This window comes from Amblyomma mixtum, chromosome 10 (assembly GCF_055824585.1).
Source record: "Amblyomma mixtum isolate Tamu chromosome 10, ASM5582458v1, whole genome shotgun sequence".
NCBI lineage: Eukaryota > Metazoa > Arthropoda > Arachnida > Ixodida > Ixodidae > Amblyomma > Amblyomma mixtum.
In genome coordinates this window covers 156,791,033-156,863,121 of record NC_143021.1, presented here as the reverse complement: position 1 = coordinate 156,863,121, position 72,089 = coordinate 156,791,033, and the positions used below count along the sequence as shown (strand labels likewise).

General features: G+C 48.7%; 1 protein-coding gene and 1 pseudogene across 1 annotated transcript; one reads left to right on the top strand and one right to left on the bottom strand.

The window, feature by feature from the left end:
* Window positions 1-22,741: 22,741 nt before the first annotated feature.
* Window positions 22,742-24,676, bottom strand: LOC149327452 (uncharacterized). Its single transcript, XM_089564885.1, has 2 exons — window positions 24,654-24,676; window positions 22,742-23,093 (listed from the first exon to the last, which is right to left on the bottom strand). The coding sequence occupies exons 1-2, from the start codon at window positions 24,674-24,676 to the stop codon at window positions 22,742-22,744; spliced, it is 375 nt and encodes a 124-aa protein (XP_089421011.1).
* A 45,384-nt stretch (window positions 24,677-70,060) lies between these two features.
* On the top strand, window positions 70,061-71,471 carry LOC149327451 (uncharacterized; annotated as a pseudogene).
* The last annotated feature ends 618 nt before the right edge of the window (window positions 71,472-72,089 follow it).

Genomic DNA, 72,089 nt, shown 5'->3' with positions numbered 1-72,089 from the left:
GGGACTGCAGTGTAGTGAACCACAGGTGAGGGGGGAGGGGGGGAGGCGTTGACGTAAAAAGGCGCTAAGCCGTGCAGATCAGGGAAATAAGTCTGACTGTAAGGCATTAGAACGGACTCGCCTTGGCAGGATGGGGCCCACTATGACGTGGCCATGGCGCCGCAGGTAGCAAAGAAATCGTTGTGGTGGTGAAGTCGACATGGTTGCTTGCGTCGAAGGTCCAGAATTCCGCGGTCACCAGTTGTGGGAGAGGGGTGCGCATTTATTCAGAGAACCCCATGACGCTTGTTGAGGAAAGCGCCGGACAGCTGACCGACGCGTCAGCCCTGCGAGGCAGCCATGGAAGTTGTTCTTGTTGCCCTGGTGGCATGGCCCATACCCACGACGGAGAATAGGCCAGGGTTCAGTGAGGAGAGCCAAAAGAAGGTAAATTGGGGCCAGGCTAGTGGTTTATCTTTGACTGTCAAGCTAATAATTTAACTTTGGGTAAAAATTCAGAGGAATTAAAGTTCCTAGAAGCGCTCTCACTTCATCGTCTTCTACACGCTGGCACGTGAGGTGACGCTACAAAACACATACCAAACTGTCTCTAACTCTGCTGAAAAAGCTGTACGATGGAATAGTTCTATACTGGTTTGTCATAGAAATATAATGCGATAATCCTTCATATGTTATATATTCTTGTAATTCATACATTTGTCATACAAATTCGTTCAATATGATACGAACTGCTTTAAATTTGCGTGCGAAAGCCTGCGTGATGTTATTGCATCATACAGCTTTCTTCAGTAGGGTTGTTGTTTCAAATAACTTCCATTTAGTTTACGTTCCTTGCTAATGTCCACCTAAGAGAAACCATGCTCCGCTGATAATTTCATTAAATATGTTGTATGTTTTGCAGAAAATGGATCTCTTTGACTGCAGGCATTACTGCAAAGTGAAAGGCGGCTGGTTCTACGGCTTGTTCACGAGCAACATGTCGTGTCATGTAAGCATCCTCCATACAAATTTTGAAAGCAATTGTTCTAGTTTTTAAATGAAGAAGCATCGGTAAAAGTGTTGTATTATTTACGGACGGTTCATGTGCTTCTATACTTTAAGTTTCCCTGAAAAGCGATTTACAAAGAAGCCGTGAAATGCGTCATTTGTGCAGCGTAAATGCCACTGAGTATGCGAGCTACGTTAGAGTCCTGAGAAGTGAGCTAATACTTTCGAAAGAACGTTTTTAAATTTCAACTTTCGCTCCTTGCGGTGGCCTGCCGTGCCAGGCTTTGGCACAGCCTCGAAAAATATGTGACGAAGTGCTTGTAATGTCAACTTTAAGGTTGTCATTGGCTTTCCAGCGAAGAAGGCGAGGTGCATGGAGGGCAGGAGACCGCAGCGTGTATCCGTTTGCACTCACTCCTGTATTGTCTAGCCGTGGTGGAGAGTAGCAAAAAAAGTAAAGAATGGAGCTGAATCGCCTGGGTGACACCTTCGTGGGCATACTGGGGTGGCAGTCCCTGATGTTCATCTTAAGAAAGGTAAAAACAGCGCGAAAAAACGGGGACACAAGAGAGACACAACCAACAGGACTGGTTGTGTCACTCTTGTGCCCTCGTTTTTTTGCGCTGCTTTTACCTTCCTTAAGATGAACCACCGACTAGGCCATACAAAAATTTTGACCTGTTGTCCATTTTTTTTCCAGCTTGTTCCGTTCTGTGAATTGAGAGAAAAACACCATCATCATCATCATCAGTCTAGCTACACCCCATGAGAGCAAAGGGCTCTCCCATGTCTCTACAGTTAATTCTAGGGCTACATATCAAAACGTTAAAGTTCTTGATCGAAACATTTGCTCAACAGACATTGTTGAGGAAATAACTGAGTATCTCGGCTTTTTTTTACGCTCGCTGAAAATCGTTTCAGTGCCCCTTTGAATGCAATATATAGACGAATGTTGTTTCGACCACATTTTTACATGGCACGTGATCGTGCACGTAGCAGAAACGTAAGAAGGGAATAAAACAATGTGTAAAAGCATCATGTGCGAATATGCTACTGTTAAACAGACTCTCTTGTCGTGGCGTCTCTCCCAGAGCTACATTATCATATTGCCACCGATAAACATAGCACAATTGGAGGAAGACAGCAAAGTGTTTACTGGGGCGAAAATCGACGAACAGCCGTGCTCATTCGAGACAAAGAGCTCGGCCACGCGCTAAGATATAAGGTTCGGCCACAAGGCGGCGCCGCCGGCGTGTCAGCAGTGTGGCATTACCCCCCCCCCCTCCTCCCCCCTTCCAGGAGGCATCTCGTGCACTCGATGCCGCACTTGCGGGGAAAGTTAACGGCTCGAGTGCCTTCGGGTCCGGAGGCGGAGCCGGGAAAGGGGCCAACGGGTGTAATACGGCTTCACCCTCTCCACATGAACTACTTCGAATGCAGGCTGTCTAGAGGAGCGGACAGTTCCTTGAAGGAGCACCTCGTAGTTCAACTCGCTGAGGCGGCGTAACATCTCGTATGGGCTAGAGTAACGGCGAATAAAAGGACTAACTCCACACCCAGACGTGGTAGCCGAGCGTGTAACTCATTTCCGTGTGGCTGAGATTGTTGCGCTCAGCGTCGCGTTCTTGTTTGCGCCGGATTCAGTGTCGAGCAAGGTGACCAGGGGCTTCTGCACTACAAACAAATTGGTCAGCATCCACGACAGAAGAGGGAGCAGGATCCGGAAGAAGGATGGCGTCCAGCATGGCCAAGGCTTCGCGACCATGCGTCAAATGAAATGGAGTGAAGCTGTCGTTTCGTAGACCGCATTGTTCTAAGCGAAAGTGATGTAAGGCACCGTGCGATCCCAGTTTCCATGATCATCATCACCATACATTGAAGTCATATCGGCAACGTCCTTGTTAAGCCTCTCAGTCAGTCCGTTCGTTTGCGGATGGAAAGCTGTTCGTGCGATGACTGCTGCCACTGCGTCGGAGCACCTCGCTCGTAACAGCTAACGAAACGCAGTGCCCCTGTCAGTTAATACGACTTGTGGTGCACCGTGCCGAAACACATAGCTGTGAATGAAGAAATGTGCAACTTCGGCTGTTGTACCACGGGAAAAGGCCTTGGTCGCACAGTAGCGGCTGCGATAGTGGCAACCGTAATATACCGGTTACCCATGGAGGACGTCGGAAATGGGCCGAGTAAGTTCATGACGACCTGCTGAAATGGGAGATGCGGGGGATCGATAGTCTGCAGGATCCCGGCTGATTTAGTCGGCAGCGTCTTCCGGCGCTAACACTCGAGGCAGGTTTGGACGTAGCTTTGGACGACCGCAGCAGGCCTGCACGAGTAGTACTTGTTGTGTATCCCCGCCAACGTGCGGGAAAACCCGAGGTTGCCCGAAGAAAGGTCGCCGCGGCACGCACAGAGTACTTCGTCGCAAACCAGTGTAAGAACTGCAAGCAGGCAGCAGATAGACAGTGTCCATTCGGCCATAGTTCTTATTGTAGAGGACACCATCGCGCAAGCAAAATGATGACTATCCGCTTCAAGAGTCGAGACGCAGCGGTTTGTTGGTGTATTCGATGAGGGGCAGCAGTTCGGAGTCGCTCCTCTGTTTGGGGGAGAAGGTGGACGTGGTGGAAAACAGCACCGAGGAAAGAAGCATCAAGGAAAGCTCAATTGTCGTCGGACCCATGCGCGTGGCAGAGATAGGAGCGCAGGATAGACAACCAGCATTGCTGTACGTGTTACTGGCCGGATTTGTGCATGATGGTTACATCAATTCTTGTAACCGAGTGCTTCATCGAGCTAGCCGCCCCGATTTATCTTTTAGGTTCTCCGGCCGACACAATAAGTGATGACCGCTCACGACCCGAAACGGGCAGCCAAATAAGTACGAACGCAATTTCGTGACTGCCCACAGCACATCGAGGAATTCCTTTTGCGTGATGGATTGAGTGATTTCGAAACGAGACAAAGTGCGACTGGTGTAAGCAATCGCATAAAGGCAGAAGACACGCCGGTAACGAAGACATGCCGGTAATATTTCTAACAAATATGCAGCCAGGATCCCAGAACGCTCGATGGAGATTTTGGTGGCCAAACAATATTGAGGTCCACAAGTCAGTGCAATTGTCCCCAACTGACATCCGCCAATTGCAGATTAGGGTCGCGTAAATATTTTATCTCTGCGCATGCACGCCGATCTTTCTTTGTGATAGGCAACACAGCTCAGCATCGTCTGTGTCGGCGTAAAAGATAAGCTTCGTGGGAGTAGCGCCAGGAGAATTTCCACTAGTGTTTCGCGTCGCGTAGCTCAACGTGCACTGCACTAGCCATTAAAACGTCTTGAATGCACACTGGGTTTCATTTCGGTCCCTGCGCTCATTCGTGTAACGGTGGAGGCGTTATGCAACCCGCCACAAGAGCACGGGATCTATTCCTGGCTGCGGAGTCAATCTGTCGGGCGGAATGCGGAAACGCCCTTGGGATTTATCTGCACATTACAAAACCCAGTTGGGCGAAGTGAAGCATTTTCTCTACACGGCGGATATCAAGTCGCAGCGTCGGCGCATTAGACTGCGCAAGAAATGTCTGAATGTACGTGCAGGCTATTTGGTCCAAATGTGGGAGCCTGCGCGTTACGGTAGACCGTTTATATTCAAGACTCAGTATAGTTAACTATGCTCTCAGCATTCTTTGGGATGAATGAAAAAAAATTTTCAATGAACGCCTTTCGGTAACGAGCTTGGAATAACTGCAGGGCCGCGTCCTGGCTTCTGTTCTACTCATTCATGCAGTCCCGTCAAGTAAAACACTAAGTAGCCTACAATTATTCAGTGTCGACAGCAGTTTCAATCCTTCGGCGCCTTGCCGAACTTAACAAAGCTCCGATACACGCCGCGGCGCCAAACGATCGCGCAATACCTGCATTACGGCCTCCGCAACTCGGCGACCAGACAAGACCCCATCGCCTGGCGCCATCTGTCAGCATTTGAAAGAAGCGCAAGGATGGTTTAGGTTGGTTTATGGGGTTTAACGTCCCAAAGCGACTAAGGCTATGAGAGACGCCGTAGTGGGGGGCTCCGGAAATTTAGACCACCTGGGGTTCTTTACAATGCACTGACATCGCAAAGGAGGAGCGAACACAATCTCGTCGCGCCGTGCGCAGTGTCAGCACCTAATTATATTCTTAAACCGTGACCCCCATAAACAAACTTTTTTAATAAAAGAACAGAATAATGGCAATACCAGTTATCACCGCGATGATCTCGTTTTTGGCAGTGTAAGCGTCATATAAAAAGATAGAGGACGCTCTCAAAACTGCTGTCCTTCTTTGTACACCACGTTCTACTTGGGGCTGGCTATGATCCAGTGGTGGCTTTAGTGAGCGCTTTCCAACTTACGTTACGCCACTCTAAATCAATTTAAAAAAAATGAAGGCAGTGTAGCCGCCACAGCCGGTTAGTTTATAGAACACCTTACACGGTATGTAAAGCCTATTGGTCTTTACCCGCCGCGGTGGCTCAGTGGCTACGGCGCTCGGCTGCTGACCCGAAAGACGCGGCTTCGATTCCGGCCGCGGCGGCTGAATTTCGATGAAGGCGAAATTCTAGAGGCCCGTGTACTGTGCGATGTAAGTGCACGTTAAAGAACCCCAGGTGGTCGAAATTTCCGGAGCCCTTCACTACGGCGTCTCTCATAGCCTCAGTCGCTTTGGGAGGTTAAACCCCAATAAACCAAACCAAACTATTGGTCTTTATCCGAACTGCGAGATTTCACACCTTCTTTATTAAATATTATTCTCTTGTAGATCGTCTGCCCAAATAAACGAAATGAACATTTTTTACTTGGTAAACAAAAATACTTAACAAATAAGGAATTAAACTCTAAGTTTTCAACGTGTTCAGAACGATTTGGCGCTTTTCATGAGGATTTTTTTTTGTTACGTTACGTGCAGAAACTTTAAATTTGTTCTCTCGCTGATCATTCATGGACAGTAATACGAGTGCAAAGCTGAAACTTGCCGGCTTCCCAAGGAAGGGAAATGCGTTCATGACATGCAGAGTATACCAAAGGATTACATCTTGTTTTGTTACAATAATTCGAGGTCTTCACTCTGATGGAAATGTTTGAAAGTGGTTAAAAACGTTCTAACTAGAACAACGCTTATTTCTGAGCTTTATTTTACTGCCTGAAGGAAAATATTCTTTTCATGAAGATAATAGCCTGATGACTCAGTTTTCAATAAAGATAAGCACTAGAAAGAGGCACTAAAATAGCCTTCCTGCTTTAAGCTAAGATTTACGTTTTGACAACCCACTTTTTTTATCGGTAACTCAAAATACTTACTGGCTTTTTGAGATAGAAAACTTATTCTGTTTTAACGTTCTCTCTTTCTAGAGAGTGGACGACCAACGCCAGCCTCTTGGCTGGTGTTGCCGTGGAGACTGCATTAAAAGCATTTACTGCCAAGACCATGGAAGCACCTGCTGAGTATAAATGTTCTTCCTATCAAACGATAGCGGTGAAAATGCTTTGAATTCTGCTTCAATAAAGTGGTCTCTTCAGATCTGTAAGAGTTGTAAAGACGAAGACGAACATTCTGTGCAGCGGCGGCAGTGCCATCGCTGCGCGTGCTTTGGGCTCGCTTTGGCTGACCGCAGACTGTTGCCGCCCTGCTCCTTTAATAAGGTCCCAGTGCCTTTAAGAAACCCCCGTCTTACATTTGCTGGAGTCACCGGGTAACGATATCGGCTCTGGAGCTCCGTAACCGCACTCTTCCAACACCTGCTATGCCTGTGGACACCCAAAATCAAGCCGTGCAAGCAGGCCCACCGACTGTCATCTGTGCCGGCTCCCTTCGCCAGCGGGACCCGGCTGTCTTCAGCGGAACAGATGAGCAGGACGTGGAAGATTGGATCGCGTCTTACGAACGTGTCAGTCTCTATAACAAATGGGACGACGAGACTAAGCTAAACAATGTCATTTTTTATCTTACCGGTGTCGCCAATTTATGGTACCGCAACCATGAAGGGGACGTTGGAACTTGGTCAGCCTTCAAGACGAAGTTCCCCGAAGTGTTTGGTCGCCCAGCCGTCAGACAACTCCACGCCGAACAGCGCTTGCGTGAACGGTCGCAGCAGGTCGGCGAAAGCTTCACTAGCTACATAGAAGGTGTAATCGCCCTCTGCAACCGAGTGAACGTCAGCATGCCGGAAGCTGACAAGATAAAGCAGATCCTGAAAGGTATTGATGATGACGCCTTTCAAATGCTGCTAGCGCAGGATTTGCGCACCGTTTCAGAAGTCATCACGCTGTGCCAGAGCTTCGAGGAGCTGCGGAAGCAGCGGGTCCTGACTCGTCAGCATTCAGCTCATGTAGAGTCACTTGCTGGACTGACACCCGCAGCTGATAACTCCTCTCTGCTGCAGCAAGTCAAAGACTTTGTGCGTGAGGAGGTGGCCCGTCAGCTTTCTCTTTTGCCTAGCCCTCAGGGGTCGCCACCAAATTTGGCCCCGGCTCTCCAACATGCTATTCGCGAGCAGGTTGCTGAGGCGCTTCCGTCCGCCCATTCACCATCACATGTCGCTGCTCCACTGACGTACGCTGACGCCGCTCCCAGACCTGTCGCCACGCCTCTGAGTTATGCCAACGTCGTCCCAAGACCTGCCGCCCGTCCACTGACTTACGCCGAGGTCGTTGCTCAAACTCAGCCGCCTACGTACCCTACAGTGTCAGTGCCCGTACCAGCGTCGGCACCTTATATGCGACCCTCTCCACGAGGCCGTGATCCCTGGCGCACGGCGGATAACCGGCCTATTTGTTGCACCTGCGGATTGCCTGGGCGCGTAGCCCGCTATTGTCGTCGCCGTCTCCCAGTCTCGACACCGTCGGCCGGGTACTGGCCTCCAGCGCGTCAGTACTCTGCGTCTGCTGAGCCCCGTCCGTCGACTCGTCCGTTCTCCCCCGAACGCTCACAACTTGCCGATCGCCGTTCCGCTTCGCCGCGACGCCGCTCCATCTCTCCGATGCGTCGTCGACCTAATAGTTCTCAGGAGGAAAACTAGATGCCGCAGTTCCTGAGGCAAGAACTGCGTTCCCGTCGAACTACCAAAGACCTCAGCTGTCACCTGCGAACCTGATTGACGTTTCGGTCGAGGGAATTTCTGTCATGGCCCTTGTCGACACTGGCGCCGCAATTTCAGTAATAGACGCACAACTTTGTCGCCGCTTGAAGAAAGTTAAGACGCCAATTGCCGGTCTCTCGCTGCGCACGGCCAGCGCTCAGTACATCAAGCCGTCAGCAGCTTGCACAGCACGAGTTTTGATTCACGACGTCCTACATACGATCGAGTTCGTCGTCCTGCCGTTTTGTGCCCACGATGTTATTTTGGGCTGGGATTTCCTGTCTCCTCATGCTGCGGTCATAGATTGCGCTCGCGCTGAAGTCGGAAGTCTTTCCCCAATCGCTGCCGGACGCTGCTCTCTCGTCGCCATGTATTAAAGCCCTCGTCGCCGAAGACATCGACCTGCCTCCGTGCTCTTCCGTCCTTGTGCGCCTCTGTTGTGACCCTCTCCGTGATGAGACTGTACTTTTCACGCCCGCTCATACTTTTATCCGCCGAAAGTGTCTTCCCCTGCCCTACGCCGTTCTGACTATTTCTCCTGGCCTATCCGTACTGTGGGTCTGTAACCCGTTCTCCTGCCCTAGTGCTTTGCGCCGTGGCGAATGTGTCGGCAGTGTCCAACCCATCGCGTCTATTATAACCCGTGAGGAGACTGACGAAACATCGCACATCAATCTCACTGCGCTCAGCCCACCGTCTTCTACGCCCACTCCTTCCTCTACAAAACTTTTTCTCCGCTCCATCGACGCAGATCTTCCTCCGCCGCAGCGCAATCAGCTTCTCCACTTGCTCCACCAGTTCAGCGCCTCCTTCGACTGCCATCACAGCTCCCTTGGCCAAACCTCGACTGTCACACATCGCATCGACACAGGTGCCCACGCTCCTCTACGGCAGCGCCCCTATCGTGTGTCGACAACCGAGCGCCAAGTCATTGAAGATCAAGTCGACCAAATGCTCAAGAGCGGCGTCATTCAGCCCTCAAGCAGTCCTTGGGCTTCGCCAGTTGTGCTTGTCAAAAAGAAAGACGGCTCCATCCGTTTCTGTGTAGACTACCGCCGCCTTAACAAGATCACGCGCAAGGACGTATATCCCCTGCCACGAATCGATGATGCGCTAGACTGCTTGCAAGGTGCCGAAATATTTTCTTCTTTGGATTTACGCTCCGGGTACTGGCAGGTACCCATGGAAGAGGCCGATCGCCCCAAAACAGCCTTTGTAACCCCTGACGGCCTATATGAATTTACTGTGATGCCTTTCGGCCTTTGTAATGCTCCTGCCACCTTTGAGCGGATGATGGATACCATTCTGCGTGGGCTGAAGTGGAAGACCTGCCTCTGTTGCCTCGACGATATCGTCGTGTTTTCGCCTGACTTTGACACTCACCTCTCCCGACTGAAGCACGTTTTGACCTGCCTCTCTGACATTCTGTGCAGCGGCGGCAGTGCCATCGCTGCACAGAATGCTCGTCTTCGTCTTTACAGAGTGTTCATAACTCCTCGATTATCGTTGTATGTTCCAGTTCTGATTTAAGATTTTCAGCCAACCCCGCCTTTACGGTCAACAGAGGCGCGGGATCCCCTTTCTGTTACCCGTCGTCCCTGTATGAAGTTTGAGCACACAGTTAAAAGTTAGGCCGGTCAACCCGTGAAGCACGTGTGTCTGTGTGGGATTGAGGAATACGTTCACAAGAAGGTCACTATTCTTTCAAACAATTGGATATTTATAGCTGGTAGTCCAAATCACTGCATAATAATCGAACAAACAAACAAAAAACCCAATAATGAACAAACACCGCGATAAAAGCAGAAGACAACGATAGCGAAGTAAATATAACAGATATAGTAAGTAGGGGCAAGAGTTGCACAGAACAAAACGTAAAATACTAAGCCAGATCAAGGTGTAAACAAATGGCGTAAACAATGTTCAATTAACCGGCAGTCTTTTGCAAAAAAAAAATAGTTCTCACGACTTTCTTGTTGGATGTAGCGTCGTAGTTGCAGAGTTCAATGGCGGCGGTCGTGCCAGATGAGAAAGAACGAGGAGTTGATCGCCGGCTCGGTGAAGAAAAAAAAAATAACACTTTCCCCGAGCGAACGGCCGCGCGAGTGGGCCGAGAGACTGCATCTCCCCAGAGCGCACTGGTGAGGGCGGGCTGCGGTCTGCCTTTTAAAGCGAAAGCTTTACTACTTGCACTTTAAGCCTTTGCCGTGGCGCGGCGGTGCCACCACTGACATTTAGTTGACCTCTGTGTGACGTCATGTGTGACATCACGCCGAAGAGAAGGACGACCTACTCGCGCCGTCGCAAGCCGCGGCGGTGTCACCACCGGCGCCTAACTCCTGCGCTCTCCGCTAGGAGCGCAACAGGTGTTGTGACGTCACGCCGAAGTGAAGGGCGACCGACTTGAGCCGTCGCAAGCCGCGGCGGTGCCACCACCGGCGCCTAACTCCTGCGCTCTCCGCTAGGAGCGCGATTGTGGCGTTACGCTGAAGATATTAGGCTCGACTCACGTCGCTAGAAAGCAGTAGCTGTGCCAACCACCACCGGCTTAACATTGCTTCGCCATCTCGCGCCGTCCGTGTGCGACGGCGGTGCACATGAACGGCGGCCTGACTGGACTGGATTGTACTGGACTGGATTGGATTGGATTAGAATAGATTAGATTACATTGTATTGCATTGTATTGTATTGGATTGGATTGAATAACCGATGCATCGCCACAAGTCTAATCACAAGCACCAACACCAGCTACACTACCAGCTGAACTATGGCGTAGGTACGGATATTGGTTTCGCAATTACCGGGCTTAACCAAGCTAAGCCACAGTCAATTTTTTATCTCCTCGCCGGGTTGAGCGGCGCCCCATCGTCAAGGACGCCCGCTGGCCGGTCGCTGCCCCGGAGAGTCATGTTAAAGCATGCTCGGAGGAGCGGGGAGATCCCGTAACTTTCGCTCTACAAGTGACGCAGCTTGTGACAACATCCTTCCACTCGACAGCTAGCCTATCGGAAAGCATACATTTTTTGACCGATATTACCACACGCCTCCTATGTCCTGTAGCCTAGTCTTAGTGCATTTCGATCTGCCAAAATGTCTTTTGTAATCACTGACTCCAGGTATTATATGAAATGAGGACTACAAACCTATAAACGCTGGCAGGAATCTGTTACGAAGCACTAGTCTTTAGTGAAAGCATTGAGCGCCGGAGGCCGCTCTTTCTTCCGCATATTCCAGGTTACTACATTCATTGTGTTATTCAGCTAAGACGTAAATTTTTTTTTTTGGTGCCACTGCTCCCACAATGTTTGGCTTCAGGTTTTGCATTACTCTGTGCAACGACCAATAAACTGGTGCAGGCTTTCAAACAGCTGAACGAGGAACTGAAATTAGAACGTGAGGCCATCAAGGCCGGAACGGACCGCGGAATTGTAACAAAAGAGCGCAGCTTTCGTTGAGAATTGGAATACGCAGCAGAGAGTACAAATCACATACGCAAAATTATGAGAACAAAAAATAACTGCGCAAAAGGACGGGGCAAGAGAAAGAGAACCACAAGGAACAAACGTAGACTGACAACTGATTTATTCCACCAACTCCTCTTTCCTTCAGCAGCTAAGCGCATGCGCACCAACCACAAAAACAAAAGCCACACTCATCTCGTGGAATCAAGGAACTCGACCTCCTTGCGGTACAGGTGTACTGAAGCATCGCTAACACACTTGTCAGGCCCTAATCTCGCGATTTCCAAGGCCTCGATAATTTCCCGTTTTTTCTTATCCCTCGAACGTCCGATAATCTTAGTCCTATCGAAAAGCGGATTGCAATCTTTGTCATCATGCTTGCAAGTGTGACAATGCTTAGGCAGATGCTGCCCCCTTGAATCATCTAAGTAATTTGCATGCTCTAATAATCTAATGTTGACGCAGCGGCCAGTTTGCCCTATGTAGACCCTACCACAACTCAGGGGAATCTTATAAGTTACATTGCATGTGCACTGTACGAACTTATTCCTGTGGTTAATGCCACATACAACCTTCTTTTGCTTATCTTTTCTCGCCAAACTGCACAAACGCGACAACTTGGAAAGTGCAGAAAAAATGACCTCAACGCCGAATTTTCCGGTGACCCTCTCTTGTTCGCATACCTTTTGTTACCTTCTCATACCTTCTCATACCTTTTGTTCTCATAATGTCGTACCAACTAGCCCCTCACCGCACTCTTCTAGATTACATAACCAAAAGCCAAAAAATAAGTCAATTCAACGTTTGGTCGTCACATTCAATAAAATTTACTGTAAAACGAAACCAAACTCGCGGAGGAATTCTGTACGCTTGAAGACCTCTCAAAATGTCAAAGCAACCTCGTCAAGACTGAGCACCTAGCAAGCAAAAACGTATTCAATTCAAAGAATCAGATAAGTTCTAAGTTAGAGTCTGCCGGACTAACTGGGGCAAACATTTGGAGACAATTAAGCTCCGCCATGAAGAGTACGTAATGACAGTGTTTATGGGTCCGGTCACCAACTCTAATTTATTATCATACTAGCATCCTACCGAATCATTTCTTCTACTAATGATACCCGATCACAGGACAAAAGAACGTCACGTTACATACGCATACAGTCATACGCGTGCACTCTTTGGTCACTGATATGAGCTTTGCTACTCACTTAACCCCTACTTCCCTAAATACCCAGTGGAAAAAATGTGAGAGCCGCGGGAAGAATAGGACAAAATGTTATGTAGTCTTCTGATAAAGACCGGTTTTTCGGTTGCCTTGTAGTATTTTTCTGTACTAGTAAAGTTTTGCTGCTGCCTTTTTGTATAGTCTGCAGCTGTGCAGCACTTTTCTGGAGCGAAAACACGAAAGTTTTTCATTAATGAAAAAGATTTTCTTTATAGTTCTTGGTAAAGAACATTCCAGATAATTTTTTGAAACCACAGAAAGTATTTGTAGCATTTTTCGATTGAGTAGTGAAGGTATATTGACATACGTATTGTCACATTGCAGTTCGTGCTGGTAGCTCGCGTCTAGACGGCAGAGGAACTCCAAAACCGAGAAGATGCGACAATGCACCGAGACGGCCAGGGCCGAATGTCATTTTCTACTTGAGAAGCGAGCAGCGTGGCGCACGAGCTGCGTGCCGAACAGCCGCAGAGCGGCTATTGTTGTTGACGCAGCATTACCCTCCCTCTCGGAAAGAGCATCAGCCCTATGCTCAAAGCAGAAAATAGGGAGAAAGAAAAAAATAAAAAGAAGACTTAGGAACGCACGGCACATAGCCACTAAATGTATCGTGAAAATTAGGGCTTAATCAGCGCGAGATAAAAAATCTCTGCTCTCTGCTGACCGCGAGTAGTCCGGGAAGCGCCATCCGGAAGAACTTCATAGGTTAAGTCGCCTAGCTGCCGGATAACTGTGTAGGGGACGAAATACTGCTTTAGCAGTTTTTCGGAAAGACCGCGGCGTCGAATTGGGGTCCAAACCCACACTTTGTCGTCCGGGGCGAACGTCACCAGTCTGTGGCGGCAGTTGTAAAGTCGGTCGTCACGGTCTTGTTGGTTCAGGTTGCGCACTCTCACAAGTTGTCAAGCGTCTGCGCGTAGCGTATAAACCTCGGCGCCATCGTCGGGGTCATGGCCTTCGAAGGGCAGCATTGCTTCCAACATAGTCGACACTTGGTGGTCGTACAACAGACAAAAGGGCGTCCTCCGCGTGGTTTCCTGTTGAGCCGTGTTATACGCGAATGTAATATATGGAAAGATATCGTCCCAAGATCGCTGCTCAACGTCTACGTACATGGCCAGCATTTCATTTCATTTCTTTTATTTTCTCCTTAAGGGCCTGAGGGCATTTCATAAGCGGAGGAGAATTAACATGATGTATATTTCTTGAACCTGAAAAAAAAGTCAAGAGAAAGGTAGGAAATGCAACGGAAGCAAGCAAGAGCAAGGAAAACAAAAAATAGAGTACATAGTGCAGAAAAACATCTCAATGGAGTAACAGAAAACAAGCAAAACAAACTAGAGAAAAATTACACTAAGGCGCCGAAATGCAAATAATCAAAGTAATAAAATATACAAAGAGTGCAGTATATTCAGGATGGCTGAAGGTTTAGATTATTACGGAATTAAATTGTATCTGTGCACTTGACTATGTTTCCGGGAAAGCGAGCTCCATGAGACTATCGCATGAGGGAAAAATGAGCTACTCATTGCAAGGGTGCGGGTAGAAATTCGGTCTAGAGCCTGGCTGTGGCTTAATTGGGAAAATCTTAGTGGTGTTGTTAGTAGCTCATGTCATGACCGTGGGTAACAATAAAATGTGTGAAGAGGGCACAAACGAGATATAATGAGGCGTGATGCGAGGGACGGCAAGTTGAGGTCTTTTTTCATTGAGGTGAGGCTGGAATGTCTTGAATAGTTCGCGGTGATGAATCGTGCTGCGCGATTTTGAATGTCTTCGAGGTGTGGGGCGAGTACGACTGTGACGGGTTCCAGATGGCTTACGCGTATTCAAGCTTTGGTCTGACGAACGTGAGATATGCTCTTTTTTAACATCTGGGGTTATTCGATGAGACTACGCCGTATGTAGCCAAGAACGCGTGAGGCTTCGGAGCAAATGGTTTCAGTATGTGTAATCCATGACAGCGAAGGTGTCATGTGCAGGAAAATATATTTGTGTGATGATGCATAGGCAATGGAAGTAGAATTGAGGTAGTAGGTGGTCTTAAACTAGTTGCGAAGGCGGGGAAATGCCATGAAATTACATTCGGTTGTGTTTAAAGGCGCGAACTATGTTTCACACCAAAGTGAAACAGAGTTTAGGTCTTATTGGAGGGTGCACGTGTCGTCTTGGTTAGTTATCGCGGTATACGACGCAATCGTCGGCGAACAATCTCAGTTTAGGCTTGATGTTGGAAGCCAAATCACTGATGTAACTAGGAACAGTATGGGTACAACACGGCACCCTGTGGGACACCGGATGTCACACTCGAGAGAGATGTATAATTGCTAGCTCATGTGATCTGAACACGTCCTTTCAAGTAGTGCTCTAACCATGACAACAGTTTTTTGTTAAACCAAGGCCGGACAATTTTAGCAGCAAGTGATTATAAGGCACATGATCAAACGCCTTCCAAAAATCTCGAGAAGCAATCTAGCAATGGTCGTCCATGTGCTCCAATAGATCATGAGTAAAGTTAGCTGGTTGTGTTTCACATGAATATAGTTTCCTAAAACCGTGCTATTGAGGATACAAGTTAATTGATTGACGGTGTGCCATAAGGTTACATGCGATAATATGTTCAAAGAATTTTCAAGGAAAACTAGTAACGGATATTGGTTGATAGTGTGGGGACGCGCTCGTCCCCTCTGGTTCGCATTCCCGCAATGCACCCTCAACTCGTTTCCTGTTGTTAGCTTCCCCGCAATGCACCAGCTTAGTTCTGTTACTTTAACTAACAGGGGTGGGCGCTGGCATCGCAGCGCCACGAGCGCCACGGATGGCATGTTTGCTGCGCGCGCGCGGGGAAGAGCCGGTCCCATTCTGCTCGGCACCTGGGTAACGCTCGGACGTTTAGCGCAAGGCTCCGCTCTCGCCGGCAGGCGAACTTCTGTGCAAGCATGTTCCCGCCAGCCCGTCCCGTCGGGCCTCGGATTTTTCCCTTGCCCTTGCGTGGGCGAACATTCGCTCGTAACCGTGCTGGTGAGTCTGACGTCCTCGATTCCGCAGCGTATTTTGTTGCTAGCTGGCGTTATTGTTGTAGCAATAAATGCCTTGCTTGAGTCAGCCAGTGTGTCGTTCCTTTGTTCCCTCAGAGCAAGGCCTGCCGTGGTCGGCGTGCGCTTGGTAGCGTACGCGACCACGGGGTGTGGTCCGCCGGTTTTGAAATTTGTCAGGCGCGGTTAAACGGGGAGAACATATTTATCTCACTCAGAAGAACCCCACATCTGGCAGCCCAACTTGGTCCCATCGTAGTGCCGCCTTCGGAATACCGCGGAAGACTGCTTGCACGCTGTCGCCGTGACCTCCGCTGCAAGACCTGCCTCAAGTGCATGAAGACCAGGAGACTCCTCTATAGTATGTACTTGCAGGCACGTAGGTCTATTTAAGCTTTGAGGGATGTGGGGACACACGCGTCCCCTTACACTCGCTTCCCGCAATTCACCTTCAACTCGTTCTCTGTGTTTAGCTTCCCCGCACTGCACCCTCCTCAGTTGTGTTACTTTATCTAACAGGGGAGGGCGCTCGCGTCGCGGCGGCACAGGTGTGATGATTTTTAACGATACAACTGATCAGGTGCTTACAATACAAGGCCACGAAATACCCAAAGTGGCCGAATACAAATACCACGGGATATGGCTAAACGAAGGGCAGATATACACGGAAAAGCATGAACAGGCTCTTAGGGCAAAAGGACGAAGAGACGCCGGGGTAATGAAACATAGGGCATTATGGGGGTTCAACAAATATGAAGTACTACGAGGTATTTGGAAAGGAATAATGGTGCCGGGACTTACTTTCGGCAATGCGGTTCTGTGCTTAAGGGCAGAAGTTCAGTCGAGATTAGACGTAAATCAGAGAGCTGTTGGAAGATTAGCACTAGGTGCCCACGGCAAAACCACAAACGAGGCAGTACACGGGGATATGGGCTGGGCATCGTTCGAGGCGCGGGAAGCTAAGAGTAAAATACTATATGAAGAACGCCTGAGGAAATTGGACGATAACAGATGGGCAGCTAAGGTATTTAAATATTTATGCAGAAAGAACGTTGACCCACAGTGGCGGAAAAGAACTAGAAAACTAACCAGTAAGTATGCCGGTCATGAGGACGGAGAAAGAAAGAGCATTAAACGACAGGTCAAAAACGCGGAAGTTAAAAATTGGATGAATTCAATGGAAAAGAAACATAGTGTAGAACTATATCGATTCTGGAAAAGGCAGATCAGGAAAGAATTTTTCTATGATAACTCAAGAGGCAGTGCCCTACTTTTTGAAGCTAGATCAGGGTGTCTTAGAACGCGCAGCTACAAAAAGAAATTTAACGAAGAAGATGACACATGTGCAGTGTGTGGTAGATCTGTGGAAACAATTGAACACCTCATAATCAAATGTAATGGTATCCATCCGGATGTCGATGCAGGCACAGTCACTCTTTCTGAGGCCCTAGGGTTTAAAGATAACAATGGTCATGTAAATAAATCTGCAGTGGAAGTCAGCAAAAAGCGATTGGAGGATTGGTGGCTGAAAAGCAGAGATGTGGCATAAGGTTAGAATAGTAGGAAACCGTAGGCAAAGGTGATGGAGAATCTTAATGAGAATTGGCAACACAGTAAACAAAAAAATAATAAATAAAGAAAAGCTGAGCATGGTGGCAATTGCCACCACCCCGTTTCAAAGGGGGCGCTCCTATCCATCCATCCATCCATCCACTAGCGCCACGGATGGCGTGTCTGCTGCGCGCGCGCGGGGGAGACCCGGTCCGCTTCTGCTCGGCACCAGGAAAGCCCGCGGACATGTCGCGCGCGGCTCCGCTCTTCGTCGGCGTGTGCGTCCTTACGGAACATGCTTCGTCAGCCCGCCCCGTCCGGCCTCTGAGTTTTCCTTTGCTCTACCGTGGGTGAAAATTCAGGGGGTACTTTGACTGTCTAAAGTGGGTAGAGGCGGAAGCGTTTTCCGCACCACCTTCGCTGTTTCTGTGGCACTGGTGGCGTCACATGTAATTGAGTACTAATTACCAAGTGATGACAAATCACTAATTAATGGTTAATTACTGATTAATGCCTGAATACTAATTAACTGCTAATTAATGACGCTTAAGCTTCGCCTTTGGAGTGGAACGCGACAGCGCGTTGTAGCGCTGCCAGGGAGTCCACGGAACGCCACCACCCGTTCGGCGCGATGCCTTGCCCTTTGAACGCAACGCTTTTTGAGGAAAGGAAATGGCGCAGTAATTCTCTGTCATCTCGGTGGACACCTGAACCGCACCGTAGAGGAAGGGAGGAAGTGGGAGTGAAAGAAGATAGATAGAGAGGAGCCGTAATGAAGAAAATGAAAATTGTATTTGAGGAAAGGAAATTACGCAGTAACTGTGTCACAAAATTCAGGGGCGGGGGGGGGGGGCACTTTTTTGACCTAAAGTGTGGTCACTGATGTGTGGTTAAGATGTTAAGCTTCGCCCCTAAGAGTGGAACGCGACAGCGTCTTGCAACGCTGCCAAGGAGTCCATAGAACGCCATCGCCCATTCGGTTCTACGCCTCGCTCGTCCGTAAATTGGTTTTTGAGGAAAGGAAATTAAACCTCGCCGGAAGGGAATGGAGGAGGATGAGAGTGAGTGAAGACACCGTATTCACTAGACGCGCCTTTGTTCATTCCAAACCATCGAGCTGGCATGGCGGAGTGGATAGATGCTCGTCTCTCACGCCGAAGACCGGGGTTCGATTCCTGAGCTCGACCAATTTCTTAATCGGTTTTATTTATTTATATGGCCTGACTAGTAAAGCTAATTAGGCTAATTGGGTAATTAAGCAATTAACTAAGCTCAGTCCCACTTACTTGGAGCATCACTATACGATCCCTTCAATTGGTTGCATGGTTACTAGCCAAAGTACAATTGGCCGCGTTTGAAATTCGCGCACTGTGACGTCACGACCGTTTCCACCAATTGAAAAGCGTGACATTTTCTGTCGACAACTGCTGCTTACAACGATGCGACATTAAAGGCTTCCGCCTTAATATTTGCTCGTAACCGTGCTGGTGAGTCGGATGTCCTAAATTCCTTAGTGTATTTTGTTGCTAGCCGGCGTTATTGTTGTTCTAGCAATAAATGCCTTGTTTGTGTCAGCCAGTGTGTCGTTCCTTTGTTGCCGCAGAGAAAGGCCCGCCGTACGCTGTTGTGACTCTACCCCCCCCCCCCCCTAACTCTCTTTGTGTGTTCCCGTCACATCTGTATCCACACACACCTTTCCCAGAAGCAGTGTGGGGTTCTGCTAAAGTGGTGGTTCTCCGTGCATGCGCTCCCATGCGACCTCCTGAAAAGAAAGGTGGACCCGAACACGAGGGACGCATACGACTCCTGGATTCCACGTACCTCCACTTCTGCCTAACTGCCTCGACGTGTTTTTCCCGACTTCCCCTTAAACAGCACCCAACGCAGCAGTATTGACCCTGCGACTTTGTGTGTGCATCCGCCAGGGTGACATGACTCAACGCCTGCTACCACGTGCTGAGACGAGCGTCTGCCATTTTACCGCGCCTCGCTCTTTTGTCAACTGCGCGGGTGACGCCGCTGCAGGTGTTGGCCTTTGGGGCGTTTCCTTGAAACAAGATATGGGAACCACCTGGCCGGAAAGGACACTTCCCGGTATCCAAGTGCCTCAGCCAAGGAAGACGATGAAGCGGGGTGACGCCGCTGCAGGTGTTCGCCTGTGGGGCGATTCCTTGAAACAAGATATGGGATCCCCCTGGCCGGAAGAGAGACTTCCAGGAAACTTTACTCAAGTGGCTCAGCCGAGGAAGACCATTTAGCGGGGAACGCCCTTAAGGAGTACCCGGACGAAGTCCCTGCGATTGGTCGAAAAAGGCGGGAAGACCACAGGAGGTACTACTTAAAGGGCTCGACGCGTTCATCGAGGAGTGATTCCCTCAGCGTTTCCCTGAGACTTCTCACCTTTTACCCTGTTTGTCTTTGCTTGTAAATAACTTTGTAAATATGTGAATACAGTTTTTCTTTTACTTCTTCTACTCCCCGTGTCCGGCTCACGTTCCTTCCTCCGTCGGCACAGCGGAGGTGCTTCTGGACCCGATGCCTGGTGGAACACGCTACTAGCCCGGCAAAACATATCGACTCGTACGGGAGCGTACGCGACTACGGGGTGGGGTCCGCGCGGTTTTGACCTGTTTCAGCCGCGGTTAAACTGGGAGAACATATTTATCTCCCCAAGTAAACTCCATTTTGACACCTATGGGTATGAATTTTTTTAAGCGAATAAAGGAAGCGCTTTCATCTATACGCACTTCAAACTAATTTCTTTTACTTGACATTAATATGAAAAACCACAAACGTAAAACAAATCTTGGTAAGTTGAATATGTAAATACTTTTTGTCCTTACAGTAGAAATCGCAACCGGTTTCTCATGTCCTGCACAAGGTAGAGAAGATGACAAAATGTTTCTCAACGCAAGGATTGTAAACCATGTAAGAAAAAAAAATTATCTTGGGAAAGAGGCTTTTTGCGCATATTCATCCGCAAATTGAATGTGAGGGGGTCCAAGCAAATGTATGAAAGAAGGGTGTCGCACAAGGACAGTCATTTCAGGCAGGTCATTCAAACACACTGTTTTCATTAACAATTTTTTTTTGTTATTTGGGAACCAGCTCCTTATTTCGTCGATGTTCCGAGTTCGCCCTTCACTGCAGAGAATTCAGTAGATGGTTCTCTTGATGGCATTTTACGGCGAAAGCAGTGCTTTCTGATCTGCTGGAGACAGGCGAGATGGTAGGCACTAATCAGGCGTGCCACTAAGGTTTCCGGCTATAAAAATTCCACTCCCTCCCTCCCACAAGGTTCAGTACACCATGCAGTGATTTTTATAAGGACTGCTCGTCTTCCTTTTCTAAATATTTTTTTTCACAAATTCTGTGCGTCTGCATGTAATGTTAGCCTCCGGTTCTTCTGCACGAAGATAACTTCGCGTCAGACGCATAGCTTCACGCATATAACAATGGCTTTGCTTTCTTTACAAGGGGCCACAGAAGTGGCTTGCGCCAGTTGTACAGTCGCGAGCAAAATATATTAGCACAGAACACTGGCAAGCAGAATTGGAATATCTCACCTAGCGGCGCTGCGGTTCGCGGACCTGACTAACGGGCCATTTCCATGTCTGCAGCCTAGGGGGGAAGGCAGGAAGTAAGCTTTATCAAGCGTGCACCGCCCGAGCGTTGAAGTGCCGTCCCTACGTGACTGTGCAGGCGGCATTTATTTTGGCTTGGTTATCATGAGCAAAGATGGCTTCTTTTTCTTACTGTTTTTTTTTTATGTCCGCGATGGTCTGTCAAAAGGAACTCGCGGGAGCAATAGTTGATAGCGCTGCTTTTAGCCAGTAATTTTGCTGGTCCGTGGCAGCCCGCTGAACCCCGCTAATACTGTAGAATGGGAACGGCCCGGCACTCTCGTTACAAGCCTCTTCGCCACCCGCAGCGCCACACGTTGTCATTCCGGCGCTCTGGAGTTCCGTCATGTGTGCTAATCTTTTTTACCCGCGACTGTACATATACTGACGAAAGTCTGATGGCGCAAAACTATAAAGACGTGAACTATTCGCCAGGCGAGACTTCGCTAACCTATCGCGATCGCGCATTCGATTCAGTGCGGCGGGCACCACTTAAAGAATAGTGTGCAGCAGCAGTTTATTAGTAGGCCGCGACTTTCCATTCGCGCAGCGTGACCAATAAATAAATTGGTTTTTGCATACCTACGTGAAAAGTATTAGATTATGGCCACTGATTATTTTGCAAGTATATTGCTGTGCGTTCTCATATTCCCGAAACCATAATTACAATTGGCCATCATATGCGACTGTTTTAATGTCTCTTTTTCGCTTCTTTTACTCATCTACTGGCTACTTCTAGTGAAGATGAAAATCATTTAGTCGCGTTCCTTTCCGCTAATCACTATTATTTTTCGTGTATTGAAAACAGTGATTTCCCGGACCCAAAGCAATGCGGTATTCGTGAAATCTCTCTTCAAAATTGGGCAGCGCCAGCTGCGCCCCCGCACCGCTCGGAACAACCATTGAGGCAGCAGACGAAATCGACGACCCGTAAAACTCGCGTCCCATCGTTGTCTTTTCTTTTTAGAATAGCTTTTCCGCATAACGCATAACACGGACTCTCCTGATATGATGCAAAATTTTTTCAATTCAAGTTTATTTGAATCTATACATGTACAGATCACGAGTGTTCAGACAGAAAGCCAAATGAATTCGGCTGGATGGTATCTGTGCCCCCTACAGAAATGGCTCTATGAACAATAAAGTAAACACTAAGATACAGGAATGGAAAAAAAAGAATTGGTGAACATTCTTTTACAGAAACACATAGGAGTAAAAAAATCAACGATAGAATGCTGCAAGGAATTAAATTACAGAAAGCGTATAGTATAAAATGATACAAAATAAAACAGCTTTGAAATTCACTTGTATAAAAAATTGCTTACAAGCAATTCCGGAGCCCTCGACTACGGCGTCTCTCATAGCCTTAGTCGCTTTGGGACGTTAAACCCCATAAACCAACCAACCAACCTACAAGCAAAGAAAATTGGTTAGGCATTCATGGCGTCAATGTATACTACAGCAAAGCAAACAAAACAAAAAAAGGAATCCACAATGAGACCATTAAAAGGAGAGGTAGGTGGTTATTGAGTTTCTAATGAGTTTAACAAAGATGGCAGTCTATGGCGTAACATTTGTTGACCGTATTTAGTGCGCTCTTTAGGAAGGTGCCGTGTTTCTCTGTGACCTGCGTTATAAATTTACTATTGTTGTAAATGTACTATCGTCGTACTTATGTAGGCACACTGTGCGGCACCGCTTGCACGATGAGCTAGGGCGACCGCCGCCTGGGGGCGGGCCCCTAGATCCTGACGCAGGCCCTGCGGCAAGCCGACATCGAGGAGAACTGGTTGGAGCCGATGACGCAACGCTGCGACTGGAGCGTTCGCTGGGACCCGTTGACGCAGCGGGCACCGCCGTGGGACTGCATGTCTGCGAAGTACGGGTGCCTCAGCTGTCGCGGCGAGCACGTCTCGGCGGGCGGGGGTGCCTCGTCGCACTCCGGGCCCGGATACAGCCCGCATTGCCTGTGGCACTCGTCCCAGCTGTGGAACACGCCCCGGTGGCCAGCCGAGAGGCAGGTGCCTTGCGGAAAGCCCCACGCGACACACTTCTTGCCGTCGAAGTACCACGGCTCATACAGGACGTCTTGCCTGCACGAGGGACGGAGGAATGGCGGCAACGTGTATTGCCATCAAGAGTATGCGGTGTTCACCAGAGCAACGCATACCTCTGCACCTATGATCGCTCTATGCGCTCTCCCCATCTCAAGACTTTGTTAGGAGGTATATCCAACGCAAATAGAGTAAATAACGAAGAGGAACCATTCCACTAAGACTCTGAGTACATTGTGACGAAGACGAAGCTGGCCGCCACGTTACATTTGGTGTGAGGTGCTGGGGTCTCTTCATCGCCATCCTGGTCACGGAGCTTCGGCGTCCTGCGCCTGCCGTGGACGCCGGCCGTGAGTACCTGGTTCGCCCCTACCGACCTGAACCGCCCTCGACGCTCACTCCTGCCCCGTCCCCCGCCCGGACCACAAGACACGACGACCCAAGACCCAACCGACCCAAGACCCGACCGACCCAAGACCCTGCCCACACACGAGGACACCGCCCTCCTGCCCCTGCCGTTCGGTGCGTCCAAGGGCCTCGGCCTTCAGCTACTGGCACCCTACGGCCCGGATGCTTCGTGGACCAGGACTCATTCTCTCATCTTTCTCATCGTGGCGCCAGCACTGCACCATCTTCTACATATTGTTCGATCCTTCACTGAAGGCCATCGCCATTTCGCCGTCTGTTCGTCACCGATCGGGACGATCGCTCGGAGGCCCCGGGTAGTGTGACGAAGACGAAGCTGGCAGTGGCGCGGGACGGAGCGCTCGCGCTAGGCCAGCGGCCATTAAACCATCTCATAGCCATCGTTCACCACGCCTCATTCTTCGGCTGGCCGCCGCGTAACAATATGTATACCCGCCGCGATGGCGCAAGGGAGTACAGAGTTCAGGTTCCGAGTCTCAGAACGCGAGGTCAAAACGCAGCCATGCGGGATGCATTTCGGTGCAGGCGAAGTACAAGGATGAGATGTCAGTGCGCCTTAAAAACCCTTGGTGGTCTAAACGAATACAGAGCCTACCACTATGGCGTCTCATTGTCCATGTGCAGCTTCAAGATGTTAAACACCACATACCATGCAAACATCTGTATAAATGAATACAGCAGTCACCGACAAATCGTATGTGGCTTAACCTGAGCAGTAACCATAATTACGCAGTCTCAAATCGCCGCTGGTAACCTGCATGCACATCACCGATCATTGACGCATACAGAGAGCTGAGCTGGTGATCATGAGCATGTTGGCCTCCATCTTTCTCTCGTTTGCCTGCATCAGCAATCTGTGGTGCCGCAGCAGTCAGGCTAATCTTGGAGAGGCGTTCTATAGCATTTTTAATTCTTGCCTGTGGCTCGCCTTTAAAGATATACTGCATTAAACTGCGACTTTATGAAAAATCGACGAAGCTGGATTATGAAGGTGTGATCGCCAAAAATTTCAGTATTTATTTTAATGTACTTCTGTGCCAATGAAGTTATTTTGTAGGTTTTGTGAGCGCGCACCAGTTGCTGCTCGCCCAGGCGGGAGGCGTGCGTGACGTCATATGACTCGCGCTAGCCTGGTCCCGTCGCACCGTGCTCGCCTCGGTTCAGCTATCGCACCGGATGTTCAGAGTTGGCGGCATGGAAACATGAAATAGATCGGCAGTTGCACCTAGAAAGTCGCTGTGGGACTAATAATTATATTATTCAGACAGGGAAACAACGTTTGATACTTCTACAACCTCGTTGCCTCATATTGCAACGAAGATTAAAATGAGCCTTGAGTGTTAGCTGTGCATACTGTAAACCAACTTGACAAGATGCAGAAAAGTACTCCTGAATTAGGTATTAATACCCTTCCTTCGCCGAAAATAAATCAAAGCATCAGCTTCATTCGTTGCTCCAGCCATACAAAAAGAGCGGCCGAGGGGCCGGGATGAAACGGGGTTGGGGAGTGGGGAATGGGAAGTTATACATCACGTAGGCAGGGCGAACAGTAGAGTGAGAGTCCGGCATATAAAAGCCGCCAATTTAATTGCATGAGCACAGCGTAAAAGTATGCAGCACGAGGTTTTTATCATTCGAACACTCTTACCACGCTGCCAGACTTGCATGGGTAACTCCCATGAACGGGACCTCGCGCGATTTTCGTGGTATTAACCTCGTTAGCAAACTGTGAATGTTTTTACTTTCTGATGGTCTCGGGTATGAGCGGAGAAGCTCTCCACTCAGATTTCTTTATATTTACGAATGCTCGCATGAAAACACTAGTACACGATACATTAATTTTTAAACCCCTTCACGCATACATATTGTTACGAGGAAGCTACGGCGGAAGTCTATATTGGCGGCTGCTCTGAGATGGCCAGCACTCAGCTCAGACTCCGAGGGCCCAGCTACCCACTGTCACCGTCGTCGTCGTCCAGCGCACCGCCACTTCTTCGTTCACGAGTCGTTCACTGATTTCGTAACCAGTTCACCGGTAACACTATCCCCCTCGGCTGAAGGCAACGACCCGGTGCGTGTTAGGTGTGCGATATCGAGGGTGGGTGATAGGGCTTGAGGCGAGCCACATGAACGACTTCGGATGTCAGAGGAGCGGACGTCGACTTGGGGTGCAGCGGCGTGATTTCATACGTTACGTCGGTCACTGCCCGTAATACACGATAAGGACCTGTGTAGCGCGGCAGAAGTTTTTCACATAACCCTACACGATGGGATGGGAGCCACAGCAAGATGAGAGATCCGGCAGGGTGGCGCACATCGCGGTTAAGGCCATCGTAGCGGTGTTTTTGAGCCTCTTGGGAGGCGGAGAGCTTGTGACGAGCAACCTGGCGGGCGGCGTCTGCGCGGGCGATAGCGTCACGCGCATATGTAGTGGCAGGGCCGGCTGTGGGTAGCAGAGTGTCGAAGGGCATTAAAGGGTCTCGTCCAAAGAGAAGATAGAAGGGCGAGTAACCAGCGGTATCATGGCGCGAAGAGTTGTAGGTGAAGGTGACAAAAGGCAAGCTGATGTCCCAGTCCCGGTGGTCGTCGGATACGTACATGGCGAGCATGTCTGTCAGCGTGCGGTTGAGACGCTCCGTAAGGCCGTTCGTCTGAGGATGCTAAGCCGTGGTGAACTTGTGACGAACGGAGCACGAACGAGAGATTTCGTCAACAACTCGAGAGAGGAAGCAGCGGCTGCGGTCGGTAAGAAGTTGACGGGGAGCGCCATGGTGTAATATGACGTCGTGCAGAAGGAAGTCAGCGACGTCAGTGGCGCAGCTGGTTGGAATGGCGCGAGTGATCACGTACCGCGTGGCATAATCGGTGGCGACGGCAATCCACTTGTTCCCCGAAGAGGCCGCCGGGAAGGGCCCAAGTAAATCTAGCCCAACACAAGAAAACGGGTCGGTCGGGATGGGAATCGGCTGCAGGTGTCCGGACGGCAGGACAACGGGCTTCTTTCGGCGCTGACAGAGGTCGCAAGCAACCACGTAGCATTGGACGGAGTGGTACAGACCAGGCCAGAAGAAACGCCGGCTCACGCGGTCGTACGTACGGGAGACACCAAGATGACCAGCCGTAGGTGCGTCATGCAGTTGTTCGAGGATAGTGGAGCGTGGGTGTTGGGGAACAACTAGCAAGTGCTCAGCGTCATCAGGTCGCATGTTGCGGCGGTACAGCGTGTTCCCGTCCAGCAAAAACCGGGCCAGAGAAGTGTCGCGCCGGTCGGTGCTGAGGCGGTCGATGAGAGAGGTGAGGGTGGGATCCAAGCGCTGTTCGTCGGCAATGTGGGAGAGGTCGGACATGGAGAGGACACAGGCATCCGACTTAGTCTGTAGAAGAAGGGCGATCCACGGGATAGCGTGAAAGGCAGTCTGCATCTTGATGGAGGCGACCGGACTTGTGAACCACGGAAAAGGTGTATTCTTGCAGTCGCAATGCCCACCGGCCAAGACGGCCAGTAGGGTCCTTGAGAGAGGAGAGCCAACACAGGGCGTGGTGGTCGGTTTTAACAGTGAATGGGCGGCCGAACAAGTATGTGCGGAATTTTTCAATGGCCCAAACAAGAGCCAGGCACTCGCGTTCTGTGATGGAGTAATTCTTCTCTGCGGAAGAAAGAAGACGGCTGGCGTACGCAATCAGGCAGTGCTGGTAGCGTTGTCGCTGAGCAAGGATGGCGCCAATTCCGTGACCACTTGCATCGGTGCGAAGTTCAGTCGGGGCAGACGGGTTGAAATGGGCCAATACAGGAGGGTAGGTGAGGACGGCGATAACGTTGGAGATTGCAGTAGCCTACTCTGGTCCCCACGAAAAAGGAACGCCTTTGTGAAACAGATTCGTGAGAGGGCGAGCGACGGCTGCGAAGTTCGGGACGAACCGGCGAAAGTAGGAACAGAGACCGATGAAGCTGCGGACAGAGCTGGGCGAGCGCGGACAGGGAAAAGCACTGACGGCACGAACTTTATCAGGGTCAGGTTGTATGCCACTCGCATTCACCAAATGACCGAGGACTTTAATTTCGCGGCGGCCGAAAGTACATTTTTTTTAGTTGAGTTGACCTGCGCGGCGGAAAAGTGCGAAGATGGACGAAAGGCGAAGCAGGGGTTTCAAAAGAGGGCGAGAAAACAATTACATCATCTAAGTAACAAAGACAGGTCGTCCAGTTGAAGCCCCGGAGTAACGAGTCCATCATCCGTTCAAATGTGGCAGGGGCGTTACAAAGGCCGAAGGGCATGACCTTAAATTGGTAAAGGCCGTCAGGGATGACGAAAGCTGTTTTCTCGCGGTCTCTTGCGTCAACAGAGATTTGCCAATACCCGCTACGAAGGTCGATGGAAGACAAGTAGCGGGCGCCATGTAAACAGTCCAGGGCATCATCTATGCGCGGAAGGGGATAGAAGTCTTTCTTCGTGACCTTGTTGAGATGACGATAGTCGACGCAAAACGGCCAACTTTGGTCTTTCTTTTTCACGAGCACGACAGGAGATGCCCAAGGGCTGTTGGAAGGCTCGATGATATCGTTGGCCAACATCTTGTCGACCTCCCGCTGGATGACCTGGCGCTCTGGTAGCGACACACGATAAGGCCTCCGGTGTATAGGTCTTGCATCGCCGATGTCAATACGGTGAGTCACTACCTATGTTTGGCCCAGAGGAGCAGAAGCGAAGTCAAAAATGTCTGTGTAGGACACCAAAAGGTTGTGAAGATCCTGTGCATGCTCGGGGCTCAGGTCAGAAGCAATCATCGCAGAAATGGATTGCGGGACGTTGGCCGGGATGTCGGGTGCTTCAGAGACAGTAGAAGGCGGTCCAGGTGAGAGAGCAGTGACGGTACAGTCGGTGAGAGAAGACAAAGTAGCAAGCGATATGCCTGCAGGTAGAACTTGTGGTGACAAGATGAAGTTGAGGACAGGAGGGTAGGTGCTATTCTTGGTAACGCTCACGATGAGGTGCGGAAGAACAACATTGCGGGAGAGAACGACATCGGCGAGTGGGCAGGCAAGATAGCCCCATCAGGAACCGCAGGAAGTGGTGACATAAGCCGATAAACGGCAGAGTCGGGGGGCAGGCGAGCGTACTCGGTGGAGCGAAGGCGGCGCGTGGAGCTTGAGGGTGGGTCGGCTGAGCTGAGAGGCAGGTCCAATCTTAGAAGGCCCCTGGAGCAGTCGATAAGGGTACAGTGAGCGGTTAGAAAGTCTAGACCAAGGATCACATTGTGAGGGCAGTGTTCGAGGATGGTGAACAAAACTGGGATATGATGATCGGCAAGAGTGATGCGGGCAGTGCACAGGCCAGTGACGGCAGCAGTGCTGCCATCGGCAACGCGAACGGTGGGCGAAGCGGCAGGGGTCTGGACTTTTTTGAGGTGACGGCAAAAGGATGAGCTGAGAACCGAGACTTGGGCACCGGTATCAATGAGGGCAGAAACAGGAACACCGTCCACAAAAACATCGAGCAGATTACAGGGCGAAGGCTGGGTCAGTAGAGAATTTTCAGGTCGGGGCACGAATGCAGCATCACCTCCGGAGCTGCACTGGCTAGTTTCCCGCGAAGCGGCCGGCAGAGGACGGTGAGTAACTGCAGTGCGGAAGAGGTGAGCGGAAACGGTGGGCTGTCGGGGAGGGAGAGCGGCTGGTTCCACGAGGAGGCGGTGGGGACTCGGCGCTGGGTGGGTCATTCCGAGGCGTGAAGCGACGGGGTCCATAGTCATAACGGCTGTCGACGTAGGGCAAAGGTCGGGGAGGTGCGGACCAACGGCTGCGGCAGTGGCGAGAGATGTGGCCTACGCGCGAGCACATGAAGCAGATCGGCCTGTCATCAGGGGTACGCCACTCATCTGGATTGCGATATCTTGGGTAACTTGGGGCGAAGGTGTTGCGGACCGTAGCGGTAGCAACCACGGGAGACATGGGGCTCGCACTCTGAGGTTCCACGGGACGATGGCTGGAGGGCATGTCCCAGTTGGCGACCTCCTGACGGACGACAGCTTGAATAAGGGATATTGTGGCCAGGGTGTTGCCCGACAAGGGCGCGTTTGTCGTAACAGGAGCCAGGGCCTCCAGTTCATGGCGCACGATGCGAGTCACGTTGTCTGTGTTTGAAGGGTGCCTCAGTGTCGGCAGATCCTTGCACGTGGAACTTGCAGCTGTGTTAGGCAGGCGGTCAAAGTGGTGTGCAATGCGCCGGTGCTTGGCCTGCTAGAAGCGTCGACACACCTGCAGAACGGAGTCACCCGTAGAGCAGTCCCGGCATAGAAGGTGGAAGGCATCGTCGGCAATGCCTTTAAGAATGTGACCTACCTTATCGTCTTCGGTCATGTCGGGATCGACCTTTCGGCACAGTGCCAAGACGTCTTGGATGTATGTAATATATGATTCAGTGGCCGTTTGGGCGCGAGCTGCAAGTTCTTTTTTGGCAGCAAGCTGACGGCCAACTGGTTTCCCAAACAGGTCGCGGAGCTTCTGTTTGCAGACATCCCACATGGCAATCTCTTCTTCGTGGGTTTTGAACCAGACGCTTGCACCAGACGCTTGAACCAGACGCTTGAACCAGACGCAGATAAAATATCACATTGGCCAGCATCAGCGTGGCGTCCCACCTGTTGTGCTGGCTAACACACTCATAAAGGGAGAGCCAGTCCTCAACGTCCACGACATCTGTACCGCAGAATGTACCCGGGTCGCGAGGGTGGGCTACAACGACAGTTGGCGTGGCAGGCGCAGACGGAGGGGCCGGGTCGGTAGTCAGCTCGATGGTTCGGAACGTCGTCTCGTCGGCTGGTCGGGTCAACGGCATGTCGGCTCGAACTCCCGGCACCTCCACCAAAAGATTATACCGGGATGTTACGGCGGTAAGTCTATATTGGCGGCTGCTCTGAGATGACCAGCACTCAGTTCAGACTCCCGCGGCCCAGCTACTGTCACAGAAGTGGCGGCAGCCTGTAAATTACTTTTGTTTGTATACAACTGATGCGTCCGCGTTTCTTTGTATGTGTTTCGGGAAGAGCAAGAATGCATGCACGCTTTTTTCAGTTATTCAGACAACTCCTGGCATTGCGAAAGCGGAGGCGGCTCAAAGTCGGCCCCGATCTGCCTAAGTCTTGTGCTGACAATTAGCAGGAAAGAAGTTGCGGCCTACGTGACTAGCTACGTGACTAGATGAAGTTGCAGCGGTTGTAACAAGAGCGAAAGCAAAGGAGCAAAACAAGAAGTTCCAAACGCTTAAAACCCCCGGCGTCGCAGTGGAGCCACCCAGGAAGAGTTATGCAGAGGAGCAAGCAGAGGACCAGTCGCTCAAGCACTGCTTCTCCCAAATTGGCAAGAAACTGACGTGTAGGGATTCGGAAGGCAAAATAGTATTCCAGAAAGAGGATGAAGTACTGTACCGAATCTACACCGAGAAAACTGGGCGGATCGTGCGGCAGCTCGTCGTTCCAAAGTGTCATCGAGAGGCGGTGCTGAAAACTGCGCACGAAGGAATAATGGCCGGACATTTAGGCGCCCAAAAGACGAAGGACCGGATTTTGGAAGATTTTTTCTGGCTGGGTATCACCGCGGACGTGAAGCGATTTGTCGCCTCCTGTGACATCTGCCAGAGGACAATTCCGAAGGGCCGGGTCGCCCGGGTACCGCAGGGGAGGACGCCGCTCATCGAAACGCCATTCAAAAGAGTGGCCATAGACATTGTGGGCCCCATCCAGCCCCCTGCCAAACATCGCAACCGGTACATCCTGACCTTAATGGATTATGCAACCCGGTACCCAGAGGCCGTAGCGCTGCCGAGCGTGGAAACTGAGAGGGTCGCTGAGGCACTGGTCGAAATGTTTTCTCGATTTGGAGTCCCTAACAAAGTCCTAAGCGACCGGGGCACCAATTTCACTTCCGAATTGATGAAGGAGGTGGCCCGACCTCTCTCCATACGCTCATGAAGTCAATAGAAGGAACGCCGACCAAAAGGTTGTTGTTTAATATGAACGCGAAGACGTCTCCATACGCCAGCTTCACACCACGCCGTACCACCCCATGGCGAACGGGATGGTCGAAAAATTCAACGGCGGCCTGAAATTGATGTTGAAGAGAATGTGCGCCGAAAAGCCGCGAGACTGGGACCGCTATCTGGCGCCATTGCTCTTCGCATACAGGGAAGTCCCACAGGCAAGTTTGGTCTTTTCACCCTTCGAGCTTTTGTATGGGCGGTACGTGAGGGGACCACTGGCCATTTTGAAGGAGCTCTGGACAAACCATCACCTCGACGAGGAGGCGAAGACCACATACCAGCACGTCTTTGACCTCCTTAATCGACTGAAAGACACGTGCAAGCTAGCGCACGAGGAGCTCGAAAAGGCCGGGGCGCGCTACGCAAAACTGTACAACCGGAAAACCAGAGCGAGGATGTTTGATCCGGGAGACAAGGTCCTGATTTTGCTGCCTACGGACAACAACAAGCTGCTGCTTCAGTGGAAGGGGCCCTTCGAGATCAAAGAGAACAAAGGAGAGGCTGACTACGTTATCGAGACAGCCGGAGGGAGGAAGATTTTTCACGCCAACCTGTTTAAAAAGTACGAAGAGCGGGAAAGCCAGCCAATAGAACGCGTGTGCGACGCGATCTGCGGCGTCACCGAATCGGACAGCGAGGGAGCCATTCCTGTTCCGGCGCTTGAACAGTCAGAGGGCGAGCGAGATGTGAAGCTTTCCAATGATTTGACGGCGGATCAACGGAGACAGCTCCGAGAAGTGATTTCAGAACAGTCTGGCATCTTCTCCGACGTCCCGGGCAAGACGGATTGGGCCGAGTGCCGGTTAGAGCTCACTACCCGAACTCCGGTCCTCATAAAACAATACCCACTTCCGTTTGCGACGAGAGAAGCCGTAGAAAGAGAGATGCAGCAGATGGAGCGACTGGGAATAATCGAGAAGTCCCAGTCACCCTACAATTCACCGGTCCTCTTGGTGAAGAAACCTGACGGCACGAACCGGCTTTGCATTGATTTCCGACGCCTTAATGACGACCTGGTTGCCGATTCGGAGCCAATGCCCAGAGCGGACGCGGTCTTCGCTGCAGCTGAAGAGAAGAAATACTTCTCAAAGGTAGACTTTGCCAAAGGATATTGGCAAATCCCATTGACTGAGGAGTCCAAGCCCAAGACGGCGTTTTTAACGACATCGGGTCTCTTTCTATTCCGTTTTATGCCCTTCGGCATAAAGACTTCCCCGGCAGTATTTTCAAGATTGATGCAAAGATTGGTGGAGGCAATTCCCGGAGTGCAGCACTATTATGAGAATGTCCTCGTTGCCAGTGCTACGTGGAAGGAACATCTTTCTTCGCTGAGGCAGCTGTTTGCGAGAATCGAGATGTCCGGCCTGACATTACGACCAAGCAAATGCGAATTCGGGATGGAAAGCTTGGGATGGAAAGCATCGAGTTCTTCGTGCACCGCATTGGCAGAGTTGAGCTCACACCACTCGGGAAAATGCTCGACAAGATACAGGCGGCGCCAACTCCTCGAACAAAGCGTCAAGTACGCGCTTTCCTTGGCTTGTCGGGGTATTACCGCGACTTCATACCCGACTACGCAAGAATAAGCGAGCACCTCACCTAGCTGACGAGAAAGGGAGAGAGGAACGTCGTAAGGTGGACGCCGGCCCATCAGGAAGCCTTCGAAGAGCTCAAGCGTCGGGTCTCAAGCCCTCCGATACTACGGCTGCCAGACTTCTCCAAACAGTTTGTGCTGCGCACGGATGCCTCTGATACCAGCCTTGGCGCGGTACTAATGCAGCGGCATGACGGAACGCTTCACCCGGTGGCATACGCGAGCAGAAAATTGCTCCCCAGGGAAGCAGCATACAGCACAATCGAGAGGGAGAGCTTAGCGTTAGTTTGGGGAATACAGAAGTTTTCCACCTACCTGTATGGGGTGCCGTTCTTAGTTCAGACGGACCACCAACCACTGAGCTACATCCAAAGAGCGAAACAGCTAAACAGCAGAGTCCTGCGCTGGAGCTTGCTGCTCAAAGAATATCAGGTCACCGTCGAGCATATAAAGGGCAAGGACAATGTCGGTGCTGATTTTCTTAGCAGGCTGTAGATTTGTCGCGCGCTATTAATTTTCGCTATTAATTCATTCATGTATTATGGTGCATGTGTACACGCTGACTTGAATTGTGTGCTAGTTTTATATAACTGGTTATGTCACGCGCTGTATATCTGTGCACAGGCCTGCTCGCCGACTTCTGTGGGTCTGGAATATTATCGGATAATATTCCGAAAGTGGGGGGCCGTGTCACGGAAGTGGCGGCAGCCTGTAAATTACTTTTGTTTGTATAAAACTGATGTGTCCACGTTTCTTTGTATGTGTCTCGGGAAGGGCAAGAATGCATGCACGCTTTTTTCAGTTATTTAGACAACCCCCTTGCATTGCGAACGCGGAGGCTTTGGTGTTTTGTTTTTATGCCAAGCATATTACTAGAGCTACACTACAGCCCGTCGAGCGCGGCGGTGGAGCTACCATTGACCACGTGACCACGTGACGTCTAGCGTGACCACGTGACACTACGTGACAACATGACGTCACAGCAGTGGAGCTACCATTGACCACGTGACCACGTGACGTCTAGCGTGACCACGTGACACTACGTGACAACATGACGTCACAGCAGAGGAGAGATGGGCTGCCGGCTCGCGCGGTAGGCCGCGGCGGTGGAGGCTCCACATCAAAGGCGCTGCAGCTGACCACGTGACGCTACAGCAGCGGTATAAAGCTGAGCTTGCCTCGCTCTCCGGGCACTTACGAGGCGACCAGGTGTTGGGATGCCGCCTAGAAGCAGGGCTGATTTGAACGAAAAGCGAAAGCTTCAGCGTGCCACAGAGACCATGAAGAGCGGGATGAACGTCTGGCTAAGCAGCGTGCTCAATATGCAGCTCGGCGACAACGTTCTACAACAACTGAAGAACGAAGCGAGGAACTTTACCAAGCCTAGCCATCAATATGCTTCGCATCTGACTAGGCTTAACCTTAGCTAAGCCTCAGCCATTTTTTTTGGCGCCGACGCTGTGGCGCCGCGAGTTCTCGCTCGCTAGCACCCGAGGGCTTTAAAAGGGGGCCGTATGGAAACGAACTTCAGTCCGCTCGTCGGTGGATACGCTGCCGGCGCGAACTCCCGGGTCTCCGAGCCGCCACACCGCATCCTCGAAACCGCAAGCTGCCCTGGACAGACGTCGCCTTCGGGGGCCGCACTGACTGCGTGTTTGGGGATGGACTGCAGCCGCGCTTCCCGGTTGACTATGTTTGTTCACCTTCCAACTTTTGATCGACTGTATCTAATTGGCCTCTCAATTGTATTCTGACCTGTGTAGAAATATTCAATGTATAACTTAATTCAGTGTGTTTACTGCTATTTGCTTTCCACAATTGTTTTGTAGAATGTAAATTACATGTCTGTGAAAGCTGCCACATTTTTCAATCCAAGCTATAAACGTTGTTTTGTTGTTGTTGCCTCTTAACACGCCTCGGTCTCAGTCACTACGTTTGCTTACCGGCTACGCCGGGCATCAAACGGCCACCCCCTCATTGTCCGGACTCGGTGATGATGTCGCGTAGTCACTGAACCCGTGACAGTGCTCCTTGAAAATTTTGCCAGCGAGTTGCAGCATCTCTCGCCAAGGGCGTGGCTGCACCAGATGCTCCCCTACGTTACCTTTGCTTATAACAAAGTGACTCAGAGAACAGCCCGCTTTTTCCCGTTCCATATTTTTACAGAAGTGCAGATGACGTCGATCCGATGCTTCTGTGCGCTGGTGACGACAGCACACTACACGCGGGCAGCTACGCCGAAAGAGCCATTAAGCCCGTCAGCTCGTTTGCTTGCGCATCAAGACACGAAAACACGGGCTCCCGAAATTACAACCTCCGCCCTTGGGTAGTGCCCTATAAAGAGGTGAGGGCGTGTGGGTGAGGGCCCCTGTAAGCCAAAAATGGTTGTCCGAAATACAGTTTCTCCGCTATTAAGGAACGTATAAAGTCTTCCGGCGCGTCGGAAACGTGAATTATAAAGTCGTTCGTGATGGAAGTGCGCCCGTCGGCGACTACGAACTGATATTGTTCATAGTGATGGTTCAACAGCGCAAACACACAGAGACAAAGAAGGAGAGCAGACACACACAGCGCTGAACTTACAACTGATTTTTTATTAGGAAGAAGCATGTCATTATATACACACACGAAAACAACACACATGAAAAAACAGCGCATATGCGCAATGTCAACAATCTCATAGTACTAAAAAAGGTAAAAACCGCTTTAAAAGCACGTGTGTATCCACAAAACCACTATCCACTGTGTAGCATTTTCATTTCCCTTACAGATAATGTTACAGATGGTGCACTCACGCACCCTTTATATTTCCTTTTAATGTGAAAGGCTTCAGCAATTTCCCTAGTGCGCTGGCCAGAATGACGAAACAACACATCAGTATCACCAAAAAACGGCGTGCATTTGCATGTGAAACAATGCTTTGCTAGGTTTGTTTCCTTGTTCTTTAAAGACTTAGCGTGCTCCATGAGCCGCACATTAATACAGCGGCCAGTCTGGCCGATGTAGGTTAGGCCGCAGGACAAGGGGATCTGATAAACTACGGCAGTCTTACAGGGAACATATCTTGTCGTATGATTGATGTCGCAAGCATCTCTTCTGCGCCCCTCATGCCTTCTTTGAACCGCCGCTCCCACTCTTTCTAGCTTGTTAGGAGCAGAAAACAGAACTTCTACCCCATGCTTGCTCCCCACTTTCTTAATCCGGTGCGACAGCGCGTGGACATACGGCATAACCACTATCTTTCTTCTTCCTTCTTCCGATCCCTTCTGCTGCCCAGACGTGTTTGCAGGCGATTTCAGTGCACGGAGGACTTTGCCTGCACTCGAGACAAGCACTGAATCCGGGAAACCAGCTTCCCTACATCTGTTTGCCTGGGCTAAGAGACTAGACATCATTTTATGACCACAAGATTTCTTCACTGCCATGCCTAAGCATCCCGTAACAATACCACTTTTTACGATCTTAGAATGAAAGGACTTGTAATTTAAAAGGGGCTTTTCACTCCTAGGCGAATACTGCCAACAGACATGATTGGGTTCGAAAGACAACTTTAAATCAAGGAATTGCAAGTCTGTGTCTTTGTCTGTGTGTGTTTGCGCTGTTGAACCATCACTATGAATCTACACCAACTAGCCCAATCTGCAGTTCTGCTACAGTTGATATTGTTCCTTCGGGTGGTTTAAAATCGCAGCTCTCGCGTGACTGCAGTGCTCTTCATTCCGTATTTTCAACTGCGCTCTCGCTCTCTGCATGCTAGTCTTAACTTTTGTGGGGTTTCCCGCCCTTATCGACGGTATTTTTCAACTTTCCTCTGTGGTCTTCCTGTCGACATTTGTTTTTTTTTGCTTTTCTCTTTTTTGTAAATACTTTGTTCCTCATCAACACGCTGCTTTTCTTTTACGGTGGAGCGACTACTGCCATTCGCCTCACCAGCTCTACCTTCGCGCTGATTCAAGACGACGACTAAGAGGAGAAAGTCGCCTTAGAAGCGGTTGGGCTGGGCTAGGTTTTTGGGAAGGAACTCGGCCGCTTAAAGGTTTCCGTCTACGTCTGCGGCCGCCATTCTTCTGCTTCGCCACAATATTGATGACCACGCTTTTGCACACGTGCCACAGATTTCTCTGTCTTCCACCCCCAAGCTTGCATGTTTTGAGCATATGGGGTTCTATAAAATGCACGCTACCAGTATATACCTGGGGAACCCGCGCTGAAGTTCGACGCGTCGATTGCAGCGCCGTAAAAAACACCCATCGAGAGCAGCAAGCAGATTTCGTTGCACTCGGTGAGGTACCTGAGCTGCGCCGAGAGAAGCTAGGCAATAAATGCTATCTGCCGAACGCGGGCATCAAATCGTTTAGAGTGTGCTCGAGAGTTTGTAGCCGAGCAAGCGGCCGAGATCGCCAATTTTTAGTCGCCAAATAAAACAACTGCAGTGCCGCATGTGCCACGCGGATTCTCTATACCTTTATCTCACCTTCCCCCCAAAACAGCTACCAGAATGACTTGCTTAAGAGACTGAGACGTGTGCGTCGATCGATACGGCCAGTAAGGCACCCGTTTTGAAGAATGGCATTGTCCTCCAGCTGCCGTCGTGAACACGTGCCGTTTGTTCCTCTCAGCTAGACCACCCGATAAGATTATTTTTGCGCTCCCCCGACAAAAGAATAATCCCGTGAAAGGGCGGGTACTGAGCCAGCGAGAATTAAGGAACGAAGAGTTATGAGGACAACCAGCCAGTAACTTGTTATAGAGGCGCTGGTAAGACCTTAACGCATATGCTTCTGAAAATGCGGCACCTGATTTCATATTATCTGATATATTTTTGTACGCATTTTTTTTTCCATTCTGGGCGCGCTTGACCGTGCTTCTTCTGAGATAAATACTTCCGCATCTTTCATAAAATGTATGCCGGATGACAAAGCATAGAATGATAGAGTACCTCTGAGTGACGCCTTGAGTACATTGCGCCCGGCAGAGGGCTTGACGCCAGTCATTAGATCAAACCACCCATAAATACGGCCTGAATGGGATGAGATGTATCAGCAGCAGCACTCGGAAGTGCAATTTTAAGCCGCACATCTACTTGTGGGCAACGGAAACAGCTGTGCCAGGAAAGTGATTGCGTTTGTTAACTTATCGAGATGGGTGTGCACTTCCTTACGCCGACGAACGCCGGCTAACCATCGCCGCTCAGTACCACAATTCGGCTCCTCAATGGCGGATATCCAGATGTCAAACCTGCAATATCTGCTGCGTGGATTCCCTGTAGAGCAACTGCTGCCCTTGGACGAAGAGAACTTGCCGTGGTTGCCGCGACTTCGGGAACTGCCGCCCTCCGATGTTCACGGTGCGTTATGCGAAGCTGTCCAAGCTGCTGAGAGCGACGAATTCCGTCTCCGGCGGATAGCATGTCTGCGCGGCTGGATGGCGCAGCGCAAGCGCATAGTTGTGTGGCGGGTCTTCCGTCTTAGGACTTCGCCTACTTTTGGTGAGTGTGCCGCGCTGCTGAGGCGCATTGCGGCTGCCTTGGCAGTTGGCGAACGCGAAGCAACTATTGAGTGGACAGTGCACAGGGGTGTGTTCACTGCCTGCTTGCTGATCAAAGAGCCAGACTGCCCGACAGAGACGTACTGCGTCGTGTATGTAGCTCTGTGGCCGGGGGATCCTTTGCTGGCCGTCGACTACCTGCGGTTCTCCATTCGGCAGCGATTGATGACAGCTCTACACGCAGCGCTGGGATACGATCCATGGTTGCTGGTATGCGTGAATCAAGACAACATTGACAACGTCTACAGCGACGGCTATCTTGCCCTGTGTGAGGTGGCACACCTCCACCTGTGATTCCATGCAACATGTAATTCTACGGCCGATGCGTGCGCTGGAAGTTCTGTCTCCTCGTCAATTGAAGAAGGCAAGTGTACGACATAATTTAGGTTTCTTCTCAAGAACCTTTCAGCTGTGAAATAATGTTAATAAAGTTTAGAAAATATACATTACGGTTTAATATAGTAGTTCCATTATTTTCATATTAATTATTACAGAACTCTTTAGGGACACTTTTGAACATGTTGATGTGGAATTTAAAAAAAAAATTCAGAAATATACACAGTCGTCCACATCCAGCCTGAACATTACTTCATGCCGCCGCCATAACGCGGAACGCCTCTCGCTGATTCTTGTGGAACTATAGTGCAGATGCGATGAGAGCCGGTGGCAGGTCCTCTGGATTCGTCGTCGGCTTCAGCCTGCTACTACAGCTGCTGGGGGCCGAGGCAAGCGCAGCGACCGACTGTAGCGGCCGACAACGCTGGTGCATCCGCCTTCTGATTTCCCATGACCACCTGGATTTGATGGCATTTTGGAATTTTTTTTAGCCACAGAGACAGGTTGTTGTTGTTGCCTGTAATTGTTTTCTTCTCGTTGAGCGTTTTTCTTTGACTCTACAATCGCTTAGCCGTGTTTTGCTGTGAAATAAAGACGCATTTTGTACTTATAAACTTCGTTCCTCCCTTCCGCGTTTGGCTGCGTGACAGTGAGATTTTACTGGTATCTGGCCTTCAGTGATAAAGTTCAGTGTTTGCGTCAGCGCTGCTTGCACTGTCATGGTTGCTCATGCCACTGGGCTCTTGGCGTATTGGATTGTATGCAATATGACCCATTTGAAAAGGAAAATTTTTTCCGTAGTTGAGCCCTGGTCCTGCGTTCTTGTGTCTCTCTTTCGTTCTTCTTGGTTCGCCCTACTGCTTTCCCCGATTGTGCTGAGCTGGGCGAGTTCGGCTCGTCTGTGTCTTCTTCCGTTGTACTCATCCCTTTGTATCCAAGGTATCCAATTTTCCAAGGTATCCAAACGCTATGGGAAGAAATTCGGAACGCCCCGAGGTGCCATTAGCAGAGGCGAGCGCTTGGGAAGAGTCAGCCGAATGTAGTAAAAGCGCCTGGTATCAGCCGGTCGAATGTGCAGCGTGTCTCTTAGCGCACAGAGCGCTCTGAAACGAACAGCATCAGATACTATCAGCCTCTCTAATAAACGAACAAGCAAAATGTTTACTGTGAGATTCGCTGCAAACGCTGAGCATACTGCATGCAGTTAACGTCACGTGGATCGCTCCGAACATTCCAAACAAAGCGATAACTGCAGAAAACAACCGGCGGCCGTGCGCAGCTTAAGGAACATACTTAGAGATGACGGTGACCCAGTCGTGTGCTTCGTGCGCATTCTGCCACTCTCGTGGAGTTTGCCGACTCGTTCCGTGAGAGCGCACTGATCTACTGAGGGAACAGTTGTAGCTCGAGTGATATAATTAAAATAACACACAGTACAGTTTCTTGCTCTCTGCAAACTGTTGAGACCGCCGATAATATTTTGTCTCACTGTCTAATGTCAGGTGCGTGATCACAGCCTGAAAAAAAAAATCTCCGAGACACCCCACTACAATGCAATGAGTGGGCTCGGCTGCACACTAGCTGGTCGCTAATGAGGAACTTGTGTAGCAGCGCACACCCCCGACCTGCCTTGTTGCACGATAACTTGAATAGGCCTGCGCGCTAGAGTAGAGCTCTCTACCACTGCCACAGCTTCTGCTGCTCTGATTTCGTTTCGTCAGCAGCGTACTTCGCGCCGCAGCCGAATCGCACGAGCAATCATATTTCAAAATTCGAATTGTTCAGATGGAATGGTCTATGTAAGAGAGAAACTTGACAATATTGCCGATGAATGTTGCCAGCGAACAGCGCTCCAGGGGATCAAGGGCCAAGGTGGATAACACCGTCATATTTGACGTGTATCATGTGTCATGCATAAAGGAAACACGGCAACGCGCAGCCACCGCTTCTGTGAGCGGAACATGGCCAGATGGCGAAAGTTTGCGCATGTGCGGAAAGCTCGAGAGGCGGCACCTACAACGCCTTTTCTAGTCCGTCGTCGCGCTCCTACTTGGCAGTTCACGCTAAATTTATATGGCAATATCAGACATAGAAGCAGGCGACGGCGCACAACAAAACAGTGGACGACATTCCAAAACCAGGACCATAGGTAATGCAAAGTAAAACGTTCTTACCAAAAGCAGTGTCCAGGGTAAAAGGATAAATACGAAAACAATAGAACCATTAGAAAACGGCAGCAAGAACAAAAACATTCCTGTAATTCACAAAATCTTCGAGAAACGTTATTTCCTCCTATGAGAACGAAACAGGCAGCTTGCCAACCTATCTGTCACTGGCCTTCGAAATATTGCAGGCTTGAATGATTTCCCTGCTACATTTTTTTTTGTTGTTGTTGAATAGCTTCCAGCCTTACATTTGCAACCTCTTCTGTAGTAGAACGGAGAGCTGGGATACTCGACGGTTGCGCGTCTTGAAAATCACGTCACTGCGCCATAAAGCGCGCACAACCCAAATAGAAGTGACGAGAACGCGCGCACTCACAACTGAATTTTATTCGATGATATGTATGCGCGAAAAAAAAAACACGTGGTCATTGCTGCCAAATACTTGCGGACACATCCTCGCGCCAAGAAATTGCGCTTCACAATATGAAAGTTCAACGGAATGATAGCTAGGACACACGTGTTGTTTTTTTCTATATAATATAGGCTTCGAACACCTCTCAGGTACGGCGTCACTGTGCCTGTAAAAAAATTTATTCTTGTCTAGAAGCGGAAGGCGCAACTTCTCCAATTTTTTTTTTCACGGACAACACTGCTTTTCAACGTGGGAATACTCACCAGAAGGCTGTAAAATTCTTCCTTTACCATCTTTCGTACAAAATATTCAGTTGTCAGTCTGTCGGCCTCCCTTTAACCTCTGTTTTTGTTGTTCGTGTTTTTCTCCAGTTGCCTTGTTTTCAAGAGGAACGTCAGCTCTTTCGCTCTCTCTTTGAAAGACCAATCCACATTGAGCAATATAGGCACTGCTGTGTGACAAATAAACTTCGTGCACAGTACCATTTGCGCCTTTCTTGAGTGGCCCAGTTCGTCATTATCTGCATTTGTGGTTATTTTTCTTGGGAAGAATGGTTATTTTTCTTGGGAAGATAGGGAAGAATCTTGATAACTTGCATGGTGCAGGAGACAGCATTTTCGTGTTGTCTCCTGGTCGCCTTTCTTAAATTATTCAAAAGCTTGTGACGCAGAGGATCTGATATAGACGCTGAAGATTTAGTATACAGCAGCTGATTATTTTTGTTCCCCATCAAACAATCGCTTGTGCCTCAAAGCTATCTTTTGCTTAATGATGACAGCCTTTTTTTTTTTTTTCAAGCAACTTCAAGGCTCTTTAATTGTATGCGCAGTTGCAAAAGCTTGTACGAGAAAAACACTTACAATTCCAGGTGCATAGGGATACAAAAGCAACAAAAACTCGCATAAAGAATATAGAATCATATAAGAATATAAAAAGCAGTAGCCTTACTCTGCAACTAGAGCGATTGTCTCTCATATTCTTTTTCCTGGCTGCAGCTTATTTATCGAAACCCTAGGCGGAGACATCCACCAAAAGTGAGGAAATTTCTGCGCCACTCATTTTTTTTTTTTGCATACGAACTACTGCCAGCTGTCACTGAAAAATATTTGAAGCGTCGCAGACTGCAGCGTCGCAGGCTGTTGGTTGCAGATTGAGAGCACTGAAGTCTTCAGTTTTAAGCTCTTAGTTGCGTGCCAAAGTTTGCAAGGTATTTTTCTTTATCCTGCATCATAGATGCCTCCTTTGTATGCTTTACCTTTTAAAAGGAACGATTATTAGTTTAAAAATCCGTTTGCACCTGTAAAAAAAAAAAAAAAACATGCGCTTACACAGCGAAAAGCTGATTGTCCCCGTAAAAACCTGCATTAAGTAAAGCAAACTAAACATTTTAAAGACGATTACGATAATAAATAAAGCAAAGGTTGAGCGCGGCTTTGTAAAGTTTTGACCTTGCAATATACTCAGGTCCCCTTTAGACGCACGTGTAGGAGTTCACAGTTCCAAAAGTTTCTTTATTTTCAGCACAAACTCCTCTGGGGAAAAGAAAAAGGTCTTCTGTCTGGGATGCTTTGATTGCTGATTATTTTTAACATGAATAGCCAGAAGATGGAATTCAGAAAGATTTTCAGATGGCAGCCATTTTCTAGAAAAATCGAAACTGAATGACGGAGAACACAACACGCAGCTGGTATCTCCTCACATATCTCCCTGTTCTTTTCGAAACCGCATAGTATTTGGTGATGACGATGATGCGGAATGTACTGAGCAACTGTGTGTTGTATATGCCACTCGAACAGAGCTCAACAACGAGCGTGTGTTGCAGTTTAACACCACGTGTGATCAGTTGTGAGAATGTGTGTCTGCATAGCGGAATAGTGTGTGTGGAATAGTTAGTCGTATACAGTACTATGCGGCGGGCATGTGTTGTGCAGTCGTGGATTAGCGGACAGACGACAGACGAGAACTAGGTGTGGGATTTTTAAACAATGAGTATATTGCTGGCAACATGGAGGAGTTGAACTGTATTAACGGGAGAATGGCAGTTATCGCAATTAGGCTTAATGAGAGGTACAAGATGGAGGTGGTGCAGGTCTACGCCCTTACATCGATCCATGATGACCAGAATGTTCGAAGATTCTATGAAGACGTGGCATCGGCAATGAACAAAGTAAATATGCAGGGGGCACTTTCGCTCTCCAAAGTGCTACAAGGGGAAACGGTTTCCTGGCGCACTTTGTTTTTTTTTTGTTCTCATATATTATTTTTAATTTCTTTTGTTTTATTTTTATTTTTACTTTATTTTTATCTTTGTTTTCTCTTTTCCTTCTTTAGGTTTTTTAATTTTATTTAGGATGCCCATGCATTCACTAGATGCGCCTTTATTCATACCCAAACCCTGAGCCTTCGTGGCGGATTGGTAGCGTCTCCACTTGAAATATCAAATGCCCTGGTTCGGTTCCTAGCCGCAAAAGTTTTCTTTTTAAGTACTGACGCCTAAATGCGGCCACATTTGCTAACATTCCTTGGTCACGACAGTATGAGGCATTAAAGGCTTTCGGCTTAAAATCATAGCACACTGTACTAATGGGTGACTTCCGTGCGAAGGTTGGCAAGAAGCTGGCCAGAAACTATGGGGTAGGCTACTGTGGCATAGCCTCCAGGAATAGCCTGGAAAAGTTATTAGTAGAGTTCACTGATAGAAATAACTTACAGTCAAGTTCGCGGTGCTGTACATCGTTTGCCGCATCCGGTTCGCGTTAGTGGAATACCCATTACGTTCTTTCTTGGGCCCTCTGCACAACCGCACAGAAGGGGGTGGGCTCAACCCAGCGGGATACGGGGGGCGCCGGATAGCGCAGGATTAGGCCTGATTCTCACAGCCGGTCTCCTCTCCGGCGCGGCGGCGACGGAGCCGGGACCCGCGGCCGCAACGGAACAGATTTGTGTTCTAATCGAAAGAGGCGCCGGACACCGGCAAACCAGTTTGGGCGGGCGCTCGCTGCTCCCACGTGACTCTACGTCAGTGCCTTTTTTTTTCGTGCGAAAAAAAAAAACCGCTGCTCGGCGGTGTCCGAACGACATGCCGAAGTAGCGGTGAAAGTCGTCTGTCGTCTGCTTGCGCTTTGGTTCGCTTGGCTCTTATCGCAGGAAAAAAACGACGCGATCTCGGAAGCGGTGGAAAAAGTTCGAAATTAGTTTATTAACCCTACGCAAATCCCCAGTTTTTTTCAGCGAAACACCACGCGTAGAGCACCAAGACAAATAGATATGAGTATGGCAAGCTGTTTTTAAAGCCGCTGCAGAAGTGAGTGCTGCAGTCACAGTATTCAGGCCAATGTGCACGAAATTGAACATATGTAGGGTGGTAATGAACTCTGTTATCAGTGGCTTGAGAGATTGGTCTTTATACAACCATTCAAGAATTAAGCTAGCAAAACAATTTAAACGGCTAATAAAAACAATACGGCCTCAAAAGCTAGCAACGGGTAAACGGAATTTTGTTTTTTCTGCTCCTTTTGTTATCTCCACAGTTACCTCTCTCGCCCCTTTCTCCTTTCTTCACCTGGATGGTGCCCATTTGCATCAGCCATCCCCTTCACTTCGCTTTAAACCTGGCAACAGTCTTTTCGTCCCCCTCTTCGTTACCCTCCCGAAAAAAAAACAAATCATTTATCTTATATCCCACGCCTAGTGCAAACACAATGCTCATTCGGAGACCCGTTTTGGCTCGAACACCTCGTATATTGCCATATAAAATAAAAATGTCATCCGCTCTCTGTTCCTCGACAGCGGGCGCTTTTCGGGGCGCAAGACGCGTGCATCTCCCGACGCAGAGTACAAAAAAGAGCAGGCTTTTTGTTTGTTCTCCCTGCCCGCGCACCCGCGCATCGCTGCCGCCGCCGAGGACGCTCGCCAGCGCCATCTCTTGGTCGCAGCAAGTAAGCGGTGGGTCACGTGAAGCGAGCTCGCGCTGTGACTGGCGGGCTCTTCATGGGGCCGGGCTCCGTCGCCGCCGCTCGACGGAAACGTAGAGCAGGACCCGGCGGCACCGGCCGCCCGATTTGGAGGGGGGGGGGGGGGGGGGGGCGAACGATCCCAAACCAGCCCCTCTCCGTCGGCTGCCGACGCGACGGAGGCGACGGAGCAAGCCAAAAACCGGCTGTGAGAATGTGGCCTTACGGGAAAGGTCAAACTCCCGACAGGGACAGATTCATTAGGTCGCATCCTGTGTGCACGTGCTTGCGGCGAGGCGGACCCGCGTCACAGTGCGTGGCTTTTGTGCCATGTCTGCAGCGGCGTGCTTTGACAGCTTGAAGCGCGGTCGGTCAACAGGTTATTGCCGCGCTAGCTGCAGGCAGAGGAGCGACGATGCGCAACAGGTGGGTTGAAGTGGCTTTCTTTGAACTTGGGGCAACCGGACGTTGGGAAAGTGAGTGTTCGCGAAGCTCGCAGCAGGAAAGCATAATTATCCGAAATCGTGTTGTTAGAAAGTTTACATATGTGTACGGTGTCGCGACGAGTTACCATCTTTCCCCAATCATTGATTGGTGGTGTTATCCTTTCCAAATTGCTGATTGGTGATGTTTTCCTTTCCCCAATAAGTTATTTGGTGGATGTTTGTACAGTACCTGATTGGTTATTCTCCCCCACCGAGGGCGGGGACATAGGGTTTAAAACCAACTGTTTCGGCAGGACCGAGGGCTGGTTTCGTCACGTCAAGTCAGTCAAGTGTAAATATGTTTTCTCCTTGCTTGTATCTTCCATTGTGCTTTTAATTGTTATAAAAAGTTAACCTCTCAAGAAGTGTCCTCTTGCAATGGGATTGAGCAATTCGAATCTGCAAGACGTCAAGAATCCTTCAACAGTTATCATCAACCCAATTTCCCTCTACGAGATCTTAAGAGAGATTTCAACTGGAGCAGCCATAGAGGGAACAATCAACTCTTACTGATCATCAATGCCTTCTTCCTGAAACGAAAGAACAGGAAGTGGATGCGGAAGAGGCGCTATGGTCGAATAAAAATGAAATATATTTTACACTATGCGCTCACCCTGGCATCGTAGAGGATGTGGTTGTACTCGGAAAGGTGCGTTGTAGCGACCACAGAATGGTAAGGTCTAGAATTAGAATTGACCTGAACAGAGAATAGAAGAAATCAATGAAGCGAAAGCCCATTAACGAGTTAGCGGTAAGAAGGAAAGTAGAGGGATCCAGAATGTTGCTCCACAACAGATATTCCGCTCTATCATACGAAGGCGATATTAAACTTCAAGCAATCTGCAGTAATGTCATGGTTATCGCTATGGAGTTAGCAAGAGAAGTAGGCGGTAGGACCGTTGGACAGCATACCGACAAGCTATCTCAGGAGAAAAAAAAGCGTGATATAGAAACTCCAGAGTTTGAAACGACTAACCCTATGGACAGAACAGAACTGGTAGAGCTATGAAAGTTAAGAAATAAGCCCAAGGTAGCCGACATAAGGCAGTTTAATATAGAGAAATAAAGCATGCTCTCAAGAACGGAGGTAAACTGAAAGCAGTGAAGAGAAAACTAGGCATAGGTAAATACCAGATTTATGCGCTAAGAGACAAAGAAGGCAATGTCTTTAGAAATATAGAGAAGATAGTTAATGTAGCTGAAGAATTATAGACAAATCTAAGCCGTCACCAACATAATCAGAACATTAATGAGAGTTGCAGGAGTGGAGAACAACGGGACATTCGGCCAGTAAAGACGAAGTAAAGAAAGTCGTATGAGCAATGCAAAGATGCAAGCAGCTGGTGAAGATTAAATAACCGCCGATGTCTTGAAGAACGGAAGGTAGGTTGGGCGAGAAAAACTAGCCACACTGTAGACTCAATGCCCTACGACCTGGAGCATACCTATGCTTCCTATGCTACCTACAATGTATTAGTCCTAATCAGCGCGATAGTGTGTTTTAGTGTTTAAGTAGGTTTCATTGTATAGGAAGAGCAGGCCATTGTCAGGTGCGAAACTACCTTTTGCTTCCTTTTCCTTGATTTGCGCAATGTAGGTCAGAAATAAACGAAAACAAAAATACGAAGAAAGCTAACTATATCTTAATTAATAAGAAAAGGACGGCCACGCCTAGGAAAACTGTAGACTGATCAGCTCATTGCCTGTCGCCTAGGAGGTATCCACTGATGACATAGTGAATTTTTATGGCGGAAGGGCATCTGCAAGGTATTTACTAAGTTAATGGCAAATATAATTACGGCAACCTGAGATTTCAATCAACCAAATGATCAGGCAGGCTTTCGTAACAGATACTCGATAATAGACCATATTCACAATATCGATCAGATGATAGAGGAATGCGCAGAATATCACCAACCCCTATGTATAGCGTTTATTGGTTACGAGAAAGCATTTGGCTCCGTGGAAACCTCAGCTGTAATCCAGGCACTGGGGAATCAGGGTGTAGAAGAGTTTTATGCGAAAATGCTGGAAGATATCTCTAATGAGTGAAGTCAGCAATAAAGTCAGCAATAAAATTGCAGTAAGAAAGGGTGTCAGGCAGGGACACACGATCCCACCAATGCTGTTGACTGTCTATTACAAGGACGTGTTCCGAGGCCTGGATTGGGAACATTTTGGGATAAGTGTTAATGGAGAATACCTAAAAAGTTTGCGATTCGCTCATGACATTTCCTTGCTAAGTAACCCAGGAGATGAGCTGGAAAGCAGGAGCAATGAGTTAGGAAGCGCAGAACATTGGGTATAAAAATTAACATTCAGAAAACCAAAGTAATGTGAAACAGCCTCGCAAGGGAACCGCGAGGTGGGCGCATATGGCAGGTTCTTTGAGGTGATGAATGCAGGTTACCAATATCCCTCAAGAGAAAAGTATAGAGCAGCGGTATGTTACTGGTACTCACTTATGGGGCAGAAGCGTGGAGGCTAATAAAGAGGGTTCACCTTAAGTTAGGGACAATGCAGCGAGCTACGGAAGGATAAATGATTTGTGCAGCTTTGAAAGCCATGAAGCGAGCAGAGTGGGCCCCGGATCACACGTGGTAATGACATCCTAGTCGAAATCGAGAGGAAGAAATGGGCTTGGGCAGGGCATGTAATGCGAAAGCAAGATAACCGCTCGTCCTTAAGGGTAACGAAGGAAGAAGTAAAGAAAGCCTTAGGACCAATGGAAAGGAGGTAAGCAGGTGATGAGTATCATGTAACAGCACATTTGTTGAAAGACGGAGGAGAGATTGTGCGAGAAAATATAGCCATCCTGTATACGCAATGCTTTGTCACCTCTATCGTACTAGGAGTTTGGAAGAACTCTAACATTATCTTAATTCATAAGAAAGGAGACGTCAAGGACTTGAAGAACTAAGAACTACAGAGCGATTAGCCTACTGTCCTTTGCCTACAAGGTATTTGCTGAGTCAGGACAACCTTAGACTTCACACACCCAAAGGTTCAGGCAGGCTTTCGTAAAGGATACTCGACAATAGGCCATATTCACGGTATCAATCGGGTGACAGAGAAATGCGCAGAATATAAGCAACCTCTATATATAGTCTTCATTGATTACGAGATAGCATTTTACTCAGTGAAATCCTCAGCTGCCATGTAGGCATTGCGGAATCAGGGTGCAGAAGAGTGTTATGTGAAAATATTGCAAGATATTTATAACCACTGCTCAGATACCATAGTCCAGCATAAAGTCAGCAATAAAACTGCAATAAGGAAAGGTGTGCGGCCGGAAGACACAATCTTGACAATGGTATTCACCGCCTGTTTACAGGAGGTATTCCGGGGCCTGAAGCGGGAACATTTGGGGATAAGAGTTAATGGAGATTACCTAAGTAATTTGCGATTTGCTTGCGACATTGCCTTGCTAAGTCACTCAGGACATGAGCTGCAAAGCATGATCATTGAATTAGTCAAGCAGAACGGCGGGGATAAAAATCAAGGTGCAGAAAACCAAAGCAATATTCAACAGTCTAGCAAGAGAACAGCAGTTCGCAGTTTATGGCGCTGCGCTGGAAGTAGTAAGAGAATATGCCGACTTAGGGCAGGTTGTGACCACTGATGGCGACCATGAGAGAGAAGTAATTCGAAGAATAAGAATGGGGTGCAGCGCATATGGCAGGTTCTCTGAGATCATGAATGGCAGTTTTTCAATATCCCTGAAGCGAAAAGTTTACAAGAGCTTACCGAGCTTACAAGAGCTTAAAGTTTATAAGAGCTTACAGCTTACCAGCACTCACCTGTGGGGCACAAACGTGGAGACTAACAAAGAGGTTTAAGCTTAAGCACTACACAGCGAACTATGGGAAGAAAAATGACAGGTGCACGTTAAGAGGTCGGAAGCGAACGGAGTGGGTGAAGATACAAACCAGGGTTAATGACATCCTAGTCGAAATTAAGAGGAAGAAATGGGCTTGGGCAGGGCATCAAAAACGAAGGCAAGATAACTTCTGGTTCTTAAGGGTAACAGAGTGCATTCCAAGAAAAGGAAAACGCAGCAGAGGGCGGCATAAAGTTAGGTGGACAGATGAAATTAAGTTTGCGGGGATACGGAGGCCGGAACTGCGAAAGGACCAAGTTAATTGGAGATTCTTGGGAGACGCCTTTGCCCACCAGCGGGCATATTCAGGCTAATGATGATGAGGCTCTGCGACTTGTTGACGACGGCGTAATGGTGCCATCCGGTCCAGTGGCCTCGTTCTCGTGAGGAATGATTTTTTTCCACGACTACGATTGTAGCACTGCTAGCAACGTACAGAGTTGGTCAAAAGTTCCCAGGCCACGTGGTCCACTTTTCATCAGTGTATCCTGGCACTTAAGATTCCGATAAAGCGATCAAGGTTCTCAGATGGTTGAACTATCCTTCTTCGATTCTCTGTAGATATTTTGAGCTTCGAGGGTACCTCAACGGCCCGTCTATGCTAGTGGAAAGCAAACCCTGTGGCCTTAGAACTTTTGACTGACCCTGTACCTCTGCTGCTCAAGAATGGAGTAGCCGTCGCTCGCGGGCTCGTCCAACTACAAGACGCCTGAGGTAATGGGCTCGTTGCAAAATTTGTCAACAAGTTGCAGCATCTCGGCAAGGGCACGGCTGTCGCCTTCCTGAATGACTCGCTATGTTGCCTCAAGTGTGCGCCTTGAGAGAGCTCTTCAAGACCGGGCTCCACCATTCCGTGCCCTTCCGCCCGTCAGAATCAATCCGGACTTGGCGCCTGAGAAGAAGACTCTTCTCTGGGTGCTTTGTGCGGATTGCTTATCAGGCGCGCCAGTGGACCTGGCTTCCCCGGAAATAATTGAAGACTTTACATTTTTTGGTGCTGTTAGCGAAAACGATATGGCGCAGCTTCAAAGGGCGGACGCAGAGGTACGCCGCTCATCGCGTACCTAGAAGGCTGCGATGGTCCCCGCGTTCTTCGTGTTTTCATTCTTGGGCTGCATTCATTCCCTCGACAAAACGGCGTTCTCTTCAAGCGCAGCCTTGAGAGCAACACCGTGACAATTCTACTCGTAGTGCCGTCACAGCTGCGACCCGATATCTTGAGCGCTTGCCACGACGAACCATCTGCCGGCCACATGGGAGTCAGTATTGCCTTAGCAAGGATTGGGCAGAGGTACTACTTTTACAGATTACTTCCACCAGTGAGGTCATGCGTCAAAACCTGTCGTAACTGGGCCGTAAGTCGCCACCCTTCAAAGCCACCGGATTTCTTCACCCCTTAGCATCTCCGAAAACGCGTTTCCAACAAGTAGGAATATACGTAATCGGCCCATTCCCGCAGTCACCCACTGGAAAACGTTGGATTGCTGTCGCGACAGATTATCGACGCGGTACGCTGCGACAACGGCCCTTGTGAATGGAGCTGCTTTCGAAGCAGCCAAGTTTTTTGTTGCAACATCGTGCTGTGCCATGGTGCCCCAGCGGTTATAATTCCTGATCGCGGAGCTGCTTTTACGGCCCGCTTGACTAAGGCAGTCTTAGATCTACCCCACACCAGCCATAGGCGTACTACGGCGTACCACCCACAGACAACTGACTTGGTGGAGCGCCATAACAGAACCTTGGCTGGCATTCTCTTGATGTATGTGGATGTGGAGCATAAAACGTGCGACCAAATTCTCCGATACGTATCATTCGCGTTCAATAAGGCCCTGCAAGAGCCAACGCGGCTCATACCCTTCCAGCTTGTCTTCGGTCGTCGAGTTAATAAGGCGGAAGCCTTTAATGCCTCATCGTTGTAAGCAGGAGCTGTCGACAGAAATATCACGCTTTTCAATTGGTCGAAATGGTCGTGACGTCACAGTGCGCGAATTTCAAACGGGGCCAATGTTACTTTGTCTACTAACCATGCAACCAATTAAAGGGATCGGATAGTGATGCTCCAAGTAAGTTTGACTGAGTTTGTCAATGGCTTACTTAACCAATTAGTCTAATTAACCTTTCCAGTCAGACCAGATAAATAAATAAAACCGAGTAAGAAATTGGCCGAGCTTGGGAATCGACCCCCGGTCTCCGGAGTGCGAGTCGAGCACGCTACCACTCCGCCATGCCAGCTCGATGGTCTGGAATGAACAAAGATGCGTCTAGTGAATACGGTGTCTTCGTTCACTCCCATCTTCCTCCATTCCCGTTACGGCGAGGTTTAGGTGTCCACCGAGATATGACAGACAGATACATATCCTTACCTCAAAAACCAATTTATCTGCGAGCAAGGCGTATTTGTCCGCATTTCAGATTGGTCCAAATTGTCGTGACGCCACCGCGCGCGAATTTTGATGGGTGTCAGCCGAAATATCTGAGACAGTTACTGCGAAACTTCCTTTCCTCAAATGCAATTTTCATTTTCTTCATTACGGCCCCTCTTTCTTCTTTCACTCATACTTCCTCTCTTCCTGTACGGTGCGGCTCAGGTGTCCACCGAGATGACAGAGAATTACAGCCCCATTTCCTTTCCTCAAAAAGCGTTGCGTTCAAAGGGCAACGCATGGCGCCGAAAGGGTGGTGGCGTTCCTTGGACTCTGTGGCAGCGCTACAACACGCTGTCGCGTTCCACTCCTGAAGGCGAAGCTTAAGCGTCATTAATTGGCAGTTAAATAATGCACCAAGAAAATGTGCAGTGATCAATTGCGCAGCAGAATACAGCACTCAGGCTTTCCCCTTTCACCACTTTAGCCGCTAAAGTTCCTCGTAATTTTTACTTCTTTCGATCCCATGTTGCCTGTCGACCATCAGTGTGACCAAGGGCCTGATCTTGACGTCGCCGCTTTCATTCAGCGGGCAGAAGAAGCACGTCAACTGGCCAAGCAGCGAATACACCATTAAGAGCACGTCGACGCTGACCACTACAATCTCAGACGGCGAATTGATACGTTCGAGCCAGGCTACCATGTGTGGGTTTGGACACCTCTTCTTCACCGTGGGCTGTCTGAAAAATTACTGCGCGATGCTTAGGTCCTTACCGTGTTCTCAGCCGCATTATCGACGTGACATACAAAGTTTCATCGGCAACCCCAGCCCGCTCAACGCGCAGACCACCACGTCCGGATGTTGTGCACGTCGTTCGTACGAAGCCGTTCGACGGCCGTCCTCCTGATTGTACTTGGATCTGAGTGCTTCCGGTTCTGTGTCGTGACAACTGTTTCACCTTGCGCTTCTAACCTCTTTTTCATACTGCGAAAGCAGGCCGCATCAAGGCGATGCTGTAGAGGTGGGAGAAATGATAGAGCTCAGAATTGGAGGAAGTAGAGGAACATCGCCATCTTGCTTGCGACCGCTCGGCAGCCTGGAGCAGTTCTTCTGTCCCCGACTGTGTGGCACCTAATATTTGTGACAATATAATATAGGTTTTGGCCAGTTCCAAAGAGCCGTTCACTGCAGTTTCAATGCGAAACAGGCTTTTTCCTAGCGACGCCTAGCGAGCGCTCTGCAGCCAGTGCACCCGCGGCTGCGCATGCTTATAAAAGCTTGTCACTAGCGTGCGTAGAATGTATTCATGCTGCTAGGTTACAAATAAGCTTATCTATCGCGATGTTTTTATGCCGAATTATTCATAGCTGAAATTATTTTGCGATTCCCTTAGACCTCGATATTAGGGGATCGATTGTATATATGTCAATGTCTTCTAAAAGCTTCTGAGCGATTATTCCTTTTGGATGCGTTATTTTAGCGCTGCCTTATTCATGTGATGAACAATTCTCTTTCACCTATGTACGCCGTGAAACTATTATGCTGAGAAATGGGGACGTCCAAAAGACAATTCAAGCCACACCAAAATGACTCCTCCCAAGGCAATGGTTGCTCAAATGCTTCAGCGGAACACCTTGAAGACACTGGCCATGCCATGAATTGGAACGAGGCATGTGTGACTCCCAGGGAAAAACAAATATCAGAGATACCGCGGCGGCCTCGTATCCAGGGGGGTGCAGCTCAAAAGGCGCCCGTGTGCTGTGCAATGTCAGTGCATGGGGACCGCGTATCCAGGTCCTCAGGTGTTCGAAATTATTCCGGAGACTTCCACTACTGCATCTCTTCTTCCTTTCTTTTTTTCATTACATCATTTATCCCTTCCCTTACGGCGCGGTTCGGGTGTGGGCCGACATATGTGAGACAGACACTACGTCATTTCCTTTGCTCAAAAAGCAATTTGCAACGATCGCCCACAGCACCGCTCGGCATTCAGACGACATCAGATACGATTAATTGGACACGAGATGTTTTGTCTGCCACCCAGCTGCACGCATCCTATACACTCCCGACCATGAGGTAAATCTGTCTGGGTACCTGCCCACTCGTGAATCTCTTGAAACGAGGGCGTCGACGGACTAGCCAGAGGGCTAACCAACCTGGCGGCCGCACCCACGAACGCAGACGCTTTTTCCGAGGCTCCCCAGACCTTTGCAGAAATCACCAGCCTCCACAGGTAGACGAGACGTCAATTCCCGCCTCCCTAGCCCTACTTAAATTGACCGCGAGTCAACATGCTCCGCAGGTTCCAGACACTCGATCCTTAGCCATTCTAGACTTTCACTCATCACAGACGGGGAAAATTGTAACCAGGGAGAAATGGACACCCAGGCGTAAATCCTCTGTGGTTGGTCGAGAAATCCGCCGACACAAACATTACTGCCAGCTCCATCCGAGGAGGGATGGAACCAAGTCCTCAGAAGGCCTGACAAGACCAGCCAACTGGCACTCCTTCCGTGGGCTCAGCAAGTCGCCCCCACCTGATGGTGGTGGTGGAAAACATTTATATACAGATACACTTAAAGCTGGGGGCGAAGCAATCCCAGCTGCCCTAAATCTCTACATGCTATAGCAATGTAGTTTTTTTTTCTCTCTCTGCCTAAGAAACTATCGCGATGTACGGCACTGGCCCGCTTTCTCCTATTTTGACCAATGTATCATTAGAGGCGCCCAAACACCAATAGCTTTGTTAAGTGCGAGTGCACTATTCCGAAGGGCAAATCCCCAGCATGATCTTGCGATGTTTTATGCTAGCGGTCTTTGCATTTATTTATTTTTTTGTTTATTCAATACTGCAGGCCTTTACGGCCCAAGCAGGAGGGGCATACAAATAACATCAGTGTACAGAATGAAGATAGCAAATGATAATTTCAAAACACTTGTTCTTTGGGCAACACAATATGAAGAAAAGGGCTAAACGAAATGCAAACAAAGCTGTTAACTTGGGAAGGTCATAAACATAAACAAACAGAAGTAAGCCAATTAATGAAATATTCAAAAATGAAATGTCAAACATACAGCAAGGAAAAAAAATCTCTGCCTCTCGCGTAACCGAGAGTATATTAAGCATGAAATGTTTACGGGCATAACACATTAGTTGTAGATGGTACTAGTCGAAATCTTGAAATGGGTCTAGTGTTCAACACACCACATTACACCACACCACACTCTTCGTTGCGTCGAAGCGAACGCCTGCAATAGTGCGGGATTAGTTAGGCAGCCGCGAACCGTGGCGGCCTTGTAGCTTTCGGGAGCGGCCGCATAATCATGGCGTTGTCGGCAGGGGCGAGCAGTCTTCTGCTGTGGCGTATCACTTGCAAAGCGATCGCTTTCCGCAAGACATTTCCTACCTCTCCTTTCATCAGGCTCCATTGCTCGGCTTAAGCAAGCAGCTGTGACGGTAGTGGTATTGGAATGCAGGACGATGCAGAAGCGTACGCGGACACGATATGACGCAGGCCTGACAAGAATGTACATGCCGCGCATCTGAAGGCCGGTCTCCATCCGCGGCCGGTCTTTTACATGCGTGAGTGTGGGACCGCAGCGCCATCCTTGGGGGTGGCGCGGAAGCAGTTTTTCAGCCAAAAGCCCTTCTCGCCCTGGAGCTACCCTCTTGCTCTCGTCTTGTCTCGTTAAATCTCGTACGGTTCCCGGAAGTTCTCGTTTCAGTGCCCGGATGAGTGGAATTCAGTGCCCGGATGTTGGCTCTCGGACTCGGCGTGACGTCACCACACTGCGGACAACGGGAGCTAAAAGCATTTCATGCTTAAAAAAGCAATATAGAGCAATACGCTTTGTCTCTGACAACTTTGCTGCAGATATGGACTCTGCAGAATTGTTTAAATTAGCATTGGCGACGAAAATATTGGAGGGCGCTTAAGCTTCGCCTTCAAGGGGCCCAAAAACACAGTATTAGTTGACTGTTTTGCCTGTTGATGGCATACAGTGAGTTACAATGGTTCTATTAGCTTCGGTAATACCACGTATATTCCGTTTTTTGATATTTTAATGTCATCCCAAAAACAAATTCATGGCTCTGATGGTGTCCCCACACAGTAGCGGGCTTTATCAGCTGATATGGCATCACCTGGCGCTAGCTTGATGATTGGACAAACAATAAATATACTGCAAATTCTGTGAATAAATAGACACACATTTTGTCACCTGTCGGTGTTTCATATTAGAACAACTAAAACAAGTTGTTCGTCTCAGATAAAAGCCCTGCGAAGTAAGTAATATAAAAATACACCACCAGGGGCTCCGGCATGGAAACGACGCTTCCAGTCTCAGCAAGAACCAGTTACAGAGAGCAGGCAACCATGGAGTGCAAACTTCCGCGACGTGCTCTGGCAGGCTGTTTTGATTGGTTGCGCCAGGTGTCGTCATTGGGAGAACGAAATAGGAGTGGGAAGCCCCTCCAAAATCGAGTTGAGGGCAGCGTTTTGCTTGCTTGTATTTTGAAATTTCTTCATGGAATAACTCCCGTTCCTGTGCATCGATTCCTGTAATTCTTTTTAAGTCAGCATCTGTGTGACATAAAGAATCCACCTGATGTATAGCCGGTATCCCCCCAAGCAGTGTTTCGCAGCCCCTTTAAAGAATGGAACGCGACACCGTACTGCAGCGCTGCCAGGGAGTCCACGGAACGCCATCGCCCGTTCTGCGCGACGCCTTCTCCATTGGATAAATCGCTTGGAGTCTCTAGGAGGCCACTGGGAGTCTCTAGGTGCGTTGAGTCAGTGCAGCCTAAGGAGCTCTTCCAGGTACGTGGTGTCGGTGTCCGCCTGGATAAGACTGCGCAATCGCGCAATACTGAGCGCAAAACAATGCTAAACCACAGCAGCTTTAGAGCGTTGGCTCCACTGGTCGCAGTTCGAGCCTACCAGTTATACTGATTTCACGGATAGAGTTTAAGATAGCGGCCTTCATACCAACGATATTCTATTAGAGCATGAAGCTATTCTAGGGTTGTAGGTCTCAGTGTTATGCGTTATAAAGCGAACCGTAGCCGTAAGCCAGTGGTTGCCATGGTAACCGGGCGGTTACATAATAGAAAAAACAATCACACGCTGCAGCGTGATGCCCAAGCACCAAAGCACAGTCCTATGTCAACCCGGTATAGAGATCCGCCTAGCAGGCGTCAAAGTCGGCCACTTAGTCCGCACATTCGTGTAAAATTTGGGGGCCAACCGTTTGGCGCGAAATGTTCCGGTTGACTTCATACCGTTCAGCGTTTCATGCTGCTGAAACTTAATGGTTAATTTAGAGCCTAGCTCATGGCAGGGATTCCAACCGGTAACCTATGTACCCCCAGTACCACGTCTTTACGAATCTTGATATGAATATTTCGGTTCAAATGGTTGTCGCACAGTGTTCGGGTGGTGGCATCAAGACAGGGAGGAGGAGGAGACCAACTACGGATGACTGGGCCTTAAAAAAAATGGCTCAAAAAGTCGCTGGCAGATATGATTTCCATGCACGTGGATGTGGAACACACAACAAAGCACCAAAACTCCCATACGCTACCTTCGCGAATAAAACCGCAGTTCAGGGAACAGCGCGCTTTACCCCGTTCCACATTTTTACAGAAGGGCGGATGACATGGAACCGGTGCATCTGCCCAAGCAGCACAGGAACTCGGCCCAATAATGGAAATGGATGGCTTCAGAAAGGTCCTCTGTAGCACCGGCCTTTGCCACTATGCTTCCAATATTGGTCTGATTATCTGTGCTGCTCTCGTGTGCGCTGATGACGACGTCACACTAGATGCGGGCAGCTTCGCCGTAAAAGTCATCAAGCCCGTCAGCTGGCTCGATTCCGCATGAAGCTGCAGGAATACACGGGCTCCCGATATTGCAACCTCCGACTTAGGGAAGTCCACTGAGCGCTTATTATCAACTGAGCGCGAATGGGTGTGGGCCCCTGTAAGCCAAAAAGGGTTGTGCGAAACACAGCTGCTCCGCTATTTGGTTTGGTTTGGTTTATTGGGGTTTAACGTCCCAAATCAACAGTGACTATGAGGGGCGCCGTAGTGAAGGGCTCCGGAAATTTCGACCACCTCGGGTTCTTTAACCTGCACTGACGTCGCACAGTACACGAGTCTCTAGAATTTAGCCTCCATCGAAATTCAGCCGCCGCGGCCGGGATCGAACCCGCGTCTTTCGGGCCAGCAGCCGAGCGCAGTAACCACTGAGGCACCGCGGTGGGGCGCTCCGCTATTAGGACCGTATAAAGTGTTCCGCCGCGTCGGCAACGCGAATTTTAAAGTCGTTCCTAATGAAAGTGCGGCCATCGGCGGCTACGAACTGATACTGTTCCTTTGGCTGGCTTGAAATCGCAGCTCTCGCGTGACTGCAGTGCTTCCCACTCTGTATTTTAATCGACGCTCTCGTTCTGTGCATGATATTCTTAACTTTTTTTCGGTTTCCTGTCCTTATCGACAGTAATTATCAACTTTCCTCTGTGCTTATAATGTCGACATTTCCTTTTTTGCTTTTCTACTTATTTGTAAATACTTTGCTCCGCATCAACTCGACGCTTTCGTTTTACGGTGGAGGGGCTAATGCCACTCGCCTCACCAGCGCTACCTCCGCGCTGATTCAAGAAGAGGACTAAGAGGACACAGTCGCATTGGTGGCGCTTGGGCTGGGCTAGGTTTTTGGGAATCAACTCGGCCGCTCAGAGGTTTCCGTCTGCGTCTGCGGCCGCCGTTGTTCTGGTTAGTCACAATATTGATGGTCTCGCTTTTGCAATCGTGCCATAGAATGCGCTCGCTTCCACCCAGAAGTTGGCACGTATTGAACGTATGGGCTTCTATACGAAATGAACGCTACCACTATATACAGGGGGAACCTGCGCGGAAGTTTTCCGCGTCGATTTCAACGCCATAGCAGACACCCAGCGAGAACAGCAAGCAGATTTCGTTGCACTCGGTGAGGTATCTGAGCTGCGCCGGAGAGAAGCTAGGCAATAAATGATACCTGCCGAACGCGGGCCTCAAATATTTAAGAGTGTACTCTCGCGTTTGTAGCCCTGCAAGCGGCTGACAGCACCAGTTTTTAGTCGGCAAATAGAACAACTCCAGTGCCACCTGTGCCGAGGCAGATTCTCTATACTTTTCTCTTACCTTCCCTGAAAACAGCTATCAGAATGACCTGCTTAAGAGAATGCGACGTGTGCGTCGATGATAAAGCGAGTAAGGAACCCGTTTTAAAGAATGGCATTGGCCTCCAGCTGCCGTCGTGAACGCGTGCCGTTTGTTCCTCTAAGCTAGACCACTCGATAAGATTACTTTTGTGCCCGCCGACACAAGAATAATCCCGTGAAAGGGCAGGTAGTTAGCCAGCGAGCATTAAAGAACGAAGAGTTATGTGGACAACCAGCCAGTAACTTTTTATAGAGACGCTGGTAAGCTCTTAACGCTTATGTTTCTCAAAAACGCGGCACCTGATTTGATATTATCTGATAAATTTATTGTACGCATTTTTTTTCATTTTGGGCCCTTTCACAGTGCTTCTTTTGAGATAAATACTTCCGCATCTTTGATAAAATCTATGCAGGATGACGAAGCATAGAATGATAGAGTGCCTCTGAGTGACGCCTTGAGTACATTGCGCCCGGCAGAGGGCTTGACGCCAGTCATTAGATGAAACCACCCCTAAATACGGCCTGAATAGAATGAGATGTATCAGCAGTAGCACTCAGAAGTGCAATTTTAAGCCACACATCTACTTGTGGGCAACGGAAACAGCTGTGCCAGACAAGTGATTTCGTTTGTTAACTTATCGAGACGGGTGTGCACTTCCTTACTTCGACGAACACCGGCTAACCATCGCCGCTTCAGTATCACAACTCGGCTCCTCTATGGCGGATATCCAGATGTTAAACCTGCAAATTCTGCTGCGTGGATTCAGTGCAGCGCAACTGTTGCGCTTGGACGAAGAGAACTTGCCGTGGTTGCCGCGACTTCGGGAATTACCGCCCTCCGATGTTCACGGTGCGTTATGCGAAGCTGTCCAAGCTGCTGAGAGCGACGAATTCTGTCTCCGGCGGATAGCATGCCTGCGAAGCTGGATGGCGCAGCGCCAGCGCATAGTTGTGTGGCGGGTCTTCCGTCTTTGGACTGCGCCTACTTTTGATGAGTGTCCCGCGCTGCTGAGGAGCATTGCGGCTGCCATGGCAGTTGGCGAACGCGAAGCAACTATCGAGTGGACAGTGCACGGGGATGTGTTCACCGCCTGCTTGCTGACCAAAGAGCCAGACTGCCCGATAGAGATGTACTGCGACGTGTATGTGGCTCTGTGGCCGGGGCAGCCTTTGCTGGCCGTCGACTACCTGCGGGTCACCATTCAGCAGCCATTGCTGACAGCTGTGCGCGCAGCGCTGGGATACGATCCACGGTTGCTGGTATGCGTGGATGACGACAACATTGACAACGTCTACCGCGACGGCTATTTTGCACTGTGTGATGTGCCTGGCTAACCACCTGTGTTTCGATTCAACATGTAATTCTACGGCGGATGCGTGCGCTGGAAGTTCTGTCGCCTCGTCAATTGAAGAAGGCAAGTGTACGACATAATTTAGGTTTTTTTTCTTAAAAACCTTTTAGCTTTGAAATAATGTTAACAATGTTTAGAAAATACGCATTATGGTTTAATACAACATTTACATTAATTTAGCATTAATTATTACGGAACTGTTTAGGGACACTTTAGAACATGTTGATCTGGCATTTTAAAAAAAATCAAATGTACACAGTCGACATGATGCCGCATCCATAACGCGGAACGCCCCTCGCTGATTCTTGTGGAACTATTGCGCAGATGCGATGTGAGCCGGTGGCAGGTCCTCTAGATTCGTCGTCAGCTTCAGCCTGCTACTACAGCTGCTGGGGGCCGAGGAAAGCGCAGGGACCGACTGTAGCGGCCGACAACGCCGGTGCACCCGCCTTCTGATTTCCCATGACCTCCTGGATTAGATGGCATTTTAGAATTCTTTTTAGCCACAGACACAGGTTGTTGTTGTTGCTTGTATTTTTTTTGTTCTCGTTGAGCGTTTTCCTTTGACTCTACATTCGCTTAGCCGTGTTTTGCTGTGAAATAAAGGCGCATTTTGTACTTATAAACTTCGTTCCTCCCTTCCGCGTTTGGCTGCACGACAGTGAGATTTCACTGGTATCTGGCCTTCAGTGATAAAGTTGAGTGTTTGCGTCGGCGCTGCTTGCACTGTCATGGTTGCTCAAACCACTGGGCTCTTGGCGTATTGGATTGTATACAATATGACCCATTTGAAAAGGAAAATTTTTTTTTTCCGTAGTTGAGCCCTGGTCCTGCGTTCTTGTGTCTCTCTTTCGTTCTTCTAGGTTCGCCCTTCTGCTTTCCCCGATTGTGCTGAGCTGGGCGAGTTCGGTGCGTCTGTCCCTTCTTCCTTTGTACTCATCCCTTTGTTGCGCTGAATTTTCCATGGTATCCAAACGCTATGCGAAGAAATTCGGTGCGCCCCGAGGTGCCATTAGCAGAGGCGAGCGCTTGGGAAGAGCCAGCCGAATGTAGTAAAAGCGCCTGGTTTCAGCCGGTCGGATGTGCTGCGTGCCTCTTAGCGCACAGAGCGCTCTGAAACGAACAGCATCAGATACTATCAGCCTCTCTAATAAAGGACCAAGCAAAATGTTTACTGTGAGATTCGCTGCAAACGCTGAGCATACTGCAAGCAGTTAATGTCACGTGGATCACTGTGAACATTCCAAACAATGCGATAACTGCAGAAAACAACCGCCGGCCGTGCGCAGCTTACGGAACATACTTGGAGATGACGGTGGAATTTGCCGACTCGTACTATGATGGAGCGCTGATCTACTGAGCGAGCAGTCGTAGCTCGAGTGATATTCATAAAATAACACAAGACAGTAGAGCTTCTCGCTCCCTGCCAACCGATGAAATCACAGATGATGTTCTGCCTCGCCGTCTCATGGTAGGTGCGTGATCACTCCCTGAAAAAAAAAAAAAATAACCGAGTCTCTCCACGACAAAGCTATGAGTGGGCTCGGCGGCACACTAGCTGGTCGCTAATAAGGAACTTTCGTAGCAGAGTGGCTTATAGATTCAGCACACACCGCCGATCTGCCTTGTTGCACGATAACTTGGATAGGCCTGCGCGCTGGTTGTCTGTCTTTCTTCGCGGTAGTAGCGCCTAGAGTAGCCCTTTCTACTACTGCCAGAGCTTCTGCTGCTCTGATTTCGTTTCGTCAGCAGCGTTCTTTGCGCCGCAGCCGAATCGCATGACCAATCATATTTCAAAATTCGAATTTTTCGGATCGAACGGTGTACGTAAGAGAGAAACTTAACTCTATTTCCGATGAATGTTGGGAACGAACAGCGCTCCATCGGATTAAGGGGTAAGGTGGATAACACAGTAATATTTGACGTGTAGCATGTGTCATGCATTAGGAAACACGGCAACGCGCGGCCCGCGCTTCTGTGAGCTGAGTCGCTCGAAGTTTAGAGTTGCCGCATGTGCAGAGACCTCGAGAGGCCGGGCCAATAACGCCGTTTCCAGTCCGTCGTCACGCTCCTACTTGGCGGTTCACGCTAGTTATATCTGACAAAATCAGACAGAGAAGCAGGCGACGGCGCACAACAAAGAGTTGACGACATTCCTAAAGCAGGGCCATAGATAATCCAAATAAAACATTCGTAGCAAAAGCAGTGCCAAGTGTAAAATTATAAATACGAAAACAATTGAACAATTAGAAAGCAGCAGCAAGAACAAAAACATTCCTGTATCCACGAAATCTTCGAGAAACGTTATTTCCTCCTATGATAACGAAACTGAGAGCGTACCAACCTATCTGTCACTGGCCTTCGAAATATTGCAGGCTTGAATGATTTCCCTGCTACATTTTTTTGTTGTTGTTGAATAGCTTCCAGCCTTACTTTTGCAACCTCTGCTGCAGTAGAACGGCAAGCTGGCTACTCGATGGATGCGCGTCTTGAATATGACGTCACTGTGCCATAGAACGGGCACAACCAAAACAGAAGTGCCGAGAACGCTGAATTTTATTCGATGATATGTATGCGCGAAAAAAAAAAACACGCGGTCATTGCTGCCGAGTAGTTGTGGACACATCCTCGCGCCAAAAAATTGCGCTTCACAATCTGAAAGTTCAACGGAATGATCGCTAGGACACACTAGTGATCGCTAGGTTGTTTTTTTTTTTCTTTATGATAAGGCCTGGAACCACTCTCAGGTGCGGCGTCACTGTGCCTGTAAAAAATGTTTGTCTTGTCTTCAATCGCAAGGCGCAACTTCTCTGTGTCTTGTTTTTTTTTTTTGCACGCGCAACAATGCTTTTCAACATGGGAATACGCACCAGAAGACAGACTAAAATTTTTCCTTCACCCTCTTTTGCACCAAAAAATTCAGTTGTCAGTCTGTCGGCCTCCCTTCCACCTCTGTTTTTGTTGTTCGTGTTTTTCTCCAGTTACCTTGCTTTCAAGAGGAACGTCAGCTCTTTCGCTCTCTCTTTGAAAGACCAATCCACATTGACCAATATAGGCACTGCTGTGTGACAAATAAACTCCGTGCACAATGCCAGTTGCGCCTTTCTTGAATGGCCCAGTTCGTCATTATCTTCATTTGTGGCTATTTTCCTTGAACACGATAGGGAAGAATCTTCATAACTTGCATTGTGCAGGAGACAGCATTTTCGTGTTTTCTCCTGGTCGCCTTTCTTAAATTATTCAAAAGCTTGGGACGAAGAGGATCTCATATAGACGCTGAAGTTTTAGTATACAGCAGCTGATTATTTTCGTTCCCCTTCGGACGCTTCACGAGTGCCTCAAAGCTATCTCTCGCGCAATGATGACAGGTTTGTTTTTTCTTAAACATCTTCAATGCTGTTTAATTGTATGCGGAGTTGCAAAAGCTTGTACGAGAAAAACACTTAGAATTCCAGGTACATAGGGGTGAAAAAGTAGCAAAAACTCACATATTGGATATAAATACGAATTATTTTTCTGGCGTCCTATGGTAAACAAAAGCATTAGATTCCACATATGTTTTGAAAATAACGGCGCAGATGAATGCTCGCCTTACAATATTTTAGAAGAGGCAAGGTGTGTTGAGTTCAAGCGTTAATAATAACACGTAGTTCTACTCTTTTCTTGGGTCTAATTCTATGATTAGTTTCTCTATTACTTGGTCAGCACGGCACCAAAACTTTGACCATCCATATAAACTTGTTCTGTAAATGGTTTTGTAACTTATTTTGCCTGGATGTAATAAAAGCTAGGTGGTCTGAATAGTCTAAGTCTACAACTGGAGCTCTTGTCTTTCAGTTTATTTCAAATAGCTGTTGCTATTTATTGAAACCCGGGGCTGAGGCATGCACCGAAAGTGAGCAAATTCCCGTGCCTCCCTTTTTTTTTTTGCATACGAACTACTGCCAGCTGTCAGTGAAAAATATTCAGAGCATCGCAGGTTGCAGCGTCGCAGGCTCTTAGTTGCGGGTTGGGAGCACTAAACCACTCAGCTTAAGCCCTTGGTTGCGTGCCAACGTTTGCAAGGGATTTTGCCCTTATCCCGCGTCATGGATGCCTCCTTTGTGTGCAATAACTTTAAGAACGAACAATTATGAGTTTAAAAATGTGGTCGCACCAGTAGAAAAAAATAAACCATGCGCTGACACAGCGAGGAGCTGATTGTCCGTGTAAATACCTTCATTAAATAAATTAGATTAAATTTTTAAAGGTGATTACGATAACAAATAAAGCAAAGTTTGAGGGTGGCTTTGTAAATGGTTGAAAAACAGCGCACAAAAGACTAGACACAAGAACTAGACACGGGATGTAGCAGAAGCATACTTCATCGCAGCGGAGCAACGGGGCTGCGTTAGCAAACCTTCGGTTGCTTTAAGTGATAACGAGATCACGTTTCTTGGCGGTTTCTGGGCTTCGGGCGCACGATAGTTTTACCTTTGTCATAGTTTTGTTTGTTCAATTTTGTTTTCATGATTATGCCTTCCTTATATACCCAGGTTTTCGAAATAAAGCCTTAGTTGTGAGTTCAGCGCTTGTCCTGTCGTCGCCTTTACTCTTGTGTCTAGTCTTTTGTGCGCTGTTTTTCAACCATGAACCTATACCAACTCGCCCAACTTAACGTTCTACTATGGCTTTGTAAAGTTTTTATTTTGCAATGTACTCAGGTAAAACCCTTTAGAAACACGTGTAAGTGTGTACAGTTAAAAAAAAATCTTTATTTTCAACACAAACTCTTTTGGGATTAAGACAAGGGTCCTCTGGAAGGAATCAACATGCCTTTGGCACTACGAACTCCTGTGTGCTCTCTGCCGCGGCTATGATCTTGTGTTTCGGAGGCGCGAACGGTAGGGTCCTCTTTGGGGCGCCCCTGAGCCTCTACTCGGGCAGCTCGTTAACCAGCAGCGGCAGACGAAGCATTTCCGGCTATTGCATCGCTCATTCTTTACCAATAACTTGCTGTGACTATTTACCATAGTTATGGCACTTGCCGGTTGTTGTTATGGTCCTCAAGGACTTAATGGCGCTTGCCCACGGCGGGGAACTCGCCAAGACACAGGCGGCGACCACAAGATGGAGAACAACGTGTTCAGGTAAAAAAATTACTGCAGCTTAGGTGGTTTAATTTAAGAACAAATCGCAAACTGCGAGGTCGGTAACTAATTGTAACTAATGGAACCGGGGACATACGTGCACTGTTTAGGATGCCTTGACTACTGATTATTTTTCACATCAATAGCCTGAAGATGAAATTCAGAAATATTTTCGGATGGGAGCCATTTTGTACATAAATCAAAACTGAATGGTGGAGAACACAACAGGCAGCTGGTATTTCCTCACATATCTCCCTGTTCTTTTCGAAATTGCATAATATTCGGAATGACGATGATGTGCAATGCACTGAGCAAGTGCGTGTTGTATTTTCCAATCCAACTGACACAACAACACGTGTGCGCTGCAGTTTAACACCGCGCGTGATCGGTTGTGATAGTGTGTGTCTGCGTGGCAGAATAGCGTGTGTGGAACAGTTAGTCGTATACAGTACTATGCGGCGGGCATGTGTTGTGCAATCGTGGATTAGCGGACAGACGACAGACAAGAACTAGGTGCGGGATTTCTTTATCAATCAGGATGTTGCTGGCAACATGAAGGAGTTGTACAGTATTAACGAGAGGATGGCAGCTATCGCAACTAGGCTTAATAAGGGGTACAAGCTGAAGATGGTGGAGGTCTACGCGCTCACATCCAGCCATGCTGACCAGATTGTTCAAAGATTCTGTGAAGACGTGGCATCGGCAATGAACAAAGCAAAATCACAGTACACTGCACTAATGGGCGGCGTCAGTGCGAAGGTAGGCAAGAAGCAGTGCGGAAATCAGCCGGTAGGCGACCATGGCATAGCCTCCAGAAATAGCATGGGAGAGTTATTAGTAGAGTTCGCCGATAGAAATGACTTACGGATCATCAATACCTTCTTCCTAAAAAGAAAGAACAGGAAGTGGACGCGGAAGGGCCCCCATAGTGGAATAAAATCGAAATATATTTTGTACTATGCGCTCTCCCTGGCATCGTAGAGGTGGTGCTCGGAAAGGTGCGTTGTAGCGATCACAGAGTGGTAAGGTCTAGAATTAGCTTAGACCTGAGGATAGAATGAAAGAAATCAGTGAAGCGAAAGCCGATTAACGAGTTAGCGGTAAGAAGGAAAGTAGAGGAATCCAGGATATCGCTGCACAACAGATATTCCGCCCTAACTCATGAAGACGACCTTAAACTTCAAACAATCTACGATAATGTCACGGTTATCATCAGGGAGTGCACAGTAGAAGTAGACGGTAGGATCGTTCGACAGGATACCGGTAAGCTATCTCAGAAGAAAAAAAGTGTGACATAGAAACGCCCACTGGCAGAGCTACGAAAGTTAACAAATTAGCCCAAGGTCGCCGACATAAGGAAGTTTATAATAGAGAAATAAAGCGGGCTCTCAAGAACGGAGGTACCCTCAAAAGCGGTGAACAGGAAACTAGGCGAAGGTAAAAACCAGATGTATGCGCTAAGAGACGAAGAGGGCAATGTCACTAGCATTATGGATAAGATAGTTAAAGTAGCCGAAGAATTATACACATATCTATCCAGCCGCCAATGTACTCAGAACGTTAATGAGAGTTGCAGGAGCGCATAGCAATGGGACATCCCGCCAGTAACGACATAGGAAGAAAAGAAAGCCTTATGAGCAATGTAAAGGGGCACGCAGCTGGTGAGGATATGGTAACAGCCGAACTCTTGAAGAACAGAGGGTAGGTTGAGCGAAAAAAACTAGCCACACTGTACACTAGTGCCTTATGACCTCGAGCATAGCTATACTTTCTATGCTACTCACAATGTATAAGTCCTAATGAATGCAATACAGTGTTTTAGTGTTTAAGTATGTTTCAATGTTTAGGAAGAGCAAGCCATTCTCAGGTGCGAAACTACCTTTTGCTTCCTGTTACTTGATTTGCGTAGTGTAAGTAAGAAAGAAATAAAAAGAAAAAGAAAAATTTGAAGAAAACTAACTATATCTTAATTGATAAGGAGACGTCTACGCCTAAAAATTTTAGACTGATCAGCTTACTGCCCGTCGCCTACAAGGTATGTACAGATGATAGTGAATTTTTATGGCGCAAGGGCATCTGCAAGGTATTTGCTAATTTAATCACAAATAGAATTACAGCAACCTTAGATTTCTATCCACCAAATGATCAGGCAGGCTTTCGTAAAGGGTACTCGACAATAGACCTTATTCCCAATATCAATCAGATGATAGAGAAATGCTCAGAATATCCCCAACCCCTATGTATAGCTTTCATTGGTTACGAGAAAGCATTTGACTCAGTGGAAATCTCAGCTGTCATCCAGGCATTGCGGAACCAGTGTGCAAATGAGTTTTATGTGAAAATACTGGAAGATATCTCTAACGAATGCACAGGTGCCATAGTCCTTCATAAAGTCAGCAATAAAACTATAGTAAGAAAGGGTTTTAAGCAGGGAGATACGACCTTGTGGATGCTATTCACTGCCTATTTACAGGAGGTGTTTCGAGGCCTGAATTGGGAACAGTTGCGGACGAGAATTAGTGGAGAATACCTAAAAAGTTCGCTGATGACATATTGTGTCTAAGTCACCTAGAAGATGAACTGGAAAGCATGGGCAATGAGTTAGGCAACGCAGAAAGGTGGGTATAAAAATTAACATTCAGAAAACCAAAGTAATATTCAACAGTCTCGAAAGGGAACCGCGAGGTGGGCGCATATGCCAGGTTCTTTGAGGTCACGAATGAAGGTTACCAATATCCCTCAAGAGAAAAGTAAGAGCAGCTGTATGTCACCGGTACTCACCTATGGGGCATAATTGTGGAGGCTAACAAAGAGGGTTCAACTTAAGTTAGGGACAATGAAACGAGATACGGAAATATGTATGATTTGTGTAGTTTTGAGTGCCATGAAGAGAGCAAAGTGGGCAAGGGATCAAAGACGTGGTAATGACATCCTCATCAAAATGACGAGGAATAAACGGGCTTGCTAAGGGAATCTTGTTGGGAAAGCTAGAAACCATTGGTCCTTAAGGGTAACGGAGTGGATTCCAAGAGAAGGCAAGAGTGGCAGGGGGCGGCAGGAAGTTAGGTCGGCGGATTAGGTTTTAATAAGTTTGCAGGGCTAGGGTGGCCACAGCGGGCGAAGGACACGGTTAATTCGAGAGACAAGGAAGAGGCCGTCGCCTCGCAGTGTTCGTAGTGGGGCTGATGATGAAGATGATACGTAAAACATTTGGTGAGTTATCCAGTTTGATTTCAATTCAGTAAAGAAAAAAAAACTGCGGCAATGGCAGAGTCCTCTCGTGCAGTGGCCAGAGAAGCTGGTTTATTCGCGCCGCCGCTGGTTCGAATCTAAGTCGCGAAAACGCTTTGTATTCTTTTATTTAATAAATGTTTGGCTCGGTTCCACCGATGGCGGAGACGCGAGTCAACCATGAAACGGCCGCTTAGTAGCTGCGCTATAACAAGTTTCGATTCCGTGCACTGCGCACACATGTGTACACCTTAAACGAAAAGGCGGTGAAATTCTTGGAGTGTTTCATTTTGATAGAATTTTATTAGCGGGTCTCTCGTCCACACGCACTTCTTGATATTTTCAAAATAAATACGTGCAGCTGTCGCATCCGGGACGATGAGCATTGGCCCTGGATTCCTCCATTGTAACTTGTATAGCAGCTGCGCACCGCGTTCCATCCGCAAACGGCGTAAACTACCATCTGGAGCTAGTAAAGACTTTTAGCCGAGCGGGTTTGCGGCCAGCGGCGCTGAGCGGCCCAGCGGATACACCAGCGGAGCGTCGAGCGAGAAAAGACTTTTAGCTCGGCGGGTCCGGAACCCACCCGAGCGGAAAAGATCGGCGCGCTCTGTTGCGCCACCTCGTGGTCAGAATTGGAGCTAGCGTAATATGAATACGCGTCGCGCTTGTTTTTATTATGCTATAACTGCGGAATAAATGTAATTTTCTTTTGTTTTCTCTATATTAGTTTAAAATAGGGGTGTTTTGGATGCAGTAGAAGAATATTTCTGTTAGAAAAAATGTTTGCGACTGCGACGCTACGAAAATGAAGCCAATTGCTAACCGCCAGGTCAGTTGTTCTTTCGTGCGCTTTTTTAGTTGCTTCTGCTCTGCTTATATCCGTTTCCAAGATGCCGAAAAGCATATTGCAAGATCCGCTACTCCTGTCGAGACTTAAATGGTCCGAGATAGAAGATTTGTTGTGCCTGGAAGTGTTTGGAGAGGCGCGCCGTGACCCACTTTCCGTACGTGGACTTCTCAACATTGACGCGATGGACAGTGGTGTTTCAGGACCTATTTTCGTTTTGAAAAGGATGATGTGCGGCGACTAAGGGTGGCCTTGCGCATCCCCGAACACGTGGTAACCCCGCAGAGGGTTTCAGTACCTGGCGACGACTCCGAACACGTGGTAACCCCGCAGAGGGTTTCAGTACCTGGCGACGAGGCTCTGTGCATAACGCTTAGACGGCTGGCTTATCCAAACCGGTTAATGGATCTCGAGGACCTTTTCGGGCGGCACAGTTCGACGATGCCCTCCTTGGCAAATCAAGTTCTCCGGCACATCGACGAATGTTTCTTTCACTTGCTGGATGACGTAAATAATCACAGCTGGCTCAACATCGACACACTGGAGAAATTCTCGCAGGTAAGTGGCTAATACATCATAATTTGGTTTGAAACCTACTCAGGCTAGGAAAAACGGCCGCCTTGGCCGAGATTCGATCCCGCATCCTCAGGCACACTAGTCGAGTGCCCTAACCACTGCGCCAGCACGGCGGGGCTGTACATCATAACTAGGATCACAGATCAATTTGTAGCAATTTTGAACCCACTTGTTTGTTCTTTCAGGCCATTCATTCCAAAGGAGCCCCTCTGACGAACTGCTGGGCTTTCATCGATGGCACAGCACGGGCAATTTGCCGACCCTCAAGGGACCAAAAACTTTATTTCAGCGGCCACAAACGATTCCATGCCCTGAAGTATCAAGCCATAATGTGCCCCAATGGAATCATTTGCCAATTGGATGGGTCATATCCCGGCAGTAAACATGATGCTGGTGAGTGAATAACCAACTTCAGCAAAAACAAATGAGCCCAGCTGTCCTAACCAAGTGCTGCTGACTCATATAATACTATTTTTTTTACTCTTTCAGGTAACTTTGGGATCAGCAAAGTGTACTCTAAACTGGAAAAGCTTGTTCAAGGGCATGATTACCGCATTTATGGAGACCCTGCCTACCCACTGCGGCCCCTTCTGCTCAAGCCCTATGGCGGTGCATCCTTGACTCCGGAGCAGTGCGAATTTAATAGGGCTATGAGTAGTGTGAGGCAGGCCGTGGAGTGGGGTTTCGGTAAAATTGCAGGGCTGTTTGCTTTTGTAGACTTTAAGAAGAACCAAAAGATGTACCTCCAGAACTTGCCCCGAATCTACAAAGCGAGTGCTCTTCTTGCAAGCTGCCATACCTGTATATACAGTGCCCAGGTATCGCAATATTTCGGACTTGATCCACCAGATCTTGAAGCTTACCTCACTCCTCTGTAGTTCTAGCAAACCAGACATATTCCGAAATCTGAGCTTTTGCAAAACGTTATCCAAAAATACAGTCTAAACGCAAACACTTAGCACAGGAGTCACGTATTTTTATTCAAAAAGTGAAAAATTGCTTGGCTTTGCGCGTTGATAATTTTCTGAAGGCTTTCAAGTAGTTTTTCATGCTCTCTTTCATGGCGTGAGACTTCAAGCTGGTGTTTTTTTCTTCTTCTAGATCCAGCTTCCGCTCCTCAAGAGCGAGTCGCCGTGCCTCATTTTCCACTTTTGCATTTTCAATTTTCATCTTTTCTTTCTCAATTTCCATCTCCTTCAGGCGTATTTCATATTCGTGCGTCTCACGCATGGTCAGCAGCTGGAGGCCCATATGTTGTAGTCCTCTGCCTCCTGCAAAGACAGGCAGAGAAGGCTATTTTTACATTTAATTCATACCTCTGCGACAACCTTTGTGAAACTGGACTTTACTCCTTCTTTTAACTTTCTATCTCCTGAATTCCATTCCCCCTTTCTCAGCTTATGCCTTGTGAAAAACTTCTCGAATAAAAAAATAATTCATGTAAGAGCTTCTACTAAAGCACAAAAGTCAGCATTGCATTTTTCCACAAAACATAA

Coding starts and splice junctions, on each gene's coding strand:
- LOC149327452 (XM_089564885.1), bottom strand. CDS start 24,676: ATGCCGCCAACTCTGAACATCCG. Junction 23,094..24,653: donor CCGCCAACTCTGAACATCCG/GTGCGATAGCTG, acceptor TCCCTCGTGCAG/GCAAGACGTCCTGTATGAGC.